This window comes from Conger conger, chromosome 15 (genome assembly GCF_963514075.1).
Source record: "Conger conger chromosome 15, fConCon1.1, whole genome shotgun sequence".
NCBI lineage: Eukaryota > Metazoa > Chordata > Actinopteri > Anguilliformes > Congridae > Conger > Conger conger.
In genome coordinates this window covers 1,239,432-1,311,520 of record NC_083774.1, presented here as the reverse complement: position 1 = coordinate 1,311,520, position 72,089 = coordinate 1,239,432, and the positions used below count along the sequence as shown (strand labels likewise).

At 51.5% G+C, this 72,089-nt stretch overlaps 2 protein-coding genes across 2 annotated transcripts in view; both read right to left on the bottom strand.

Annotated features, from left to right (window-relative positions):
- Window positions 1-14,010, bottom strand: part of crispld2 (cysteine-rich secretory protein LCCL domain containing 2) — a 21,549-nt gene extending 7,539 nt beyond the window's left edge. The window contains exons 1-8 of the mRNA XM_061222103.1: window positions 13,737-14,010; window positions 9,869-10,231; window positions 8,024-8,142; window positions 6,752-6,884; window positions 4,004-4,119; window positions 2,425-2,525; window positions 829-1,014; window positions 378-438 (exon numbers count right to left, since the gene is read on the bottom strand). Of these exons, the coding sequence (XP_061078087.1) occupies window positions 378-438; window positions 829-1,014; window positions 2,425-2,525; window positions 4,004-4,119; window positions 6,752-6,884; window positions 8,024-8,142; window positions 9,869-10,129 (977 nt within the window). The 5' untranslated portion in view covers window positions 10,130-10,231; window positions 13,737-14,010. The remainder of the gene's footprint in view (window positions 1-377; window positions 439-828; window positions 1,015-2,424; window positions 2,526-4,003; window positions 4,120-6,751; window positions 6,885-8,023; window positions 8,143-9,868; window positions 10,232-13,736) is intronic.
- A 4,470-nt stretch (window positions 14,011-18,480) lies between these two features.
- usp10 (ubiquitin specific peptidase 10) lies at window positions 18,481-49,040 on the bottom strand. Its single transcript, XM_061221302.1, is given in 17 exon segments — window positions 18,481-20,775; window positions 20,778-20,840; window positions 22,802-22,867; window positions 23,403-23,547; window positions 25,605-25,770; window positions 26,397-26,568; window positions 26,931-27,030; window positions 27,780-27,883; window positions 28,306-28,364; window positions 29,089-29,198; window positions 30,732-30,823; window positions 36,862-37,835; window positions 37,837-37,981; window positions 38,980-39,039; window positions 40,153-40,198; window positions 40,902-40,970; window positions 48,761-49,040. Coding segments are annotated over 17 exon segments (2,739 nt in total). The 5' UTR covers window positions 49,007-49,040; the 3' UTR covers window positions 18,481-20,653.
- Between the last annotated feature and the right edge of the window lie 23,049 nt (window positions 49,041-72,089).

Below are 72,089 nucleotides of genomic sequence, written 5' to 3'. Positions count from 1 at the left end.
GTGGGAGATACAACCCCACACAGGCTGCTAAAGGTGGGAGATACAACCCCACACAGGCTGCTAAAGGTGGGAGATACAACCCCACACAGGCTGCTAAAGGTGGGAGATACAACCCCACACAGGCTGCTAAAGGTGGGAGATACAACCCCACACAGGCTGCTAAAGGTGGGAGATAGAACCCCACACAGGCTGCTCAGGGCGGGGAGATAGAACCCCACACAGGCTGCTCAGGGCGGGGAGATAGAACCCCACACAGGCTGCTCAGGGCGGGGAGATAGAACCCCACACAGGCTGCTCAGGGCAGGGAGATAGAACCCCACACTGGCTGCTCAGGGCGGGGAGATGCACGCTGACGTGCGGAGACCAGACGGACTGACCTGTTGCACGCTGCCCCTCTGCACACGTCACGCATCCTGGTTTCACACGTTATGTCCTGAACTGTTAAAAAAACCAGTAAAAAGACCAGCATGAACTCATGTAACATACACTCATTTGCGCTAACATGCACGTTAGTATATTGGAATGAAAAAAAAACAGTGAATGTATCTGTTAATGGTTGACTAATGAAAGTTTATTTTATGCTTAGCGAATGTAAGAAATGTTAATGTACGCAAATAATATGCGACTTAGTAGTTAATTAAATACATTAACTAATTAATTTAATGCTTAATTAATTAAACTTATTCTAAAATATGACCAAAAACAATTATGTGTGTGAAAGATGGCATTAGCCCTTTTCCTCAGTAAATGTCAGCTAAATCTCAAGTTAGGTCTTAGTTTAGTGTACAGAAGTAAAACAGGAAGACCCCCCCCCCCATCAAAACTCACCAAGGAAGGCAGGGTCAGCAGGCTTGGCTGAGCTGACTTTGGGTCCAGAGGGCTTCTTAGTTCTGGGCCGGGGCTTGGTGGGAGGGGAGGGTTTGGTGGTGGTGGGGGGGGGCTGCACGGGTTCTGGGGGCACCTCCACCTCGTTCATGTCTGCGGTCTCGGGGCTGCGAGGAGCCAGGGGGCTTTCTGTGAGGGGTGGGGGTTAGAGGTAATAATGTCATGTACCTTAGCCACTAGGCTACAGGCTGCCCCAGTCATGTACCTTAGCCACTAGGCTACAGGCTGCCCCAGTCATGTACCTTAGCCACTAGGCTACAGGCTGCCCCAGTCATGTACCTTAGCCACTAGGCTACAGGCTGCCCCAGTCATGTACCTTAGCCACTAGGCTACAGGCTGTCCCATTCATGTACCTTAGCCACTAGGCTACAGGCTGCCCCAGTCATGTACCTTAGCCACTAGGCTACAGGCTGCCCCAGTCATGTACCTTAGCCACTAGGCTACAGGCTGCCCCAGTCATGTACCTTAGCCACTAGGCTACAGGCTTCCCCAGTCATGTACCTTAGCCACTAGGCTACAGGCAGTCCCACTCATGTACCTTAGCCACTAGGCTACAGGCTGCCCCAGTCATGTACCTTAGCCACTAGGCTACAGGCTTCCCCAGTCATGTACCTTAGCCACTAGGCTACAGGCTGCCCCAGTCATGTACCTTAGCCACTAGGCTACAGGCTTCCCCAGTCATGTACCTTAGCCACTAGGCTACAGGCTGTCCCAGTCATGTACCTTAGCCCCTAGGCTACAGGCTTCCCCAGTCATGTACCTTAGCCACTAGGCTACAGGCTGCCCCAGTCATGTACCTTAGCCACTAGGCTACAGGCTGCCCCAGTCATGTACCTTAGCCACTAGGCTACAGGCTGCCCCAGTCATGTACCTTAGCCACTAGGCTACAGGCTGCCCCAGTCATGTACCACACACACACACACACAGGTAAATCCACGCACAGACACACACACACACACACACACACACACACACACACAGGTAAGTCCACACACACAGACACACACTCACACACTCACACACACTCTCACACTCTCACACTCTCACACTCTCACACTCTCACACTCTCACACTCTCACACTCTCACAGACACAGACACAGACACAGACACAGACACAGACACACACACACACTAAAACAATGCCCTCAAATTAAAGCTGACAGTCTGAGCTTCAGACTCCTTGTCATTGTATCATTTCAACACACACTCACACACTCACAGACACAGACACAGACACAGACACAGACACACACACACACACACACACACACACACTCACACACTCACACACACACACACACACACACACTCACACACTCACACACTCACACACTCACACACTCACACACTCACACACTCACACACTCACACACTCACACACACTCACACACTCACACACTCACACACTCACACACTCACACACTCACACACTCACACACTCACTAAAACAATGCCGTCAAATTAAAGCTGACAGTCTGAGCTTCAGACTCCTTGTCATTGTATCCTTTCAGCACACACACACACACACACAGGCTCACCATTGAAGCACAGGTTGTCCCTGCAGCCTCCTCCATAGCTGGGGGGACACTGAGAGCACGGGCGGCCATGTTTGTAGGGGGCTTCTCCAATCCAGTTCCCCCTGGGAAGAGACACAGGGATCAGCCCAGTCCAGCTAAAGAGCACAGTGCCCAACACAGGGATCAGCCCAGTTCAGCGCCCAACATATGGATCAGCCCAGTTCAGCTAAAGAGCACAGTGCCCCATATACGCATATTATAAAACTTTTTGTCTGGCGACCCGCGATGGAGCCGTTTTAAGGGTATATTGTTTGTGTAAATTCAAAAATATTTTCAGTGGCCACACAGCGTTTCTCTTTTTCCGCGTGCAGCGCCTATTCTCGAATTATACCGTGACATCACACAAGCCTTCACGCGGGAGAAGTTGCCTTCGGCATCGGCGCTGACAATTTACGTAAATAAAGTATTATACTACACTGTAGTCCTACTCATGTAATAAGAATAACAACAGTAACCTAGTTGCCCATAAGTGGGGAAACTTGCCAAACTGGCCTCACGGCAGTGGATACCCAGCCACCTTTATTAGTCACCATGTGACCACGGCAGCCGTGCTATATTTTTTAAAAGCTTTGCCTTATCTTCAATTTCCCCAGCATTGGATATCTGACTTTCACTCAGTTCAATATAGCTAAATATAAAAGAAGACTAATAGCTAAGCTGTGTGTGGCAGGCAAGAGAGGATCAACTGCATGATCTAATTCAGCCAGCTGCATGTCAGCGAATGCACTTTGTGTGATGAAAACTTCTCTATGTGATATTATTAGCATATTTTCAAATACAGGTTTCAAATGACGTATTCCGATTCCAGCAGACATTTTAACAGACACTCACAATGTGTGTAAAGTACATTTTAAGACCTATTTTAAGTTACCGATCACGATGTCCTAAAACCTTAAACAGTGGCCAAAGCAAAGATAACATGACTAAGGTATCACACTTCTTTTGGAAAAATGAAGTGAAAATGAAGTGTCTCTCTGGTGTATTACATTTAACCACTGCCCCCCACCACGGGCGTCCAATCTTCCCCAGAATGGGCTGGTGTGGGTGTAGGTTTTTGTTTTAGCCCAGTCCTATGACACTCAATTCTACTTATCAAAATATTAACTGAACGGCAAGATCAGTAAGGTGTCCTGGTGTTGGGTTCAGACACAAACCTGCCCCCACACTGGCCCATTTCGGATTGATTTCGGTCACCCCTGCTCCACACACCATGCCAGACTGCTGAAAGGGCCCGCAGATAAATATATTCTCCATTTCCCTGAAGTTAAGTAAATAATTACAAGCGTCTGCGAGAGAAGAGCCATGTAATTCCACACTTCAATCTCCGTTTCTCCATCATTACTCAGTCCTCCTTTCTGCTGGTCACAGCGAACGACCTCATTATGTCAGCGCACAATTACATTACAAACTGACACTTCTAAAAAAAGACTTGCTGCTTACCCACAGCTGGGCATACCAGAGGAGACACGCGTGTGTGGAACTGTGTACGAAAGGAAAGCGGAAAACAGCTGGAAGGGGAGGAGGGGGAGGGAGCGCTCACTTGGGGGAGTAGTTGCAGACCAAGTAGACCGAGTTCTCCCAGATCTCACCCCAGACGTCCATCTTGGGACAGACGTGCACCGCACACCCCACCCGAGTGGTGGTGGCCCACACCAGCTGAAAACACACAGGTAAGTGTAAATCACACAGGTAAGTGTAAATCACACAGGTAAGTGTAAATCACACAGGTAAAGGTGTAAATCACACAGGTAAGTGTAAATCACACAGGTAAGTGTAAATCACACAGGTAAGTGTAAATCACACAGGTAAAGGTGTAAATCACACAGGTAAGTGTAAATCACACAGGTAAAGGTGTAAATCACACAGGTAAGTGTAAATCACACAGGTAAAGGTGTAAATCACACAGGTAAAGGTGTAAATCACACAAGTAAAGGTGTAAATCACACAGGTAAAGGTGTAAGTCACACAGGTAAAGGTGTAAATGTGTAAAGCACACAGGTAAAGGTGTAAATGTGTAAAGCACACAGGTAAACCAGTATGTGAGCGTTCTGGCATGAAATGGCCGCCGTTGCATCGCCCAGGTGGGTTCTGCACATTGGTGGTGGTTGAGGTGAGTTTCCCCCTCATCACTGTAAAGTGCTATATAAATAAATATAAATAAAGTGCTGTATAAATGTAACGATCTACTGAAATCCAGCAGCCTTCAGTGCTGAATCTGGTGCGCCATGATCACTCTGGGGATGAGCTGGTCGAGCAGCAGAAGGGACATTCCCAGAGATAATCCCAGAGATAATCCATTCCGCCTGCCAGGTGTGCCCCAGGAGGCCTGCAGTAAGTCTCCACTCACAGGCGTTTCCCCGGGACAGTCTCCTGGCTCCAGAGCAGGGACAGTGACGCAGCGAAAGCTGCAGCTGTGCTAGCGCTCACGCCAGAGCCCGGTCCGATCCCGGAACGCCCCTCGGAAGCGTTTCACACGGAGAAGCCAGCGGTCCCAAACGCAAACCCAAGCGGGTCCCGTTTTCAGCAGACGAAAGGCGGACACGGGGGAACCGCACGAGAGTCTGGCCTTTTGGGCATTTGTGTGATGAGGTTCTAACTGACATTTATTACAAAAATGAGTTAGTGTCATAAATATGTTGTTTAAAGGGCAATTCGATAGGATTTGGATATTGTACATAGGGTATTTTTAGAGTGTCTCATTTAGATTTTGTCAGAAGAACTGACCCACATTTCAGTTTCGCTGTGTTAGGATGTGATAACTTTGGGGCTCAATATCCCATAACTACTCAGAATGCAGAGAGAACCTAATAATTGCAAGATCACGCCATGTCATATGAAAATCATTTCCACACAGCGATGATCCCATGACTGAACGGGAAAGAGAGGGGTGCAGTGCTTCCACAAAGCCCTTCCTGCCACATACAGTCTGCAAACAGTGTTTTTGTTTCGGTTTTCAATAGTTGCTGTCCCCCCGGCTCCCATTGTGAATTCTGGGATGCAGTGGGTTCATTCCAGTCCACACTGAAAGATGGAAAGCCGCACCCTAGTCATAATTTGAATTGTGACTGTGTGTATACATGTGACCATGTGTCCTGTGGATCTCTCACCGGCGTGTAGTGTGTCCTGTGGATCTCTCACCTGCGGGTAGTGTGTCCTGTGGATCTCTCACCTGCGTGTAGTGTGTCCTGTGGATCTCTCACCTGCGTGTAGTGTGTCCTGTGGATCTCTCACCTGCGGGTAGTGTGTCCTGTGGATCTCTCACCTGCGTGTAGTGTGTCCTGTGGATCTCTCACCTGTGTGTAGTGTGTCCTGTGGATCTCTCACCTGCGTGTAGTGTGTCCTGTGGATCTCTCACCTGTGTGTCGTGTGTCCTGTGGATCTCTCACCTGTGTGTAGTGTGTCCTGTGGATCTCTCACCTGCGTGTAGTGTGTCCTGTGGATCTCTCACCTGTGTGTAGTGTGTCCTGTGGATCTCTCACCTGCGTGTCGTGTGTCCTGTGGATCTCTCACCTGTGTGTAGTGTGTCCTGTGGATCTCTCACCTGCGTGTAGTGTGTCCTGTGGATCTCTCACCTGTGTGTAGTGTGTCCTGTGGATCTCTCACCTGCGTGTAGTGTGTCCTGTGGATCTCACCTGCGTGTAGTGTGTCCTGTGGATCTCTCACCTGTGTGTAGTGTGTCCTGTGGATCTCTCACCTGCGTGTAGTGTGTCCTGTGGATCTCTCACCTGCGTGTAGTGTGTCCTGTGGATCTCTCACCTGTGTGTAGTGTGTCCTGTGGATCTCTCACCTGCGTGTAGTGTGTCCTGTGTCCTGTGGATCTCTCACCTGCGTGTAGTGTGTCCTGTGGATCTCACCTGCGTGTAGTGTGTCCTGTGGATCTCTCACCTGTGTGTAGTGTGTCCTGTGGATCTCTCACCTGCGTGTAGTGTGTCCTGTGGATCTCTCACCTGCGTGTAGTGTGTCCTGTGGATCTCTCACCTGCGTGTAGTGAGTCCTGTGGATCTCTCACCTGCGTGTAGTGAGTCCTGTGGATCTCTCACCTGCGTGTAGTGTGTCCTGTGGATCTCTCACCTGTGTGTAGTGTGTCCTGTGGATCTCTCACCTGTGTGTAGTGTGTCCTGTGGATCTCTCACCTGTGTGTAGTGTGTCCTGTGGATCTCTCACCTGTGTGTAGTGTGTCCTGTGGATCTCTCACCTGTGTGTAGTGTGTCCTGTGGATCTCTCACCTGTGTGTAGTGTGTCCTGTGGATCTCTCACCTGTGTGTAGTGTGTCCTGTGGATCTCTCACCTGCGTGTAGTGTGTGCACATGGGTCCTTTGCAGTGGTCAGGGCACCAGGGGGTGCACTCCTCGGGGTAGGGGTAGGTGTAGTCCTTCGCCTCATCGTACCAGGCCTGGACGTGGTAGGCCGGAGACCGGTACCTGCAGAAACACTCAGCGTCAGAGCGCCCCCTGAGTCAGCGCGTACGGGGGGGGAAAGGTTTGGAAGACCCGACAGAAGCTGGGTTGTTCTCAAAGCAGGTTATTCTGCTAATTAATCAGACTCTGCTCCAGCAGACTGATGTGGAGTTTGTTTTCCGACTCCAGCCGACAAGCAAAGGTAAACACCGCTCGCCAGCCTGACGTGCTGTTCTGCTTATGCGGCTTAATATAAAACATTCACTTTTAAAGCATCGCAAAGTGCTAAATATATCAAAAAAATGACCGGAGTAGCACTTGTCACTGGGACCGGAATAGAGGCTAACTCTTGGAAAGGGTACAGATCCAGAGAATACTACGGATAGACGGAGCGTTTGCTGCCAAAACACAGTACGTCTCATCTTCTGCCAAGACATCGTCTGACTGTCCAGGAGGCTGTGTTTGAGTAAGAGCTCCAATGCTTTGGTGTGTGTGTGTGTGTGTGTGTGTGAGAGAGTGTGTGTGTGTGTGTGTGTGTGTGTGAGTGTGTGTGTGTGTATGTGTGTGTGAGTGAGAGTGTGTGTGTGTGTGTGTGAGTGTGTGTGTGTGTATGTGTGTGTGAGTGTGTGTGTGTGAGTGTGTGTGTGTGTGTGTGTGTGTGTGTGAGTGTGTGTATGTGTGTGTGAGTGAGAGTGTGTGTGTGTGTGTGTGTGTGTATGAGTGTGCAATGTGCAGTATATAGTGTATACAGGGTGTGGGGTATATTGGGTATATAGTGTATATGGGGTGTGGGGTATATGGGGTATATAGTGTATATGGGGTGAGGGGTATATTGTGTATACGGGGTGAGGGGTATATGGGGTATATAGTGTATATGGGGTGTGGGGTATATGGGGTGTGGGGTATATGGGGTATATAGTGTATATGGGGTGAGGGGTATATTGTGTATACGGGGTGAGGGGTATATGGGGTATATAGTGTATATGGGGTGTGGGGTACATGGGGTGTGGGGTATATGGGGTATATAGTGTATATGGGGTGTGGGGTACATGGGGTGTGGGGTATATGGGGTATATAGTGTATATGGGGTGTGGGGTATTTGGGGTATTTGGGGTATATGGGGTATATGGATGCACAGTGCAGGCAGCAGGTTCTCCCCTCACCTGCCCCAGTGCACAGCCAGGTTCTGCCCGATAGACATGAGCAGGTCCTCGGGCCCGTGCTCCCACCTGCACTCCTGAGACCAGCTGGCGGCCGAAGCCTCCAGATCTTCATCCCACACCTAAAGACAGCAGACACACAGCGGTCACTCGGTCACTCGCTCACTCGCTCACTCGCTCACTCGCTCACTCGGTCACTCGGTCACTCACACACACAGACACTCAGACATTCAGACACACACACTCACACTCACACACTCACACACTCACACACTCACACACTCACACACTCACACACTCACACACTCACACACTCACACACTCACACACTCACACACACTCACACACACACACACTCACACACTCACACACTCACACACTCACACACTCACAGCAGTAGCCTCTAAAAAATGGCCTCTGTGCTCTGTGACATGACACACACAGAAGACAGGACACACACCTGTCCCACACACACACACACACACACACACACACACACACTCTTCCACTGCAGAGGCGATTTGTAAAACACGATGGCCTCTGTGAGCCCAGTGCTCCCCCCATGTAGAGGCGAGTGAAGAGAGACTAACATCGATGGCAGCCAAGACCGTAAAGAGGGCTGGTGCCTGGCTTCGCTCCACGACAAACACGCAGCAATCTGCAGACCAAAGCCCTCGTTCCTTCTCTGGGTGAACATCCGACACTGAAGGAGTGGCCCATGCCTCAGCTCTGTCACATCCACTCTGGCTCCCAGGCCAGGGCAGGAGTCTGGGGCTGCACAGCCTCCCCACATCTCCCCACATCTCCCTCCACCTTCCTGAAGCCTCTGCTTGCTCTCACTGCCCTGTTCTACGCCCTCTCCACTCAACACGACCCTGTCCTACGCCCTCTCCACTCAACACACTGCCCTGTCCTACGCCCTCTCCACTCAACACACTGCCCTGTCCTACGCCCTCTCCACTCAACACACTGCCCTGTTCTACGCCCTCTCCACTCAACACACTGCCCTGTCCTACGCCCTCTCCACTCAACACACTGCCCTGTCCTACGCCCTCTCCACTCAACACACTGCCCTGTCCTACGCCCTCTCTACTCAACACACTGCCCTGTCCTACGCCCTCTCCACTCAGCACACTGCCCTGTCCTACGCCCTCTCCACTCAATACACTGCCCTGTCCTACGCCCTCTCCACTCAACACACTTCCCTCGAACTAGCTGACCCTTTCATCCAAAGCAACTTTCAAAATTGATTCGACTAATGAGGGACAATCGCCCCTGGAACAATGAGGGGTTAAGGGGCCCACAGCTGTGTGGATCTGCCTATACCAACCTTCCAGTGGTCTACCTTATCCACAAGGCCACCTCACTGTTCTTCACACACTGTTCTTCACACACTGCCCTCCAACTCTGCTCCATCAGCCCCAGTGAGCAGGAGCCTTATTCCCCGAATCAGACCATTGGTAGCTAGACAATCTTTAAGACCAGCTTATAGCCAGCTAGACCAGCTTTATGACCAGCTCATGACCAGCTAGACCAGCTTCATGACCAGATAACACCCAGCTAGACCAGCGTTATGACCAGCGTTATGACCAGCGTTATGACCAGCGTTATGACCAGATGATACCCAGCGTTATGACCAGCGCTATGACCAGCGCTATGACCAGCGCTATGACCAGCGTTATGACTAGATGATACCCAGCGTTATGACCAGCGTTATGACCAGCGTTATGACCAGCGTTATGACCAGATGATACCCAGCGTTATGACCAGCGCTATGACCAGCGTTATGACCAGCGTTATGACCAGCGTTATGACCAGCGTTATGACAGCTGAACTGAAGCTGCTCACCATGCGCTCCATGTTGGAGGCCGGGGGCTGCACCAGGCCCCGCAGCTTGTTGTGCAGCTGGAGGATCTCCTGCTGGTCGGCCCACAGGATGGCCCGCCGGGCCCGGCCGGTGTGGTTCTGGTTCTGGTCCTGGTCCTGGTAGCGGCTCAGCAGCCTGCGGAGCTCCGGGGAGTCGGGCAGGAGAGAGGCAGCCCCGGGGCGGGCAGCGGGGACCAGCAGCGCCAGGGCGAGGAGCCAGGCCACGGCAGCGCCCATCTCCATCACGCTCAGTCACTGGCAGTCTGTTCCTCTCCACGCAGACGACAGAGGGGCCCTGTGCGAGTCGAGCCGGCCGCTGTGTGTGTGTGTGTGTGTGCACACGGGCTGGAGGTAAACACACTCAGTAAAGGCCCTGCAGCCCAAAGAGCCAGGCTCAGTGGAGGGCGCACACACAGGCCCACAACACACACACACACAAATACACACAGGCGCACAACACAGTCACAGTCACACACACTCACACACACACACACAGGCACACAGGCACACAACACACACACACACACACACACAGGCGCACAACACACACACACACAAATACACACAGGCGCACAACACAGTCACAGTCACACACACTCACACACACTCACACACACTCACACAACACGCACACACACACACACACACAGGCCCACAACACACACACACACAAATACACACAGGCGCACAACACAGTCACAGTCACACACACTCACACACACTCACACACACACAGGCACACACAACACGCACACACACACACACAGGCACACAACACGCACACACACACACACACACACAAACACAGGGGCACAACACACACACACAAATACACACAGGCACACAACACACAGGCACACAACACACTCACACACTCACGCACACAGGCACACAACACACTCACACACTCACACACACACACAGTGAAAGCAAACAGCACTGGCAGAAGCAGCCCATAGGCTCCACTGCCCTCATTCTGTAGGAACATAATAATAATAATAATAATAATAATAATAATAATAATAATAATAATATTAAGTTATCAGTTACAGTTGATTAGACTAAGCAGGGGACAATCCTCCCTGGAGCAATGCGGGATAAAGGGCTTGCTCAAGGGCCCAACGGCTGTGCGGATCTTATCGTGGCTACACATCGATTGAGCTTGAACCACCAGCCATCAGGGTCCTGGTCATGGACCTTACAAGACTATAGGCTAGACGACAGGCTAGAATATTACATTACATTAATGGCATTTGGCAGATGCTCTTATCCAGACATACAACAAAGTGCAAAGTGCATACCCATAACCAGGGATATGTATGCTGAAAGACCCATATGTACCTTAGTCACTCGGCTATAGGCTAGGCTACAGGCTACAGGCTAGAAAATGTACCTTAGTCACTCGGCTATAGGCTAGGCTACAGGCTACAGGCTAGAACATGTACCTTAGTCACTAGGCTATAGGCTAGGCTACAGGTTGCAGGCTAGAACATGTACCTCAGCCACTGGGCTACAGGCTAGGCTACAGGCTAGAACATGTACCTTAGTCACTCGGCTATTGGCTAGGCTACAGGCTACAGGCTAGAACATGTACCTTAGTCACTGGGCTACAGGCTACAGGCTAGAACATGTATACTTTTACAAAATGCATTATGTTCGTCCACATGGATTATCCCAAACAACTCTGAGAGCCGTTAACTGCATATGCAAATCACAATGTTTGCAATTAGTCATTTCTAAACACATGACCACTAGAGGGAGCAGGCTGAGAACCACGCTGCTCTGCACCACTTCTCACTGCTGGGTGAAGAGAAGGCAAAGCTGATGGGATATTACACCAGGCTCTGCGGTGGGGCACTCTCAATAATACCAACGGATTTCTTCACCGACCGGTCGCAAGATCAGTGAGTGTAGTAAGAAGCCAGCCTGTTGTAATACTCAACAGTGATATCAACCTATATATCAAATAATTACATATGCACTTTTTAACTTGACTAATGTTGATAGTTACGTAATGTCTTGACAATAACTGATTGTTAGACCTGTGGTAATCATCTACTTCAAATGGATTAAGAAAACAATACAAGTGAGTCAAAGACTAGCCGCTGGTTTTATCAAATTCCAGAGGGGAAGTGATCTACCTGTATGTATCAGAGGGCGGCTCTTAAGCCCAGGTCATTCCCCTTAATCACAGCAAGGTGATCATTTGTCTGGGAGGAAGGCAATCAAGTGGGTCCATGCTCCAAAGCACAAATAGAATAGCAGATTGATTCAGACTGTAATGTGGTCTCCTATTTGACCTGGTTTTAAAAGTCTCCCTCGACTGATCCAAAGTAAAATGAGAGAAAGAGAGAAAGAGGGGGCAGAGGTGGGAGGAAGAGAGAAAGCAGGGGAAGACAGTGAGAGAGGGAGAGAGGCAGAGAGAGAAAATGAGGGGAAAAGAGAGTGAGAGAGTCCAAAGGGCTTAACAACACGATCACACAGACACACCATCATGCACAGACACACCATCATGCACAGAAACACCATCCCACAGACACACCATCACACACAGACACACCATCACACACAGACACACCATCACACACAGACACACCATCCTACAGACACACCATCATGCAGACACACCATCACACACAGACACACCATCACACACAGACACACCATCCCACAGACACACCATCACACACAGACACACCATCCCACAGACACACCATCACACACAGACACACCATCACACACAGACACACCATCCCACAGACACACCATCACACACAGACACACCATCACACACAGACACACCATCACACACAGACACACCATCACACAGACACACCATCACACACAGACACACCATCACACACAGACACACCATCCCACAGACACACCATCACACACAGACACACCATCCCACAGACACACCATCACACACAGACACACCATCACACACAGACACACCATCCCACAGACACACCATCACACACAGACACACCATCACACACAGACACACCATCACACACAGACACACCATCACACAGACACACCATCACACAGACACACCATCATGCACAGAAACACCATCCCACAGACACACCATCACACACAGACACACCATCACACACAGACACACCATCCCACAGACACACCATCCCACAGACACACCATCACACACAGACACACCATCACACACAGACACACCATCACACAGACACACCATCATGCACATGGGCATGATGACTCCATCGTCAGGAATGTGTACGGAATCTATGTGTGAACCACACACTGTAAAATAATATGTCTGAACCACATTCTGTAAAATAATGTCTGAACCACATTCTGTGAAAGAGATGCAGGGGTGAAAATCTAGGTTCAGAAAGTAAAAGTCCTCCCCAGTATTTCACAAATCAGCACAATTCGTCTGGCAGGTGGAAAAACTATATGAGTGAAATCAGCTGGTCGAGTTGAAGGGTGGAAGAAACAGGGCTTGCATTTAAAATGTACTTCTCACTGATAGAAAGGGTGCTCTAGGACAGGGGTCATATAATCAGTCATATTTTTCCAAAAACATTCCTTGATTCCTTCCAGAATGTAGCAACCATTGTTTTTTCTTTTGATAAAGGGTAAATATCTCCCAGAAAGAAGATGCAATGCATCAGAATTTCTCAGAATTACTCTGTCTGTACATTTCACAACTTTAGTTGAATAGCTGAACAATAGCTGAACAGAAAGGTTTTCATCTATTGAAAATTCATTGATTGATTGATTAATTAATAGATTGATTCATTTAATCAGCTGCAAAGCAGTGGACACCGAAGTACTGTCTGAAAAGCGCTATGAAAATACATCTTACCAAAGTGGGGAATCCTCTGGTCCTTTTTCTGAAATTTGGTGCAAGTTCCGTCCCCTTCTCCGTGCCAGGAGGTCGGCTAACGGTTTCCCCTTTTCGGCGATGTATGGGTTAAACCGACGAGTTTGAAGCGGTAGGATAAGTTTGTGGCTTCGGATTGACTGAAAAGCGTGTGACCCGTGCCTTTTATAGCGCTGAGACGTAGCTGAAGGAGACGATGAAAAAAATCTTAACTCGTCCCTTGACTCCCCGACAGCCCCACCCCTCCTCCCTGCCAAGAAGGATGTTCACATTCATGCCAAGAAGGATGTTCTTGGCAAGCGCCCGTAACCTGACGGAGCGATTTCAGCGGGGACTAGCAGGCATCGAGCAATAACTAGAACGGTCAAGACGCTTCGTAATCAGGTTTCGTTATCTACAGTAATGACGAATACATAGGTTTATTGTTGAGCACTAAACCTTTCTTCTTCTAATGTGAACAGAGTACACATTAACTTAATTCTAAAACGAAGATGTGATTTGAGACCGGTCATTAAACGAGGAATGACCGGTCTCTTCTGGACTGTTTTGTTTGGTTCAGACAACCGAAGATCAACTATATGTCCACAGAACAACCACCGCAGTCCAACCACCGTGCCTTGGAATAGCCGCTTATTCAATTCAATATGAATGATAAAAAAGAATGTTGGAAAATATAAACAATTAAATTTAATGCTTAACCCCCAGGTAAGGGCAATCGGAGGAGTCTCAGGTTCATTTTGCAGGTAATATCCTCAAAATCACTGCAGAGGATCAGAGACAAGTGCACTCATACTATGTTTGTAGTCACAGAAGCAGGGGCACCGACACCAATTCATTTCCTTCAGGCTCCCTTCAATATAAACACACTTCTCCGCTTTAAGGCCGATGCTTCTTCATGCCACCATGTTGTTCCCAAAGCAACTTTATTAATTTAGAGAACAAGAAAGTTACTGCCACGAGTTTCTGAATTTGTATTTTTCCCATGTGCTGCATTGTTAACAATAGAACTGAAGTGAAGGTGAAATATTAAAGCAAGGGCAGAGTGCGTCAGGAGACAGGCCTTCACACAGCGGACTGCGTGTCGAAGACCGCAGAGAGAAGTGGGCAAGATAAAGTTTCACAAGCCTAGCTGTACCAAGCCCTTAGGCTACCCGCGAAAATCATCATTCTTTTGCGGGGGGAAAAAAAAACTAAAACAAAACTGTGCTGAAAATGTCACAATGTCCTCAGTTTTGGGCACCATATGGAAAGAATATGGTCCATCAGTTAAGTCCCTAAAAGCCTGCATCAGTGTAATATATATATTGGGGATACACTTGGCTATGATAAGAAAATTAGTGTTATATAAAATGTAAGATGGGGAAATCACAGGAGTTGAGAGGTTTGCTAGGACAAGACCCCAAGGTCCCCCCAAATATAGTTGTTTTTTTTTAATTCACAGAACTGTGTACGTTTGCATTCCGATGTCACAATGTTCAAACGGCCTGCTGAGCTGTGGGGAGGGCCACGTTCAGTAACCGCCGGGCTCGGAGCTCCAAATAAAACACAGAAGCTCAAACTCGCTCTCCCCGTGTCAGGGAACCCCCAACAAAAACGCGAAGCCGGGGCATTCGTCATCTCCACTATCCAGACTGCGTGCAGGAGTGCATTCTGGTCCATGATCTTGCCGTTTAGTCTTAGCTCAGCTATATCCCGATTAAAAACCCAGATACAATGAACAAAATTTTACTCATCGGGGAACATAGCAGCTAATGTTCCATCACCATTTTAATCGGAATAAAAGCTAAAACGTCCAGCCAGACAAAAACATTATTCTCGGCATATTTTGTTCTGAGCAGGTAGTTCTGTATCAGGAGAGATTTTATTTGAACAAACCCACATGCACACAGGCGTATCTGTCCTGGCAGAGTGCTTTACTGAACTGCTACGCGGGGGGGGGGGGGGGGGGGGGGGGGGGGGGCAACACCGGTCCTCGAGGGCTAGTCTGCGTTCTCGTTTTCGTTCCAACCAATTGCCTTGCGTTTCATTTGCTGACAGCTCTATAAATGACCCTGGTTCAAGCCTGCACTTGGGCACAGTAAACTCATTAGGATACACTTGCAGTCTGCAGCTGTAGCCGGTACTCATACAAGTCAGATAAGAGTCAATGAAATAATTAAGACCAGAAGTTGGCACAAAATCCTGAAACGGATCGGCCCCGCTCGACAGGCACAGCATTAAGGCTTAAATCACGGCGGATATTACGGCTTCTCAGTCTATTGTCCGTCAAACAAAGCGGACTAAACATTTAGCCGTTTCAGGGAGCAATACTAGTTAGAGAACAGCAGGGATACTCAGTTTTCCCCAGAAAGAGCTGGTGTGGGAGCAGGCTTTTGGTCCAGCTGTGCAGTTACCCACCGGATTCTGATCAACCATGAGTCTCTCAGCTCAGGACCGTGATCAGTAGAATCAGGTGCAACTGCTTGGTTTGAACCAAAGCCTGCTAACGTGTAAATCATCAACTGCGTAAAGAATGTGCAATTATGAGATTTGAGGCATAATGACAGCACTCTTCACTTCGTACAGCATGCTGCCCCCACGCAGAACTCCACACAGAACTCACACAAGCCATTACCCACGCGCCAGTGAGCCGTGGCATCACTCAGAAAACCGGGAGTTTGTGTTTATGGAGCAACAGGCCACAGAAGCGAAGGGTTCGGTTCAAACGCAGCAGGGCACGCAGACGTGAGGGACCTGAAGGGGAAGGGAAAGGGCGCTGAGATTCTCAATCCTGGCACGCGCCGTGTCATCCAATCCACCGGCCTCCCTGCAGGACACGGGCTGCACACAACGACCCGTGCGTCGCACACAGGACCCGTGCGCCGCTAATACAGCCTGTTGGCACGGCTCTCAGGAGGACTTCCTGCTGCATACTCGCATGATGAAATGCTAGAATGGTTACAAGCTTAAAAGCAGTAAGATAATGCATAATTTCCCAAATTTGCAAAGTGCCTTAGTTGATTAGACCAAGCAGGGATTCAAGGGCTCAAGGGCCCTGCAGCTGGGCAGATCTTCCTGAGGCTGCACCGGGGCTTGAACCAGCAACCTTCTGGGTCCCAGTCATGTACCTTAGCCACCAAGCTACATGCTGCACCTCAACGTTTTTGAGAACAGGGATGAGGTAAATAAGCATTCTGGTATTACACCCAATACCTAAAATTAATCCTGCGTTCCCAGTACATCCTGTTGGAACTGAAACCAAATGTTGGGCTGGTCCAGTACCTGAATGAAATAACAGCCTTTTCAAGACGCCACGATGTGGTCCGTAAGTATTTGGACAGTGACAATTTTAAAGGGCTGTAATTACATTCATATCATCATTGTATGTGCATGAGAGTATGTACATCCATATCCAGCACCGTGTAGGAATGAGAGCATGTTTCACTGTCCAAATACTTTTGGACCTCACAGTACTTGCGGTTCCAGTGCACTTTAGTCCATGCGGACGGGCCCCTGTTATCTGACGACAATTCATCAGCCAGTGAAGTTTTTTCCACAATTTTATTGGGACCAATTAAGAAATAAAAAGGTTTACGGTTTCTCACCCCAGTGCCACTAGATGTCAGCGGACAGGTTAGAATTCACAAGCTGAACCAAAAGCACTGAAGTGATTCAGGACAGTTCACCCTCTGCTGGGCTCCTGAACAAACCAATACTGCAGTGCTTAGGGCTGTTAGACGCGCATGGTCACAAAAACAAAACTATCAACATTTACACAATCGCTGGAGCGTACGACTTTATTTTCCCCTGTTCGAAACTGAGATCAAATACGGGTAACATGGTTGTTTACTGATGCATTTAAAAGGCAACAGGTTCAATGAAAGCATTTTCCTTTGGCTTTGACATAATAATTGTATATTTTATATAGAAATCTTTTTTCATGCGCATCGGGAGACTCAATCCAGGCCTGTACAGTACTGCACCCGCTGGGCCAGGCCCAACAGAACTTTACCCCCTCTGGGCCAGGCCCAACAGAACTTTACCCCCGCTGGGCCAGGCTGAACAGAACTTTAACACAGGGTGCCAGAGATGACACATAGGGTTTTTTTGGGGGAAATTCGACTCAACTGAGGTTAAAGCAAATTTATATGGTTATAGAACCATTTTAAACATCCAAATTAGGTGCATCCATGGCACAGACACAAGCGTATCCATAAAAATCAGTTTTGCGAAGCAACACAGGTTCTCCCAAACATTTCAAGAAAGAGGTTCTGATTTCTTTCATCCGAGGCAGCCTTTCCTGGTCAAACATGAAACAGAGTACAAAATAACTTGCTTGGCTCTTGCCGTCTGGCTTTGATGCCAGGGCATGAGAATCTTGTTTCACATGCACCATCTTCAACACATTACGACCAACATGCCTCCGAGTCTCCCAGGGGCTGGACACCCGACTTCACTGACCTGACCGTGAAGTCACTCCGTCAGGGTCACTAAGAACACGCACAAGTCCTACAACATCGCTGCTCATGAAGCAAGCAGAAAGCGTTTACTGTCCAAAAATATATACACTCTATAAAGGGATCAATGCTGACAAGCTGGCTTATGGAAGTTGCATTTGAAAGGAACACTTTTGAATTATTTCCTTTATAGTGCAGGTACAACTACCCTTAATATTTGCATGTAAACACAGACAATTTGGTAAGAAATACTTGGGAGATGGAAATAAATTAAAAATGATCAAATAAAGTACTTGTACAATTTTATTTGTGCTTTAGCATGGGTAATTTTAAACCAAACCAATTGAGGTAAACAACTGGGGAAATTCTAATGCAAGAATAATTTAGAAAACAATATTTTCCTTGAACTCAAAATTCAAATAAATATAATAAATGGTGATAACGAAGCGGAATCTTGGAAATCAACGGCAGAAGTGTGTGTGTGTGTGTGTGTGTGTGTGTGTGTTCATCACAGGGAGTCAGTGAAGCGTCTCTCAAAATGGAGTCTCCCCCAGGCCAGGCGGGTCCATCCAGAGGAAGCACCAGCCCAGCGAACACAAAATGTCCTCCGCGCTCGAATACTGCCACCACGCAACGTGGCGAGAACGCTGTGACAACGTGGCGAGAACGCTGTGACAACGTGGCGAGAACGCTGTGACAACGCGGTGAGAACGTGGCGAGAACACTGTCCGTTAGCTGGGCTCTAACATTCTGCAGACCGCGGCCGCTCTGGTCTTGACGATCGACTTCACGGCCCAGAACGCGGGCGAAAGGGCAGTCGGCAGCGCGACGGAGGCCTTCTTTAGCAGTAGTCAAAGACGGGGATATAAACAGCAGTGGCAGGCAGAGTGATGGAAGTGGAAGATTGTGTCCCGAGACAGGATGGGATGGGGAAAGAAGAGGGATGGAAAAAGAAAGGCAGACGTTTAGAGGTGCATCTCCGTGTTCATTGGTTTCCCTCCAGCTCATGCCCACAGCTCCACGGCTGGGATAGTCACTGTCACACAGGGTTTTGTGTTTGTTTGTTTTTGTTTTTTTTTTAAACATATCGAACTGCAAAAATGTGCATCCGCACAAGCAGTGCCTTATTTTATTCATTTACATTTTACGTGCACGTTAAGCCTTTTCCTTACCCTAAAGCGCATTAAAACAGTTTAGATTCTCTTTTCTAATTCTACACCCAGAAATCACACAGAAGTTCTCACAAAAAAAAAAAGAAAAAGAAAGGGGAGGGGTTTGTTGAGTCACAGCAGCTCCTCTCATTGGCGGTTTGTACTGATGATGTCAGAAGGGTCTCCTGTTTTTAAAAACATGAGGAAGGCTGGGTGAGGAGGAGAGTGACTCACTCACTCACTCACTCACTCACTCACTCACTCACTCACTCACTCACTCACTCACTCACTCACTCACTCACTCACTCACTCACTCACTCACTCACTCACTCACTCACTCACTCACTCACTCACTCACTCACTCACTCACTCACTCACTCACTCACTCACTCACCTCACTCACCTCACTCACCTCACTCAACTCACTCAACTCACTCAACTCACTCAACTCACTCAACTCACTCAACTCAACTCACTCACTGGTGTGAGAGGGAACAAACTGCTGGAGATGAGTCCAGTAAACCCTCCCCCCCTTGGCTAAAACGCTGTGGATTCTTCCTGCCCTTTCTTTAAAAAAAGAAAAAAATGAACCAAAAAGAAAAAAAAAACATTCCAGTAGTCCCATGACTGCAGCCTCAGCTGATGGGTCTCAGGCCAGTACATGTTCCCAGTCAGGGTGGGAGAGGAGGCGCAGAATTAGTCTCAGGTGCTCCCAGTCTCCCCGTCCAAATTTTTTTTATTTTCCTCTGCGGTTAAAAACACATCCGCGCTGCAGACACAAGCACTGGGCAGCGGCCCGCAGACGGACTTTCACAACGTTCCCGCATCTTCCAGGAGGATAAAAGGATCAGGGGGGTGTTGGGAAAGCAGGAGGGAACAGCTCACATGTGAGAAGCAGGAGCAGCGCAGTGTTTGTGGGCCAGGAGGTGCAGGGGCAGTGTTTGTGGGCCAGGAGGTGCAGGGGCAGGGCAGTGTTTGTGGGCCAGGAGGTGCAGGGGCAGTGTTTGTGGTCCAGGAGGTGCAGGAGCAGGAGCAGTGTTGGTGGGCCAGGAGGTGCAGGAGCAGTGTTGGTGGGCCAGGAGGTGCAGGGGCAGTGTTTGTGGGCCAGGAGGTGCTGGAGTAGGGCAGTGTTTGTGGGCCAGGAGGTGCAGGGGCAGGGCAGTGTTTGTGGGCCAGGAGGTGCAGGAGCAGGGCAGTGTTGGTGGGCCAGGAGGTGCAGGAGCAGTGTTGCTGGGCCAGGAGGTGCAGGGGCAGTGTTGGTGGGCCAGGAGGTGCAGGAGCGCTGGTGCTACGTCAGGTCCCCGCAGAGGCGCTACATCAGCTCCACGCGGCGGTAGTACAGCAGGTAGGCGCTGCGTTCGGCGGCCGGCTTCACCACCTGGTACTGCCCGATAACCCGCACCGCCTGGTCATCGATGCGCAGCCAGCCACTCAGCCGATGTGGAAGACGTCCGTGCTGTAATGGCCGCCGGTCGCACTGTTCCCATGGTGATACACCACTGCAGGGGACGAGAGACAGAGAACACGTCCTCAACTGTGTTTACCTGTGTATAACCACACCACACCCTCAACTGTGTTTACCTGGGTATAACCACACCACATCCTCAACTGTGTTTACCTGTGTATAACCACACCACATCCTCAACTGTGTTTACCTGTGTATAACCACACCACACCCTCAACTGTGTTTACCTGTGCATAACCACACCACGTCCTCAACTGTGTTTACCTGTGCATAAGCATACCACATCCTCAACTGTGTACCTGTGCATAACCAATAAATGATTATCATAAATAGTAAAAGACAGTCCAGTTTTTCTTGCACAGCAGGTGATGATTGTATTTGTGGCTCATGTTGAGTAGTCTGCTTCAGGAAAGGCAGACATACAGAGCCAGAGAGACGAGCTGAATTCATACTGCATGAGAAACCATCACATGGTAGCAGTACCCTTCCAGGAGCAACAGCACGTAATGAGCGGGGGAGGGGAACATATGGGAGCGCGCACCACGCTCCACATGACAACACATATGGTTATGATTGATAACATGTAACAGGACTATACACTCCACTCAAAATAATAAAAAGTTGTTTTTGAACGGGTACCTAGGAGCTCAACAGGTGTGCTATGCCAGGCACCACACAGACTGCGTCAGTGTATCAGAAAATAACAATCCAGTAAGTTGGTGTGTAGACCACTTACTTCCTTTATATGTGATCATTACATGGTGGAATTTTTACTCCAACGACTGGAGATTTATACGACAAGGCCAAAAATGGCAAAACATTTTCCCTCTTGCAACTTCCCTGTTCCTCAGCAGAGCCATAAACAGTTACGAGCAGAACACGTTCTGCACAGCAGTGTGCAACAGTATCTGCACAATTATGACAAACAGAACCCACTCCAGAAACAAACATCCTTCCCCCCATCCCACTGCGGAAGCAGTGTCCTGCACAACACTTTCCATGACTTTACCATGATCGGAAAAATGAGACGTTCCTGGAAAAGGACTAATCTGAGAAAAGATCTAGCGTGCCGTATGAATTGGAAAGCAGTATAAACTATATTTTCCTTGCTCGCCACACTTGTGTTAGATGAGATGGACGAAGGGAAATTGAGCGAACTTTAGGAAAATGGCCGACACCACCACCACTACAATTGATACAACGCAGTCTTCTCAAAACCACTCTCCTCATGAAACCCTGAAACCTGCCAGTTGGGAAGCCTGGTTAATCTTATGAACTATTGTGAAATAAAATCCCCTTGCTCAGCTGAATCCCTTGATTGTTTTAATTGCCAGTTAGAGTCATTGGATTCCAGTCACTATGCAATTAAAAATTTAATTAAGAGATTTCACAAGCAGTTGGCATAAACATTACTGTTTGAAAGAAACACTCTCCAACGAGCTTCAATATATTTTCTTGTTGTGCAGAACATTTTAACAGCCAGACTAACAATATCAAGAAATACAGAACACAGTGGGGATTAAAGAGGTTTCATTGTTTTTGTGATGGAAAGTATCTGCTAAAACCATTGTACTTCAGTGGCAAACATGAGGAAGAAACCAGAATAAACAGTGAATACAATGCTCCCAGTCACAAACATATCACAGCAAGACCAGGCAAGATGAACGTGGAGTTTACTCCAGTTTTCCCCCACACTCAAAAGACAGGTCAGGTTAGGTGTGCTCCTGCCGTTGCCCTTGACCCAGGCACTGGCCTCAGAACTGGAGCTGGTCCCCAGGTGCGGCACTGTGGCTACCCACTGCTCCTAAGTAACTAGGACCCCACAGGGTTCAGTAAAGTCTTATCCACCGAAAACCCACGGCTGGGATCCCGGAGGTATGTGCGAGTCACCTCGGAGAGGCAGGGGAGGGGCAGTAAGGGGCAGTAAGGAGGGAAGGGGGCAGTAAGGGGCAGTAAGGAGGGAAGGAGGCAGTAAGGGGCAGTAAGGAGACATACCTGCAAAGAGGCGGTAGTTTCTCTGGCCTCTGAAGGTTCTGCTCCGGACGCCGGGCGATAGGAGATCTGAAATAAACATTTACCAGCATTCAAAGGAAACGGCATCGGCACACGACCTTTAACCTTTACCACACACCCTTTAACCTTTACCACACACCCTTTAACCTTTACCACACACCCTTTACAGAGCAACAGCAGGCCTGAAGCCCCAGAACTAAAACATGCATTTTATTGCATACAGAAATCCAGTTTATGCAACGCTGTAGATTTCAAGAAGAAACGGAATGCAGTCCATACGATGAACAGACCTATGTTCGCACCATCGTGCCTCCCACAGTCTAACCAGGGGGGTTTATTTTATGCCAAGAATTACCAGACGACACAGCGGTGAGGATGACATTCAGGTCCGGGGAGCGCGCAGGGGAGCAGACAGGGGAGCAGACAGGGGAGCAGACAGGGGAGCAGACAGGGGAGCAGACAGGGGAGCAGACAGGGGAGCAGACAGGGGAGCAGACAGGGGAGCAGACAGGGGAGCAGACAGGGGAGCAGACAGGGGAGCAGACAGGGGAGCAGACAGGGGAGCAGACAGGGGAGCACGCACCTTTGCTGATCTCCAGGTCGATGGGGTAATCGATGTTCTTGACGAGCTTCTGGCAGCCGCCGGTCTTCTCGAACACGAAGCGTTTGAGATGGAGCACGAGCACGGGAGGGAGGCGCTCCAGGGTCACGCGCCGGCCCACCTCCACCTGCGGGCGGAGAGAAACACCGCTTTAACACCGCTTTAACACCGCCCCACCTCAACCTGCGGGCAGAGAGAAACACCGCTTTAACACCGCCCCACCTCAACCTGCGGGCGGAGAGAAACACCGCTTTAACACCGCCCCACCTCAACCTGCGGGCAGAGAGAAACACCGCTTTAACACCGCCCCACCTCAACCTGCGGGCGGAGAGAAACACCGCTTTAACACCGCCCCACCTCAACCTGCGGGCGGAGAGAAACACCGCTTTAACACCGCCCCACCTCAACCTGCGGGCAGAGAGAAACACCGCTTTAACACCGCCCCACCTCAACCTGCGGGCGGAGAGAAACACCGCTTTAACGCCGCCCCACCTCCACCTGCGGGCGGAGAGAAACACCGCTTTAACGCCGCCCCACCTCCACCTGCGGGCGGAGAGAAACACCGCTTTAACACCGCCCCACCTCCACCTGCGGGCGGAGAGAAACACCGCTTTAACACCGCCCCACCTCAACCTGCGGGCGGAGAGAAACACCGCTTTAACGCCGCCCCACCTCGACCTGCGGGCGGAGAGAAACACTGCTTTAACGCCGCCCCACCTCAATCTGCGAGCGGAGAGAAACACCGCTTTAAGACCAGAACGGAGCGTTCCCCTTCACGTGTCATTAAACCGGACACGCACCCCAACGATGCACTTACAGCAAAAGCACAACAACTCGCTGTCCATGCACAATGAGAACAGCCTGTGCAAACAACCATCAATACAAGCCTAACCACACTGAACAATTTAAGGAGAGTCCTTTGTTAAATAAATAAAGGCCTACCACATGACAGTACCACAAGAGGTCCCTACTGATATTCCAGTCCTGAGCACTTTTTACCCCAAAAGAGTAAAACAAATAAAGAGTAGTCACTCAAATGAGAAGAGCAGAGTGAAGTACTGTAATTACTACAGCAGGGATCATCAACTCCTTCAAACACAAACTGGTTCTCTTTTCTCCCGTGTAACTAATGCCACCAATTCACCAGTCTGCCTTCACACCCGACTCCCAGGTAAAGGGAGGGTCATGGCCCTTGAGGACCGTGAGTAGATGATCGCTGAATTCTAGGATCATTTTGCAGAAAGAACGGAAGAGTGGTCAAAGCCAGTTTGTCATCACATACACTGCACAATAGTCCAAATATTTCCAGATTATTTAACTTATGAGTTTATCAATTCCACCTGCAAGTTCCTTCAGGGTCAGTGGGCCTGCCATAATTCCATGGCTGCAGTCATTTCAAAGAACACAGACAGTGACCAAGTCACTCCCAAGTGATATGAACAGCAGTAGAGAGCATGCGTGACTGATTTCTTTGGGTTACTGTGTGTTTTGATGCTTTCAGAGTGTTCTGATAGCACCTCCTCTATAACCCACAGTGTTCTGATAGCACCTCCTCTATAACCCACACAGTGTTCTGATAGCACCTCCTCTATAACCCACACAGTGTTCTGATAGCACCTCCTCTATAACCCACACAGTGTTCTGATAGCACCTCCTCTATACCCCAAACAGTGTTCTGATAGCACCTCCTCTATAACCCACACAGTGTTCTGATAGCACCTCCTCTATAACCCACAGAGCAAGGGAAATGTCACTTCACACAACACAGCGCCTTTAAAGGTACAATAGTAAGATCTTTGTGTTAAAACATTGTTACAAGACCATTGTAAATCCCTTCCTATCATTGAAAGTCTCACTGACATGTTGGCTCACCCTCTGCCTGTGTTTATAGTCTTTAAATTTGGGTTTCAAAATATGCAGTTGACGGGCCGGAAATCTGTACCAAAACATTGCACAGCTGTACACTAATTCACTCATTGGTTGAAAATTGTTTCTTATTGCCACAGCCAATGGCGTTTCATTGCCAGCACGTTTACAGAGAAGGGGGAGGGATAAACAGTGTTGTGGTTTGAAGGCGTTTGTTGCTGCTACTCCCCTCTTGACCGTTAGAAGTCCGCAATTACCTATTGCGCCTTCAAATGGATTCTACACGACAGAGAATAAGCAGCGGGAGCTGAAACGCACCTCCTGCTTGGTCTTGGAGGTGTAGCCCTGGACAGACTCCCGGGCCACCAGCGCCTCCAGCGCCTCCTGCAGGGAGCGCACCCTCTCGGCCTGGATGTCCAGCTGCAGCGTGAAGAAGGGCTGCAGCGTGGCCGACTCCCTGGAGCTCTGCTGGTACACCACCGACCTGCAGGGGGAGACAGAGAGCTTTAACACCACCGACCTGCAGGGGGAGACACCCAGTTCCACACGTGGCCATGTAACGCCGGGGTCTCCAGCCGTGGCCCTGGAGAGCTACAGGGTCTGCCGGGGTTCACTGTCACTCTGCACTTCATCAATCAGAGCAGGTGATTACACAGGTAACACACCTCACCTGGTTAACCTGGGTCTCAACAGGGTGCTGTTATAAAACTAAAACCAGCAGACCCAGTAGCTCTCCAGGAGCAGGGCTGGAGACCCCTGATGTACAAACTAGCTAATGAAATCCCATACCAGCAGTTAAGAGCATAATGGAACATGAAACATGAAATTCTGTTTTTTGCCATTTCATAAATGCATTAAATGATTCAAATCATATGACTGGAAAAAAGCCTGTAAAACTACCAAAGAATAAAAAGGTCATTACAAGGCTAAATTGTGAAACTGTTTGCATGTTCTTTATATTTGGGCTGGTTTCATCACCGTGGCATAAGGGCATGGCTCAATTAAGACACTGGATGTCCAATGTGGTTGAAGGTGTGGCAACACAAGTCAAGTCCTCTGCAAAGTGTTGCAAACTTAAACGGTCTGGCGAGTTTGGCTTGAAAACATTACCTGATATGACCTCCGAATATGTCAGAAATGGGCGTCCTGACGAAGTCGGCCTGTCGTGTGATGGACGTCTTGTTTCGGGGGCCGACTTGCTCCCACTCGTCCTCGCTGTCCTGCCCCTCCTCCTCCCCCGGGGGGTCCTGCTGGGCCCCCGGACCGTTCAGCGTCACCGCCTCTGTGGGGGGGCAGGGACAACCGGCCATGGCAATGCAAATAAATACAGACGAAAAGGCCATTAACAGGCATCTGCAAGGAAACTACTTAATAGACCACAGGTGTCTAACTCCAGTCCTGGAGGGCCGCAGTGTCTGCTGGTTTTAGGGCTGTCCCCGGCACCTGTGGTCCATTTATTGTCTTTGATTGGGTAAAGAATTCCCACACCTGGTTCTCACGGCCTTAACTGACAGCTGATTGAAAGGAAACCACAAAAACGGGCCGACACTGCGGCCCCCTGTCACAGACAGTTTTTTTCCCCCCCCAAAAAAAAGCAAAAACGCGAATCTAGCTTTGAGGAAGTGCGAACTGAAGTGGACTTACTCTCTTCCAGCGGAGATAGCAGCCTTTTCAGGGCCAGCATCTCCTCCTGCAGGCCGTTGAGAACGCAGCCCAGGTACTCCTCCGCATCCTCCTGTCGGCCCTGAGAGCACAGAATCCGGCTCGTTAGCGCACGCTAGCCCCGTTAGCGCACGCTAGCCCCGTTAGCGCACGCTAGCCCCGTTAGCGCACGCTAGCCCCGTTAGCGCACGCTAGCCCCGTTAGCGCACGCTAGCCCCGTTAGCGCACGCTAGCCTCGTTAGCGCACGCCAGCCCCGTTAGCGTGCACACAGGTCCAGTCCTATCAGTGCAAGCTAGTCCTGCTTTGTTAGGGCAAGCTATCCCCATTAACCCACGCAGGTCGCGTTAGCGCGCGCTAAGCCTGGCCTGTTAGCGCACTCGGACACCACCATTAACCCACAGAGGTCCTGTTAGCGCACGCTAGCCCCCATACTTCCACGCAGGAGAAGGAGACAAGGAGGAAAAGGTTAAAGAATAAGCCCTTTTCACTGGCACCATCAGACCAGCACAGACTACTCCCAGGCACCCACACCACACCAGTGCAAACACTCTACACATCTCTTCAGAAATAGCAGTTCTGCAGGTCAGGAGAATAACTCTTCAGAAACACAATGTCAGGAGTAAAGAACACTAGCAGTCACAACACGAACAATCAATCAGACACATTCCAAAGGGAAGAAATGGAATTGATTTGCTTAACCGAACACATTTTTTCGGGGCCAAATATGCTAAAGCAGCTCAACGACACAACATGCAGCACACATCAACGACATTGCCATGTAAAGCAGAAAGCATCCTCTGCTAACTTACGAGCACCGCGACGTGGTTTACCTTCTCTGAGAGACCCGACTTGGTGACAGTGAGAAGTCTGTAAATATAGTCCGGTTCGAAGGGAACACCCGGTCGAATATCTTTCACTGCTTTCTCCCCGGCACCTGTAAAAAGCATTGAAAAGGTTAAACTACATAAAGACAAGGGGCTGAAAGGTTATACCGATATAGGCAGTCAAAAGGTATGCAACACCGTTTCACTAAGGCTGAAATGATTCCATCTTAAAAGGTATCTTAAAAGGGGAAATCCACCGCAAAACATTTATCGCATTTAACAGCAAGGCGCAACCGATAAATTGTCTCTGTTGGGCTGCCCAAAGCATCACAAGTCCTCATTCAGGAAGAGGTGTAACTCCTGCCCTGACCCCAGCTGGCTGAAGCATTGGAGCAGGGGCTGCAGTTGGGGGCTCAGTCTCGGCATTCACTCCAGGGAGAGAGCTGGCCCATCTTAATCAGGACAGCAGCTGCTCTTCGGTACGTGAAAGCTGATTTTATGGTGGGGGGGGGGGGGGGGGGGGGGGACCAACCTTGCTGCTTGGGCTTTGGTGGCAGGGGCATGTTGCTGAACTCGTTCACAAGCCGAACGCTGGAGGGGGCACAAACCATGTTTATTAATCATTACAGAAAATAATAATAATGTTATTTGGCTGATACATTTATCCACTGAGACTTAGTTACAGATTAGACAATCTACCCTGGAGCAATGCCGGGTTAAGGGCCTAGCTCAAGGGCCCAACAGCTGCACGGATCTTACAGTGGCTACACTGGGGATCAAACCACCAACCTTCCAGGTCTCAGCCATGTACCTTAGCCACTAGGTGACAGTCATGTACCTTAGCCAATAGGCTACAGGCTGCATTTACTTAGCGGACATTTCACAGATGAACGAGCACCATTTTAGTAAAACAGACCCAACTACTGTGGGGTACAACGCACTTCCACACTTCACACACTGCCCAATTATAAAGCCACAAAAAAACGGAACAAGAAACAACTGAAGCGAAACAAGTAACAGGACAGAGAGCAGAAGGAGAGAGAGCAGAAGGAGAGAGAGCAGAAGGAGAGAGAGCAGAAGGAGAGAGAGCAGAAGGACAGAGAGCAGAAGGACAGAGAGCAGAAGGACAGAGAGCAGAAGGACAGAGAGCAGAAGGACAGAGAGAAGGAGAGAGAGCAGAAGGAGAGAGAGCAGAAGGACAGAGAGCAGAAGGACAGAGAGCAGAAGGAGAGAGAGCAGAAGGAGAGAGAGCAGAAGGACAGCAGAAGGACAGCAGAAGGACAGCAGAAGGACAGCAGAAGGAGAGGGCACTCACAAGCCATCCAGCATGGGTGTGGAGGAGCCGGGGCGCTGTGTGCTGTTCAGTGCAGGAAAGGACTTCATCAGGTGGTACATGGGGGGGCAGGCAATCAGAGCCTGCAGGGTCTCAGGGTCAAAGGTCAAGGGAAAAGCAACACCTCGAGCAGCAGATCGACCCTTAATGACACGTACAACTTAAACCAGCGTACAACCGGACTGTTAAAATGCTCCCCCTATTGATGTCAATAAAAATGAAAAACCACTAACGAGCAGGTTCATGGACACAGATTAAGCCTAGTTCTACACTGGATGAGTTGTGTACAGAGAATCTTCACTCAAAATGGGGCGACATGGCTCAGGCAGTAAGAGCAGTCGTCCGGCAGTCGGAGGGTTGCCGGTTCGATCCCCCGCCCGGACTGTGTCAAAGTGTCCCTGAGCAAGACGCCTAACCCCCAAATGCTCCTGACGAGCTGGTCGGGGCCTTGCATGGCAGCCAATCGCCGTCGGTGTGTGAGTGTGTGTATGAATGGGTGAATGGAGAAGCATCAATTGTACAGCGCTTTGGATAAAGGCGCTATATAAAATGCCTGCCATTTACCATTTGCCTGCCAAAATGTACTCAAGTCTAGGACTATGCTTAATCTGTGACCATAAAACTGCCCCCAAGACAAACACTCAAGGAAATTAAATTGACACCCGAGGTGATTTCAGCATCTGTGGATCAAGGGCAGGGGGCAGCAGGGGGCAGGGGCAGGGTACAGGGGGCAGGGGGCAGGGTACAGGGGGCAGGGGGCAGGGTACAGGGGGCAGGGGGCAGGGTACAGGGTGCAGGGGGCAGGGGCAGGGGCAGGGGCAGGGGGCAGGGGGCCAGGGGCAGGGGGCAGGGGGCAAGGGGCAGGGGGCAGGGGGCAGGGGCAGGGGGCAGGGGGCAGGGGGCAGGGGGCAGGGGGCAGGGGGCAGGGGCAGGGGCCGGGGGCAGGGGGCAGGGGGCAGGGGGCAGGGGGCAGGGGGCAGGGGCAGGGGCAGGGGCAGGGGCAGGGGCAGGGGGCAGGGGGCAGGGGGCAGGGGGCAGGGGGCAGGGGGCAGGGGGCAGGGGGCAGGGGGCAGGGGGCAGGGGGCAGGGGCAGGGGCAGGGTACAGGGGGCAGGGGCAGGGTACAGGGGGCAGGGGCAGGGTACAGGGGGCAGGGGCAGGGGCAGGGGCAGGGGCCAGGGGGCAGGGGGCAGGGGGCAGGGGGCAGGGGGCAGGGGGCAGGGGGCAGGGGGCAGGGGGCAGGGGGCAGGGGGCAGGGGGCAGGGGGCAGGGGGCAGGGGGCAGGGGGCAGGGGCAGGGGCAGGGGGCAGGGGGCGGGGGCAGGGGCAGGGTACAGGGGGCAGGGGGCAGGGGGCAGGGGGCAGGGGGCAGGGTACAGGGGGCAGGGTACAGGGGGCAGGGGGCAGGGGGCAGGGGGCAGGGGGCAGGGGGCAGGGGGCAGGGGGCAGGGGGCAGGGGGCAGGGGGCAGGGGGCAGGGGCAGGGGGCAGGGGCAGGGGCAGGGGCAGGGGGCAGGGGCAGGGGGCAGGGGCAGGGGCAGGGGGCAGGGGCAGGGGCAGGGGCAGGGGCAGGGGCAGGGGCAGGGGCAGGGGCAGGGGGCAGGGGCAGGGGGCAGGTGAAAGGATACAGCGTTGATGTAGCACCAGTTCCCCTTGTTGATCAGTCCTCGGGGCTGCAGAGACACTGGCTTGTGTATCAACTTCACATTTTCAATCAGTTCTGAGGATGCAAGACAAACGCTGGTGATGCTGCACTGTACACACAGAACCAGGCTGTGTGACCCAGAACACAGTATATTTCAGCCTATTATTATTATTATTAAAAAACAAGAAAACTGAAACGGTCAAATGTCATGCAAACTCATTGTGGGGCGTAAACCCTGTGTATGACCTCAGTCAAACGCATGTCCCTTGTCCTCATATGACATCACACTGCAGACACGTGACGCTGAATTTCAGAAAAGGGGAAACAATGTGCCACGTCTAGGAAGGGCTGCCCTCAAAACGGCTCCCATGGTAACGCGACATTCACACATTTTAAGGTATTTTGCGATTGGTCTGCAAGGGCAAGTAGAAACACTTCATAGAGGAAAGCAGTCAAACACATTCAGATGTAGACGGGGGGGGGGAAGGGGGTAGGCTGGCACAGAGGACCACTGGGAACAAGACTGCTTCTCCAGCGACCCTTTGAAAGCGGCCATGTTCAAAAACTCAACCCTCCTACAAACCTTTAATACTGGACATCATACAACACACACGCTGTTTTAAAGAAGTACATCGTCTGTCTGGACCATTTCTGTGTGCTGTGTAGAGCAGGTTCAGACAGCTGCATAATTTCACTTTTACTTCCAGGGAAAGGTCAAATGTGTAATGGTGATAATTCATGTTCCAGCCCCACCTAGTGGCCTTGGTGAGGCCATTACAGCCACACGCAGACCCAGGGCACTTTCCTTCTCAGTGTAGCCTGGAAGCCACAGGTTTAACCAACTAGCTCAGTAACATAGGTGCAGATAAGATTGTATACAAACACACTCCATAAAAACTCCTGGAGAAGTGGTACGTATACATCTGCGGTCGGCTGAGCTGAACGCGCCTGCCAGGCGTCACTGAGGGGAGGAACCAGAGAGCTGAGCCATTCCTCTACACAACATCTCAGCACAAAGAGCAGATCAACCACGGAAAGACTGCATTCAAACGTGTGACAGGGAAGAGCACCTCACAACGCCCTATCAGCGCACGCACGCACGCACGCACGCACGCACGCACGCACGCACGCACGCACACACGCACACACGCACACACGCACACACGCACACACGCACACACGCACACACGCACACACGCACACACGCACACACGCACACACTTCGGCTTTCAGATCAACATCATTTTTTTTTGTGTTTGGGCCAACCACGCATTCTTCACACTAAGGGTGGAAAAGCCATCAGTGTAGTAGAACTACTTGTTGAAAGCAGAAATGTGAAAATATTTAGTAGAGTGAAACGATGCAGATGCAGAAAAAAACACATTTAAGCACCAAGCACTGGACTGCATGGGCATCATGACTGACTCAAACGCACCGAGAGCAACCTCCTCTCTCCCCTCTACACAGAGCAACCTCCGCTCTCCCCTCTACACAGAGCTGCTCCGCTCTCCCCTCTACACAGAGCAACCTCCTCTCTCCCCTCTACACAGAGCTGCTCCTCTCTCCCCTCTACACAGAGCTGCTCCTCTCTCCCCTCTACACAGAGCAACCTCCTCTCTCCCCTCTACACAGAGCAACCTCCGCTCTCCCCTCTACACAGAGCAACCTCCTCTCTCCCCTCTACACAGAGCAACCTCCTCTCTCCCCTCTACACAGAGCTGCTCCTCTCTCCCCTCTACACAGAGCAACCTCCGCTCTCCCCTCTACACAGAGCAACCTCCGCTCTCCCCTCTACACAGAGCAACCTCCTCTCTCCCCTCTACACAGAGCAACCTCCTCTCTCCCCTCTACACAGAGCAACCTCCTCTCTCCCCTCTACACAGAGCAACCTCCTCTCTCCCCTCTACACAGAGCAACCTCCTCTCTCCCCTCTACACAGAGCAACCTCCTCTCTCCCCTCTACACAGAGCAACCTCCGCTCTCCCCTCTACACAGAGCAACCTCCTCTCTCCCCTCTACACAGAGCAACCTCCGCTCTCCCCTCTACACAGAGCAACCTCCGCTCTCCCCTCTACACAGAGCAACCTCCTCTCTCCCCTCTACACAGAGCAACCTCCTCTCCCCTCTACACAGAGCTGCTCCTCTCTCCCCTCTACACAGAGCAACCTCCTCTCTCCCCTCTACACAGAGCAACCTCCTCTCTCCCCTCTACACAGAGCAACCTCCTCTCTCCCCTCTACACAGAGCAACCTCCTCTCTCCCCTCTACACAGAGCAACCTCCTCTCTCCCCTCTACACAGACCAACCTCCTCTCTCCCCTCTACACAGAGCAACCTCCTCTCTCCCCTCTACACAGAGCAACCTCCTCTCTCCCCTCTACACAGAGCAACCTCCTCTCTCCCCTCTACACAGAGCTGCTCCTCTCTCCCCTCTACACAGAGCAACCTCCTCTCTCCCCTCTACACAGAGCAACCTCCTCTCTCCCCTCTACACAGAGCAACCTCCGCTCTCCCCTCTACACAGAGCAACCTCCGCTCTCCCCTCTACACAGAGCAACCTCCTCTCTCCCCTCTACACAGAGCAACCTCCTCTCTCCCCTCTACACAGAGCAACCTCCTCTCTCCCCTCTACACAGAGCAACCTCCTCTCTCCCCTCTACACAGAGCTCTCCCCTCTACACAGAGCAACCTCCTCTCTCCCCTCTACAGAGCTCTCCCCTCTACACAGAGCAACCTCCTCTCTCCCCTCTACACAGAGCTGCTCCTCTCTCCCCTCTACACAGAGCAACCTCCTCTCTCCCCTCTACACAGAGCAACCTCCTCTCTCCCCTCTACACAGAGCTGCTCCTCTCTCCCCTCTACACAGAGCAACCTCCTCTCTCCCCTCTACACAGAGCTGCTCCTCTCTCCCCTCTACACAGAGCAACCTCCGATCTCCCCTCTACACAGAGCTGCTCCTCTCTCCCCTCTACACAGAGCTGCTCCGCTCTCCCCTCTACACAGAGCTGCTCCGCTCTCCCCTCTACACAGAGCAACCTCCGCTCTCCCCTCTACACAGAGCTGCTCCGCTCTCCCCTCTACACAGAGCAACCTCCGCTCTCCCCTCTACACAGAGCAACCTCCTCTCTCCCCTCTACACAGAGCTGCTCCTCTCTCCCCTCTACACAGAGCTGCTCCTCTCTCCCCTCTACACAGAGCTGCTCCTCTCTCCCCTCTACACAGAGCTGCTCCTCTCTCCCCTCTACACAGAGCTGCTCCTCTCTCCCCTCTACACAGAGCAACCTCCGCTCTCCCCTCTACACAGAGGAACCTCCGCTCTCCCCTCTACACAGAGCTGCTCCGCTCTCCCCTCTACACAGAGCAACCTCCGCTCTCCCCTCTACACAGAGCTGCTCCTCTCTCCCCTCTACACAGAGCAACCTCCTCTCTCCCCTCTACACAGAGCTGCTCCGCTCTCCCCTCTACACAGAGCTGCTCCCCTCTCCCCTCTACACAGAGCTGCTCCCCTCTCCCCTCTACACAGAGCTGCTCCTCTCTCCCCTCTACACAGAGCTGCTCCCCTCTCCCCTCTACACAGAGCTGCTCCTCTCTCCCCTCTACACAGAGCTGCTCCGCTCTCCCCTCTACACAGAGCAACCTCCTCTCTCCCCTCTACACAGAGCTGCTCCCCTCTCCCCTCTACACAGAGCTGCTCCGCTCTCCCCTCTACACAGAGCAACCTCCGCTCTCCCCTCTACACAGAGCTGCTCCTCTCTCCCCTCTACACAGAGCAACCTCCTCTCTCCCCTCTACACAGAGCTGCTCCGCTCTCCCCTCTACACAGAGCTGCTCCCCTCTCCCCTCTACACAGAGCTGCTCCCCTCTCCCCTCTACACAGAGCTGCTCCCCTCTCCCCTCTACACAGAGCTGCTCCGCTCTCCCCTCTACACAGAGCTGCTCCCCTCTCCCCTCTACACAGAGCTGCTCCCCTCTCCCCTCTACACAGAGCTGCTCCTCTCTCCCCTCTACACAGAGCTGCTCCCCTCTCCCCTCTACACAGAGCTGCTCCTCTCTCCCCTCTACACAGAGCTGCTCCGCTCTCCCCTCTACACAGAGCAACCTCCTCTCTCCCCTCTACACAGAGCTGCTCCGCTCTCCCCTCTACACAGAGCAACCTCCTCTCTCCCCTCTACACAGAGCTGCTCCGCTCTCCCCTCTACACAGAGCAACCTCCGCTCTCCCCTCTACACAGAGCTGCTCCGCTCTCCCCTCTACACAGAGCAACCTCCGCTCTCCCCTCTACACAGAGCTGCTCCTCTCTCCCCTCTACACAGAGCAACCTCCGCTCTCCCCTCTACACAGAGCTGCTCCTCTCTCCCCTCTACACAGAGCTGCTCCGCTCTCCCCTCTACACAGAGCAACCTCCTCTCTCCCCTCTACACAGAGCTGCTCCTCTCTCCCCTCTACACAGAGCAACCTCCTCTCTCCCCTCTACACAGAGCTGCTCCCCTCTACACAGAGCTGCTCCCCTCTACACAGAGCTGCTCCTCTCTACACAGAGCTGCTCCTCTCTCCCCTCTACACAGAGCTGCTCCGCTCTACACAGAGCAACCTCCGCTCTCCCCTCTACACAGAGCAACCTCCTCTCTCCCCTCTACACAGAGCTGCTCCTCTCTCCCCTCTACACAGAGCTGCTCCTCTCTCCCCTCTACACAGAGCTGCTCCGCTCTCCCCTCTACACAGAGCTGCTCCGCTCTCCCCTCTACACAGAGCTGCTCCGCTCTCCCCTCTACACAGAGCTGCTCCGCTCTCCCCTCTACACAGAGCAACCTCCGCTCTCCCCTCTACACAGAGCTGCTCCTCTCTCCCCTCTACACAGAGCTGCTCCTCTCTCCCCTCTACACAGAGCTGCTCCGCTCTCCCCTCTACACAGAGCTGCTCCTCTCTCCCCTCTACACAGAGCTGCTCCTCTCTCCCCTCTACACAGAGCTGCTCCTCTCTCCCCTCTACACAGAGCTGCTCCTCTCTCCCCTCTACACAGAGCTGCTCCTCTCTCCCCTCTACACAGAGCTGCTCCTCTCTCCCCTCTACACAGAGCTGCTCCCCTCTACACAGAGCTGCTCCGCTCTCCCCTCTACACAGAGCTGCTCCGCTCTCCCCTCTACACAGAGCTGCTCCGCTCTCCCCTCTACACAGAGCAACCTCCTCTCTCCCCTCTACACAGAGCTGCTCCGCTCTCCCCTCTACACAGAGCAACCTCCGCTCTCCCCTCTCCCCAGAGCTGCTCCGCTCTCCCCTCTACACAGAGCTGCTCCCCTCTACACAGAGCTGCTCCTCTCTCCCCTCTACACAGAGCTGCTCCTCTCTCCCCTCTACACAGAGCTGCTCCGCTCTACACAGAGCTGCTCCTCTCTCCCCTCTACACAGAGCTGCTCCGCTCACCCCTCTACACAGAGCTGCTCCGCTCTACACAGAGCTGCTCCTCTCTCCCCTCTACACAGAGCTGCTCCGCTCACCCCTCTACACAGAGCTGCTCCTCTCTCCCCTCTACACAGAGCTGCTCCTCTCTACACAGAGCTGCTCCGCTCTCCCCTCTACACAGAGCTGCTCCTCTCTCCCCTCTACACAGAGCTGCTCCTCTCTACACAGAGCTGCTCCCCTCTACACAGAGCTGCTCCTCTCACCCCTCTACACAGAGCTGCTCCCCTCTACACAGAGCTGCTCCTCTCTCCCCTCTACACAGAGCTGCTCCTCTCTCCCCTCTACACAGAGCTGCTCCTCTCTCCCCTCTACACAGAGCTGCTCCCCTCTACACAGAGCTGCTCCTCTCTACACAGAGCTGCTCCTCTCTACTCAGAGCTGCTCACAGAGCTGCTCCTCTCTCCCCTCTACACAGAGCTGCTCCCCTCTACTCAGAGCTGCTCCTCTCTCCCCTCTACACAGAGCTGCTCCCCTCTACTCAGAGCTGCTCCCCTCTACTCAGAGCTGCTCCTCTCTCCCCTCTACACAGAGCTGCTCCTCTCTCCCCTCTACACAGAGCTGCTCCGCTCTCCCCTCCACAGAGCTGCTCCAAGGGACCTATTTCAGAGAAGATTGCCTTTGTAGAAAAACCGTGTTACTGGGGGCAGACACTACCTGCGAGTTTGGGGGCCATGGAGTCCTCCGACACCGGGACAGGACCCCCCGGGCCCTGGGGCGTCCCCTCAGGGGTCTGAGCGGGGGCAGGGGCCGGGGTCACCGTGGGGGGGGCGTTTATAACCTCCACGTAGGCCGGCGGGCCCCCAGGGACGGGCTTAGAGTTGTGAAAGAGGCTGGCCCAGGACTTGGGCACTGTCGCCGTGGGAACGGCGGGAGGGGGCGGCGACCGGGCCTCCGTCGCCATGGGCGGGGCCTCGGCTCCCCCAATCACAGAGGAGTCCTTCTGTCCGTCGTCCAGGGAAACGGCGTCAGGTTCCACCGGCCCGTTGGACACGCAGCGCTCCTCGCCGTCGCCCCCCGCAGGAGCGGAGGAGGAACTGGAGGCGGCAGGAGGGGAGGCGGGGCCAGGGGCGGGGCTTTGCCTCCCGCTGCCCGCCGATTGGGGGCTCTCGGCGGGAGGGGGCGGCGGCTCCGCAGTCCTGGCCTCCCCCTCGGCCCCGCCGCCGCTGTGAGAGGACGAGGAAGAGGAGGAGGAGGCCATGTTGTTGCTGTCCGAGGAAGAGCCGGGGCCGCTGCTGAAGTCCAGAGACGACTCGTCAGCGCTCTCACACGTCCTCACGCCCGCGGCCGACGCCCCCGGGGCGGGGCTGCCCCGCTCGGCCACGCCCACATCCCCCGCCGTGTCCTCGGGGGCCAGCTCTGTGACCCCCAGCGCATGTCCGTTCACCAGCCCCGGGCCCCCCGGCCCCTCCACGCCCTCGTCCTCCAGGTAGTGGCCCCCCGGGCCCTGGTCCTCCAGGTAGTGCCCCCCCGGGCCCTGGTCCTCCAGGTAGTTGTAGTAGCCGGGCGGGCGTTTCTTCTTCTTCTTGCGCTCGCGTTGGCCCAGGCTCCCTGGAGCTCCGGCCAGGTCTGGGCCGAGGCGGCCGGCGTCCGCGGGGGGGGGGCTCAGTGGAGCCGCAGCGGGGGCTGTGGGGGGGCCGCTGGGAGCCCGGGCCCCCCAGGATGAACTCGGGGGCCTGGGGGTTCAGGGTGCTGCACACCTTCAGGCCGTCCTTCACCACGCCATCCACCGACATCACGTCGTCCACACCGAACCGGATGTGCTGGTAGTCTTCCCCTGCGGAGGGACACGCCCGTCAGCACACACACACACACGGCCGATGTTCATGATGGCTCAACCAGTAAAACCAGTGCTCCTCAAGCTGCTCAGCGTCTGTAGCGCTGCTCAACGCCGCAGTGTCTGCAGGCATTCGCTTCAGCTGTGCGCTACACCGCCTGACATCACCCATTACCTTATTATCTGAACCAAGCAGGTGAACTAGTCAGTGAAATCAGGTGGTGTAGGGCACGGTAGGGCCAAATACCTGCAGACACTGTGGCCCGCTGGACATGGAGCTGAGTAACACTGAGTTCTACTGTCAAACAATAAGGGCTGTATCTTCCTCAGCTTCTTAAAGAAGGAAGCCAGTATCAATTTTGCCTTTAAAGTTCCACTTTGTTCTTTTCTAACAAAAATAATGCCCAGGACAAATGTTAAGAACCCCCCCCCCCCCCCCCCCCCCAAATGACTGATTTGGCTATATTTATACACTACAGAGCTACGGTCAAGCAATACAATCAGCATTCATGTCCTAGAGTTAACCAATAGACAAGAAAAACACATTTCACGTGCTCCCTGCAGACATTGACACCAGTTCCGGGACAGAACTGGAGCATCAACAGTGTGTTAGTATGCAAGCGGGTCGCCCTCTCCGCAGAAAGGTCAGAGGTCGCAGACGTGACATTGGCAAGCAAGCCTTGAGCTCACCAGAACCAAGTGCCACTGGAAAACAGCCAACTTCAAGAGAATCTAAAAGTTAAAGTTCCCTTGGTTAGCTTTAATCAGTCATCAGTTCCAAAAATCAGTGTCATTGGGACGGACAGAGGGGTTATGAGGACGAGGAGCCGCCCACGGGCGCAGGCTGCACAGGAGGAGCCGCTGTGCGATCAGACTGTGGTGATTAATGGCAGCTGACCATGCAAAGCCTGAGTACACAGAGAAGTGAGGAAAGGGGAGAGAGGAGGCCAGAGTTTAGAAAGCCGTCGGTTTGGATTCTGCCGGAACCCGGAACTCACCACAAACCTGCAGGCGCACTGTGTCCGTAGCGTAAGGCACGGGAGGGGGACAGTAACTTCCTAAATAATTAATACAAATAAATGTGATAAAGATTCAGAGCAGAGGGGGAAAAAATAAAAAATAAAAGGTAATACTGTGAATACTGCTCGTGTGCATGGCTGGAGTTATGGGCTTCAGACATATTACATACGGATTCAGAGTTACATCGGCTCAGTATACTGTAGGCATGCCCGTAAGGAAAGCAGGGTCTGAGTCGTGAGTGTGGGGTCGATACCGAACAGAGTAGGTTTCTTTGGAATGTGTTTTTTTTTTTTTTTTTTTTTTTCAAACATTCTTCAACAGTCAGCATTCTAGAACTCTGCATTGAGCCTGGGAATGTTCCATCAGAAACATGCTAATGACATCATGTGTGTGATGTCACACCTTAAAGGGCCAACGCTGCCTGGATGGGGGCAGGTGTGTGACTGGACAGGGCCTGATTGGGGTAAACCCTCCCTCTCCTAAAGACAGATGGACACCTGGGCCATGTTCAATCTGAATCTTTGCTACGGTTTCTGTGTTGAGCAAACCGCTCTCTCCCAAAGGTGTGCAACGTTTTGCAACAGGCATGCTTGCTCCCGTTTGGTGGGTGTAGCCTGAATCAATGAGAGGCCTGTGCTTTAAAGGCCGGAGAATGTATTCTCAGACGCCATTGGACCAAACCGCATGATGTCAGTCAGCCCGCCGGCGGTGTGCAGCGGGGTGTTCAGCGCACCACCATCGCTGAAATGAAGGTCTCGCCACTTTGCATCGGGGCAGAACGTGACCTGGGGCTAGAGGAGGGCTCTGGGACTACAGGAGGGCGCTGGGACTACAGGAGGGCGCTGGGACTACAGGAGGGCTTCAGGACTACAGGAGGGCTCTGGGACTACAGGAGGGCGCTGGGACTACAGGAGGGCTGTGGGACTACAGGAGGGCTCTGGGACTACAGGAGGGCTGTGGGACTACAGGAGGGCTTCAGGACTACAGGAGGGCTCTGGGACTACAGGAGGGCGCTGGGACTACAGGAGGGCGCTGGGACTACAGGAGGGCTCTGGGACTACAGGAGGGCTCTGGGACTACAGGAGGGCGCTGGGACTACAGGAGGGCTTCAGGACTACAGGAGGGCTTCAGGACTACAGGAGGGCTCTTACCTGAGGACTGGCTGAGGGACGAGGCTCTCTCATTGAACGGGGGAAGCTGCGGAAAAAACACCTGCATTACATTCAAATCAGGACATTATATTCTTGAGTTTTCAATTATAATATTCCCACTTGGCATTATTATACTTACCTGCAATAGACAGATGATCCCCATTTTGTGACGGATCACAGATGCACATTTTTTTATATACACCAGACTTGTGGTTAAAAACTTTGCATCAAACACAAAAGCTAGTGATGGGAGCAGCTTACAGCAGGAACACTAATGATTCTGCATTCAGAATTCTGTCTTCTGCGATGATCCAGTATTCAGCTGCTACGGCTGGGCCTGTCACAATTATTATTTTTATAGATCTCACTGCGCTGCTCCAAAACTTAAAATTAGGACTTTGGAAGGATGGGAAATGTTTTACAAATCTGCTAAGAGGGATGCACTTAGGAATAACAAAATATTATCATGTTTGATCATATTGGCGTCTCCTCTTTGGTTTGTATGCAAGACTTTGGGTGAATTGCTGAAACATCCACAATTATTGCGGTTCTCCAGAATCAGGTCTAGCAGGAGCAGTTTCACAACAGAGTAATGCAACCCATCGCCTGGAGCCAGATCCTGCCTACCAGTGTCAGCGGCAACAGGAGCTCCAATGGGACCACACGGACACACACACCATTTCAAGCTGTACCAAAGGAGTAAGCAACTTTGAAATTCAAACGCAAAATCTGAGAAATGATTGTGTTACCTCAACATAGCAGCGGGGAGTCACGAAGAACTGAAGGAACTCATCAGCGCTGAACTCCCCAAAGATGCACTGGAGGAAGAATCAGAACAGGTTAGTAAATCAGCAGCGAGACGGTTCCAGTGTGCTGGGTGTTTGATATGAATTCGCCATGTTGCACAGCCACAAGAGATATTCATCCAGTTTTGCCACTTTTGTGCCACACGCTTTCTAGTTTCACGATCTAACCTGAAATGACAGGAACAAACATATTTCTGAGGCTTTTGTGGAGAAGAAAAAGTCTTCATAACTTACAAGTGAACGGACATCTCCATCTCAAGAGCAGTTATTAAAGACCCATCGTAATCAACCATGAGTCAAAACCGCAACATAACGCACCTTCTGTACCACAGACACAGACACAGACACAGACACAGACACAGACACAGACACAGACACAGACACAGACACAGACACAGACACAGACCTCAACCGTGCATTACATTAGTTATTTAGCTCACGCTTCTACCCAAAGCTTACAGTTGATTAGACTAAGCAGGGGCCAATCCTCCGGAGCAACGTGGGGTTAAGGGCCTTGCTCAAGGGCCCAACAGCCGCACAGATTTCATCATGGCCACACCGGGGCTTGAACCACAGACCTTCCAGGTCCCAGTCACACACCTTAGCCACTACGCTGCAGGTGTGCGAGACTTGCGATCGGAGTTCAAATCCCAATCCCTTAAACAGGGATCACTGCTGTTCTCCCATTACAGCGCTTCACCTGAACGGCTCCCTTAAAGATGGCAAATGTGAGTAATCCAGTGAGAAAAAGTCATTCATTTTCAATCTGCCATTTTGGCAGAGAACCAATCAATTTCAGCAGCGACTGCAGAATGACAATCTCACATCACGCTTTTTCCAAGCCATGACTCAGACTGGCCTGCTGTTGTTCAGGCCACGTCAACCAACGCATCATCACGCGTGCACATCATGGGTCTGACTGTGCCAATTACCCTGTGCTGGGGCACAGGTCTGACTGTGCTCATTACCCTGTGCTGGGGCACAGGTCTGACTGTGCTCATTACCCTGTGCTGGGGTACAGGTCTGACTGTGCTCATTCCCCTGTGCTGGGGTACAGGTCTGACTGTGCTCATTACCCTGTGCTGGGGTACAGGTCTGACTGTGCTCATTACCCTGTGCTGGGGTACAGGTCTGACTGGGCTCATTACCCTGTGCTGGGGTACAGGTCTGACTGTGCTCATTACCCTGTGCTGGGGTACAGGTCTGACTGTGCTCAATACCCTGTGCTGGGGTACAGGTCTGACTGTGCTCATTACCCTGTGCTGGGGTACAGGTCTGACTGTGCTCATTACCCTGTGCTGGGGCACAGGTCTGACTGTGCTCATTACCCTGTGCTGGGGTACAGGTCTGACTGTGCTCATTACCCTGTGCTGGGGCACAGGTCTGACTGTGCTCATTACCCTGTGCTGGGGTACAGGTCTGACTGTGCTCATTACCCTGTGCTGGGGCACAGGTCTGACTGTGCTCATTACCCTGTGCTGGGGTACAGGTCTGACTGTGCTCATTACCCTGTGCTGGGGTACAGGTCTGACTGTGCTCATTACCCTGTGCTGGGGCACAGGTCTGACTGTGCTCATTACCCTGTGCTGGGGTACAGGTCTGACTGTGCTCATTACCCTGTGCTGGGGTACAGGTCTGACTGTGCTCATTACCCTGTGCTGGGGTACAGGTCTGACTGTGCTCATTACCCTGTGCTGGAGTACAGGTCTGACTGTGCTCATTACCCTGTGCTGGAGTACAGGTCTGACTGGGCTCATTACCCTGTGCTGGGGTACAGGTCTGACTGGGCTCATTACCCTGTGCTGGGGTACAGGTCTGACTGTGCTCAATACCCTGTGCTGGGGTACAGGTCTGACTGTGCTGATGCAAAGTACACGTGGGGATCATGACGCAGGATTACGGAGTTAGCTGGATAAATTCAGAGGAAAACCTGGAACAGCAATTTATACATCAGTCCACGTTCCAGTTTTGCAAGGATTCTGGGTTTTACTCTGAACTAAGCCAGCTCTCTCAGTAATCCTGCTCTGTGATAGGCCCCTCAGGCCTGCCACTGGACACTGCTGTACATCTGTGTACTGTGTACATCTCCACACAGCTAACCTGCTTCTGCTGTGTATAATTACCCTAATCCCAGAAGCCCTGCCTCACCTAACGTCTCTGGTGTAACTGCACACACACCTGAAGAGGGGCTCGCTCCAGCGTTGGCGGGAGAGAGGTGACACGCTGTGGGGCGGGAGAGAGAGAGGTGACACGCTGTGGGGCGGGAGAGAGGTGACACGCTGTGGGGCGGGAGAGAGAGAGGTGACACGCTGTGGGGCGGGAGAGAGGTGACACGCTGTGGGGAGAGAGAGAGGTGACACGCTGTGGGGCGGGAGAGAGAGAGGTGACACGCTGTGGGGCGGGAGAGAGAGAGGTGACACGCTGTGGGGCGGGAGAGAGAGAGGTGACGCGCTGTGGGGCGGGAGAGAGAGAGGTGACACGCTGTGGGGGAGAGAGAGAGGTGACACGCTGTGGGGGAGAGAGAGAGGTGACACGCTGTGGGGCGGGAGAGAGAGAGGTGACACGCTGTGGGGCGGGAGAGAGAGAGGTGACACGCTGTGGGGCGGGAGAGAGAGAGGTGACACGCTGTGGGGCGGGAGAGAGAGAGGTGACACGCTGTGGGGCGGGAGAGAGAGAGGTGACACGCTGTGGGGCGGGAGAGAGAGAGGTGACACGCTGTGGGGGAGAGAGAGAGGTGACACGCTGTGGGGCGGGAGAGAGAGAGGTGACACACTGTGGGGCGGGAGAGAGAGAGGTGACACACTGTGGGGCGGGAGAGAGAGAGGTGACACACTGTGGGGCGGGAGAGAGAGAGGTGACACACTGTGGGGCGGGAGAGAGGTGACACGCTGTGGGGCGGGAGAGAGAGAGGTGACACGCTGTGGGGCGGGAGAGAGAGAGGTGACACGCTGTGGGGCGGGAGAGAGGTGACACGCGGGTGGGAGAGAGAGAGGTGACACGCTGTGGGGCGGGAGAGAGAGGTGACACGCTGTGGGGCGGGAGAGAGAGGTGACACGCTGTGGGGGAGAGAGAGAGGTGACACGCGGGTGGGAGAGAGAGAGGTGACACACTGTGGGGGAGAGAGAGAGGTGACACGCTGTGGGGGAGAGAGAGAGGTGACACGCTGTGGGGCGGGAGAGAGGTGACACGCGGGTGGGAGAGAGAGAGGTGACACACTGTGGGGCGGGAGAGAGAGAGGTGACACACTGTGGGGCGGGAGAGAGGTGACACGCTGTGGGGGAGAGAGAGAGGTGACACGCGGGTGGGAGAGAGAGAGGTGACACGCTGTGGGGCGGGAGAGAGAGAGGTGACACGCTGTGGGGAGGGAGAGAGGTGACACGCTGTGGGGGAGAGAGAGAGGTGACACGCTGTGGGGCGGGAGAGAGAGAGGTGACACGCTGTGGGGAGGGAGAGAGGTGACACGCTGTGGGGGAGAGAGAGAGGTGACACGCTGTGGGGCGGGAGAGAGAGAGGTGACACGCTGTGGGGCGGGAGAGAGAGAGGTGACACGCTGTGGGGCGGGAGAGAGAGAGGTGACACGCTGTGGGGCGGGAGAGAGAGAGGTGACACGCTGTGGGGAGAGAGAGAGAGAGGTGACACGCTGTGGGGAGGGAGAGAGAGAGGTGACACGCTGTGGGCGAGAGAGAGAGGTGACACGCTGTGGGGCGGGAGAGAGGTGACACGCTGTGGGGCGGGAGAGAGGTGACACGCTGTGGGGCGGGAGAGAGGTGACACGCTGTGGGGCGGGAGAGAGAGAGGTGACACGCTGTGGGGCGGGAGAGAGAGAGGTGACACGCTGTGGGGCGGGAGAGAGAGAGGTGACACGCTGTGGGGCGGGAGAGAGAGAGGTGACACGCTGTGGGGCGGGAGAGAGAGAGGTGACACGCTGTGGGGGAGAGAGAGAGAGAGGTGACACGCTGTGGGGCGGGAGAGAGAGAGGTGACACGCTGTGGGGAGAGAGAGAGGTGACACGCTGTGGGGGAGAGAGAGAGAGGTGACACGCTGTGGGGCGGGAGAGAGAGAGGTGACACGCTGTGGGGCGGGAGAGAGAGAGGTGACACGCTGTGGGCGAGAGAGAGAGGTGACACGCTGTGGGGCGGGAGAGAGAGAGGTGACACGCTGTGGGGGAGAGAGAGAGAGGTGACACGCTGTGGGGCGGGAGAGAGAGAGGTGACACGCTGTGGGGCGGGAGAGAGAGAGGTGACACACTGTGGGGCGGGAGAGAGGTGACACTGTGGGGCGGGAGAGAGGTGACACTGTGGGGCGGGAGAGAGGTGACACGCTGTGGGGCGGGAGAGAGAGAGGTGACACGCTGTGGGGCGGGAGAGAGGTGACACGCTGGGGGGCGGGAGAGAGGTGACACGCTGGGGGGCGGGAGAGAGAGAGGTGACACGCGGGCGGGCGGATAATCCGCAGCGGACCACGAGCGAGGGAGCGAGAGAAAGGAAAGTGCAGGTCAAGCAGATGCAACTCTGCAAATGAGACGCTGCACTGCTGAACCGGCACTCCAGCAGCGAGCGGGTAATCCAGGGCCTCCAGCCAGCGAATGCAGTCACACAGAGCCGGCCTCCGACGCGCTGGGCACAGCGTGCCACACTAAGCTGCCCCGCACTGTCCCGCGCAGGGGGATTACTCAACCCACCCAGCCGCATTATCACACCAGAGACACGCTGCACTTTACTGACGCCACACAGCGCTGGACCTCCAAAGACTGCACCTCTACGGCTAAAGATGCTCAACTCTAAAGCGCAGGCAGAGAACTCATTCAAAACACAGGCCGCAACGGAAGAGAAGTATATAAGGAAATCCATGGAATATCTCAGGAACGTGAAGCATTAGGCTGCATCACGCATTGACAGTGAAACCCAATGAGCTGTAAAATTAAGTCATTCACTGTTTGAGGAGCTGAAGAAATGAACACTGAAGTTTTCAAATATTCCATCAAACAAATCCATCAACACAATTTAGGAAAATATTTAGCTGTTTAAAGCAACTTTATATCTCGAAAATATGAAGGACCCCATTGAGAAGCCAGGAAGGGCAGGTCCCACACACGCAGCCCAGGAAAGCACCTGAGATTCAAACCACTCACCCCTGCACAGTGATTTCACATCAGTCTGTCCATCACAAACACAACGTGTGTGGACAAACACATACCCTCCCTCTATTACCATCAGCTTAGACAAAAAACTCAAGACATTTCAGTTAAACGTTGCTTGAAATGAGAGTTCTCTCAGAGCAGTGCCAACTGCCCATTTTAGGTGTCATTGCTGGGGATTCCCAAAAAGTCCTGACACGCCAAAGCAAACAAGACGACTAATGTTTGTTTTGGTTCTTCTTTCCTATTCAAAATGGAAATGATGTTTTCTTGGATCATTCCTATTCCAAAAAGCTAACAGCTCTCATTGATTCAAAACCTTTCAGATTATTGAACTACCAGCCCCATGATCAAATGATCAAGGCCTACGTCAACAAGAATGAGGATAATCAAACTGCAGTTTATTTTACACAAACAATAATGCACACTTATAAAACAACATTAGCATTCAAGTTAGCCTTTCCATAATAACTTCAGCAATAAACGTTAGGCACAAAATCACAAAACTAATCTTATAAAATGTAATTAACCAGTCAAAATTAAATTGCCAAACAATTTCGTTCGAATATTCGATCAGCCAATTGCCAACTTCAGGTTCACATGACAACGCGCGGTGCTCTCTGCACTCTGACTCGAGACTAGGACTGAAAGGGGGATGGGCACGCAAGTATGATTCAGCCAAAATTTAATTCACCACTAGCTACAGGCCACCATGTAACGCATAACTACACAAGTTGCACTGGATGTCGCAACGACACTTGTGTGTTAAAGGGGAAAGAAGTCTTGAAGCGTTTGGCTATGGCGGAATAAATCGCAAATTAGTCAAATAGCTGGACTATGCTAGCGAGCCAAAATGCATGCCTTCGAGCGCATGTCAATTTCAAAAATTAGCTGGCTCGCTAGTAAGCGTAGCCGTAAGATTCACACACGTGATAGTTCAGTTCTTAACGTTACTCGCCAATTTGAAATACATTGCCATTAGCCAGTTGTAAAAATAGCTCCTTGCCGAAATTGGGACAAAGCATGTAGCTATGGATTTAAACCAGAATAGATGTCTACTAGCTAACGTTCGCAATATAACATTGCAGTTGTATCTAAAGCAAGCCATTGCTACCAAGTATGAAGGGAAACTAGCGTAAACAGCAAGCAACCATTACAACGGCGTTAAACCAAAGTTCAAATAACATCTAAGAACCGTGGATGATCCGATTGACAGCTATTGCATTGCGCTAGCTGTAAGCTATCGTCAGCAATCGTTCGTGCAAGTAGCGTGCTAGCCCGTGTAACATTAGCTAGGTAATGACAACTGTTGAGAATAAAGTTGATGCTTAGCTACAATATTTCTAGCACTTCAGCTTAACACGAATGACAGAAATTAAATTGCTAGTTAGCAAGCACGAGCAGGCTCAAGTAAGGCAGTAACGCAAATTTAACTAGCAAGCGAACACCAAAATGCTTCCTCCAACATTAAACAGGCCCAAAATATGCATTAGCTAGGTAGCTAGCTAGCTACAACAGTTAAATACAACAGTAACTAGGATCGCCAGTTAACAGCCGCATTAAATTAAATCAACGGCGGAGTGCAACAGTCAATATGGTTGTTTCTTGGCAGTTAGCACTAGCTAGCTAGTTAGCTAGCTACAAATAAAGTAACATTAAACTGGTTAAACTACTAAAGGTAACGTTGGCTGTGCAGCTAGCCATGCATATGGGCCATCATCTGAATCTACTAACTTAGCTAGTACTTCCACTCTGCGTTTGAATGGGTCTCGACTTCCAACGCCAAACCGCCCCAACCAGCAAACAGGCCCACTGGTATTGCATGTGGACGATTTCACCTGCTGTTGCAATGTTCATGCAATTCAAACTGAAGGATTTGCTCATGATGTAACGTTATTAAAATTTTAATTTCATGAATTCAGCTGTTCATCTCCTCCACCGCAAAAGTCAACTCCCATACATTTTGCGCTCCGTCCGCATCGGGTGATGAAGAACTGCACTCGGATATAAAGGCCGACTGTAGGAGCAGGTGGGCCGGACTCGATGGTAGTACTGGAATTAAATTCACGTAAACTGCCGGTGTAGGGGAAAGGACACCTGTTGGGATATTTTTGGAATGTGGAAGTCTTCTGAAATGGACAAATTGCACTGCCCGTGGGATTTAGGACTAGGTAACCCACAAATAGTTAGCTGGTCATATATGAATGAACAAGGCGGCCCGGCCCTGTCCTTCCATACTTCCGTTTCATTGGAGAAAATGGGATTCCCGTGCTTCACAGAAAACGAACCTGCAATTCTAGCACATCCAGTATGACACCACCGTACTTCACGGTACCAATACATTTCGACAGTTTACTAACCTTGTGAAGCCATTCACATTATTTTAAACACACATGGATTGCAATGCATCATCTCATTGCATCCTGCAATACGAACTGACTAGCTAACGTTAACTGTTACGACGAAGTCAAGTTGTTTTACCTGGTTACTGCGTGCAGCCATGCTCCCGATGAGTTTTTTTTTCTCTTTTTCTTTTATTATATATATTTTTTTAAACCCAACGTCCTGCTTTGGAAGAATGCTGGAATGTATAAATTAGTTTCTACAAATAAACATGATGTTGTGTCACCTCATTCATTTTCACTGCCTAGACTTGACTTCTTACTTCGTGTGTAATCTCTCGCTTCGGTATCATGCCGCTTTCCTCGCCGCCATCTTTGACTCGCCTCGCCTCGCCTCTGGCCTGCGCGCGCTCGGGGGAGCGTGAACTCTCCGGTGAAAGTGTTTTTACGTCCGGGGCGGAGCAGCGCTTTTTTTCAGTATTATTATTCACAACCGAGCGGCCAAAGCCGGGGCTGTGTCCGAAATGGCTCTTTTCACTAACTAGTAAACTAGATTGGCCGTCAGCCATCTTGTTCTAGTGTCCGAATAAAAAATAAAAATGTACTCACATTTTGAGGGGCACTAGAAATAGCCCACACCGCACCATAAAATATAGTGAACAACCGTGGTCATTAGAAAGGTGGATACGAACCACAATGCTTTGCGACCAACATTTTACCTAACTTTATTACACACAAACATGTTTTCACTGTCAGTTTAAGCTGTGAGAGACGATGGCGCGGTCCAGTAGCAATTTAAATTAAAGAACTGCTCTTCTTGGTTTTGCCACGTTGAGGAGAAAAATACGTTTCCATTGAGCATTATAATAACGTACTAATAACTACCCTAATATAACCGAATATACTGTATTCATTCTTCAATAATCCAAAACCCTGTTCGCCCAGTAAGTGGCGCTGTTTAGCTAGCTAAAACGCTATAATTTCTTTTTGACAATAGTTGACATTAACGTTATTTGTAGCAAACGAGTAGGTTACATCCAGTCTACCGACGAAAAGCGCCAACAGTATTCTTCTAAAACCGTGTTCTGTTCAATACTCGGATATAAATGTGTAGGGGGGATGTGTTCTAGATGTTTATTAAGTGAAAATGTGTTATTTTATATTCCCCACATAAAATAAGCCAATGTCATGAAGTTTCATGTTTAAAAAAATAAAATATTGGACATTGCAAAAGAGAAATTAGGTTTACGATATGATATCTTTGTGAAGGGTCTTGTGGCTCTATGCAGCAGCGCGTCGCCTACGTGATGGCGCTGTTCGATTGCAAAAGACGACGTCTGCTGTCCGAATTCACTGTTTATTTAGTAAACTATATAGCGCACTATTTGGACATTCACTAATTAGGGATTAGTGATTAGTGAACACTGAACCATTTCGGACACAGCCCAGGATTTCTTTTTGAAGCCCATTTCCCTGGTCATGGGTACGGTGGCCCTCATACAACATCTCAGGATAACGACCGTCAGTTCATGCACCTCAGACGACATGGAAAACGGCTGTCGGTTGAAGGAAAACATCCCTCGACCAATGGGAAAAGTACTTCGGTCCATGGAAAACGTCTCTTAGTTGAAGGTTAGCTGTAGCATGCTAACCGTGGAAAATAACAAAAATCACTGAATTTAACCAGCCGGTGACTACAACAGTAGCCACGTTGGCAAGCTAGCTAGCTAACGTTAGCCACGTTAACGTAATTGTAGCAGTGCCTATTGTGTAGTAAAGCTGTTGCTTTTGACAGACATGAGGAAGTATTTTTTAACAAAGAGAGTGGTCACTGTGCAATGGCTTGCCAGGACATGTCGTGGAGGTAGAAACAGGGTTTTCAAGATCAGGCTTGATACGGTGCAAGATACTATTTCGCTTTGAGTTAAACTAAGCCTTAGGTACACTTTAGTGGTAGAAAAGGGCAAGCATAGCTAGGCTGAATGGTCTGTTCTTGTTGTCATGTTATCTTAAGTAATGTTCAGAAGCTTGCAAACTCCAGTAGTTGCCAGAGGTATTGAGGCATTACCTGGCAAATGTATACTATTTTGGACGGGACTTTCAAATTAAAAAATGTCTTCATGGTGAACTAGTTACTCTCAAAGGGCCCATTTTTTTCTGAGCCGCACAGGAGAAGATAGAAGTTCGTTCATTCTTTCCCATTTAGGGATCCAGTGCACATGCTCTCATGCCAAAACCCCCAAACACGGCCACCTCACCCAAAATGGCCACCTCACCAAATTGGCTTCTCGCACTATGGAGTAGCTCCCAAAGGAAGCGGAAAGCTGTCTCCAGTTTTTATCGACAGCACACGGTTCAGTCCACAGGTAACTACGGACAGTGAAGGCAGAACACCAGTGAGGGCCGTGATCTACTGGACAGCACTGATCTACCGCCCCCCCAACCAGCCAGACAGATCTCTGAAACAACGTGAAGAAAGGACACACGCAGCGCATGGAGCCTCACCAAACGCGCGTGAATCGTGTAACAAGCAAGAATAATAACACATATGGCCTCTGTCGCTGGATGACTGAGACGCTGTAGACGACAGTAGAGCTGCAGAAGAACAGCAGTGTTCAGCGTCTGAACGCCTTCAGCACACAGCGTGAATAGCATCGCCTGTGGATCCTGAGAAAGGCTACGCTACCGTACTTACTTATCCTCTGACAGACGGTTTATATAGCGTCTGCTTCTTTCTCATGAGTAATAATTACAGAAACATCACACCAAACGGCTCCAACTTCACGAGTTTACTGCGTTCGGCCCCAACTTTACCAGTTTACTAGTTCATTTGGCTGGTTCTACATGCCACACAGGAGATTAGCATGTGCCGAATATCAACACTGATTGACTACATTTTCATGCAAAATATGAATATGCGAACTTAAAATAAAATACTTTTTATCACTCACTCGCTGGTTTCCAAGCTCTTCCTCTCAATAGTTGATGACATTCCAAGATTTTCCTTTTTCTGACCAGCAGCAGATTCAATTAAAATCTTTTAGTTTTATAAAAACAACTGGATTTACATGGTACACCTACCATAACAAGTGCACTGCTAGTTTGCCTGGTGTGATTGTCTATGGAAAAGGTGTGTAATACACAGCTGTTTTCATGCTTATCATAACACACTTGATCCGGTTCAGTAATAAATGTGCCCTGTGGGGTGGGTGTAATTCATGTAGCCCTGTGTGTGTGTGTGGGGTGTGTGTGTCTGTGTGTGTGGGGTGTGTGTGTGTGGGGTGTGTATGTGTGTGGGGTGTGTGTGTGTGTGTATGTGGGGTGTGTGTGAGTGTGTGGGGTGTGTGTGTGTGTGGGGGGGGGTGTGTGTGTGTGTATGTGTGGGGTGTGTGTGTATGTGTGTGTGTGTGTGTGGGGCGTGTGTGTGTGTGTGTATGTGTGTGTGTGTGTGTGTGCGTGTGTGTGTGTGTGTGTGTGTGTGAGAGTGTGTGTGTGTGTGTGTATGTGTGTGGGGTGTATGTGTGCGGTGTGTGTGTGTGGGGGGCGTGTGTGTATATGTGGGGTGTCTGTGTGTATATGTGGGGGGTGTGTGTGTATGTGTGTGTGTGTGTGTGTGTGTGTGTGTGAGAGTGTGTATGTGGGGTGTGTGTGTGTGTATATGTGGGGGGGGGGTGTGTGTGAGTGTGTGTGTGAGAGTGTGTGTGTGGGTGTGTGTGTGGGGTGTGTGTGTGTGTGTGTGTCTGTCTGTGTGTGTGTGTGTGTGTGTGGGCTGTTTGGACAGGACGGGCTGTGAGTGGAGGATCCGGGCGTTGGAGTTGACGATGCGGGTCAGGGATAAGGTGTACCACCTGGACTGCTTAAAGTGTGCCGCCTGCCAGAGGCACTTCTGTGTGGGAGACGCTACCTGCTGGTCACTCACACATCGTGTGTGCGAGCAGGACATCCTCCAGCGGACCGAACCCAGCAGCTCCGCCTCGCCCCGCCACTCCTCCCATGATCCCCTGGGGCGGAGCTCGAACCGAACCCAACAGCTCCGCCTCGCCCCACCACTCCTCCCATGATGCCCTGGGGCGGAGCTTGAACGGGGACCAGCAGCACGGCTCCCTTCTGGGCTGCGCTCACATTTTATATGAAGATTAGATTCTAGAATATGAAGATGACATTTATTTTGTAAATCCATTCATGTCATTTTATATTGTCTGATGTACTCAAAAAGACATTGAATACAGAATTTTGATTGAATGTATCGACTCATTTAAATCTTGGACGTGTGGTTGTTCAGCAGCAATAATATTAATTTTGACAGGATTTGGGCTAAAATAGTATTTTATGTGCAAATATAAAAAACAGCTATAAGTTCAACAATACAATATCTCAAACAATATGTGAATATCTATATATAACTATAGATAAGTGCCATTATAATATATGGCATACACAAGGTTAATCATGCTGGTGAGTTAGGGAGGGAAAGGTGCAGCCTGAAGAGATGAGTCTTCAGTCTGCGCTTGAAGGAGGTCAGAGACTCTGCCGTTCTGACATCCACCGGGAGGTCATTCCACCACCGTGGGGCCAGGACAGACAGCAGTCATGAGCGTGAAGTGCAGGTGTGGCGAGGGGGAGGCGCCAGACGGCACAAAGTGGCAGAACGGAGGGTTCTTGCTGGTGTATAGGTCTTGATTAGTGATTGCATATATACAGGGACTGATCCCTTAACTGCCTAGTATGTGAGCACCAAAGTTTTAAATTTGATGCGAGCCATAACAGGCAGCCAGTGGAGGTTGCTGAGCAGGGGGGTGACATGTGAATGTCTGGGAACATTGAATAGCAGATGGGCTGCAGCATTCTGGATCAGTTGTAGGGGTCTGATGGCAGATGCTGGAAGGCCAGCCAGCAGAGAATTGCAATAGTCCAGGCGGGACAGGACCATTGCTTGACTATTTATGTTTAATAATGATATGTATCCATATGACCTCTGGAATGTTTAAAACTATGAAGAAAAATAAATCAAAATAATACAAAGAAATCTTAAAATCTAAAAAACCAATTCTGTTTATCCAATGTCAGAGTTCCACCACAAGAGGTCGCCAAAGGATCACATCTTAACAGAGAGCTTTTGACTGAAAGCCTGTTCAGTGCAAAGCAAAATATTTAAACTGCCATTAAGGCTACCTGACTTGGGTAGATGTGTCTGGTTTTGAGGTGTAGGTGGGTGTGGTTCTATAGTATAGGTGTGTCTGTTTTTCTGTGTCGGTGGGGGTGGTTTTGGGGTGTCAGTGGGTCTGTTTTTGGGGTGTAGGTTGGGTGCATTTGGGGGGGGGGGGGGGGAGTGTTTGAAACAGGATCTTTTTTTTCAACTTTTATATTACTACATTTTATTTGTAAACATCTTTCAGAAAGCAGAGTAGTAGCATCTGTGGACTGGTAACCAGGGCATCCTAAGAGGGTACAGGTACTACCCCCCCCCCCCCCCCCCCCCCCTTCCAGGGCATCAGCCAAAAAGAACACAGAACCCTGCCCACATCACCACGGCAACCTCTCGCCCCACCTGTGTGTGCTGTGAGACTGGCCCCTCAGTGTACCGGGCACTTCCTGCAGGCGAGGGGGGGAGTGGGGGCGGCATGCGTGAAGCGTGAATAAAAACAGCACAAATAGACGTCTCAAAAACCCACGTCTAGACGAGCCCCAGCCCAGCGCATGGGACGGGGGGGGCGGATAAACAGAGCTGATCGGCAGGAAGTGTGACCTCTGACCCTGAGCAGTGTGACTGAAGCCTGTTTGGAGCTGTGACGTGAACACGCTGATCTTATCTCCTCCTGAAACCTGAACCTGCATCAAACCGGTGCGGGAGCCAGGGGCATTGTGGGTACTCCCCGGGGGAACACATTCTCTCCACTGCCCTGAGACGGGGGCGACGGGGGGTCAGATTAAGAGCAGGTTAAAGTGTGCTCTGTGTGTGTGCCTGTGGTGTGCGCATGTGATTGTGTGGTGTGTGTGTGCATGCGAGTGTGAGTGTGTGTGTGTGTGTGTGTGTGTGTGTGTGTGTGTGTGTGAATGTATGTGGGTATGTGTGAGTCTACAGGTGGGCAAGATACAGTAGATTAAATCAATGATGCTATGCAGTCATCAAAAATACATCTGTTTCAATCACATCAATGGCTTTTACACATGTTTTATGCCATAACTCAAGCCTCTGAATCAGCACCATGTGCACCACAGAGTTCACTCCTGTACCCCTGATCTGGGATCAGCACCATGTGCACCACAGAGTTCACTCCTGCACCCCTGATCTGGGATCAGCACCATGTGCACCACAGAGTTCAGTCCTGCACCCCTGATCTGGGATCAGCCATGTGCACCACAGAGTTCACTCCTGCACCCCTGATCTGGGATCAGCACCATGTGCACCACAGAGTTCAGTCCTGCACCCCTGATCTGGGATCAGCACCATGTGCACCACAGAGTTCAGTCCTGCACCCCTGATCTGGGATCAGCACCATGTGCACCACAGAGTTCACTCCTGCACCCCTGATCTGGGATCAGCACCATGTGCACCACAGAGTTCACTCCTGTACCCCTGATCTGGGATCAGCACCATGTGCACCACAGAGTTCACTCCTGCACCCCTGATCTGGGATCAGCACCATGTGCACCACAGAGTTCACTCCTGCACCCCTGATCTGGGATCAGCACCATGTGCACCACAGAGTTCACTCCTGCACCCCTGATCTGGGATCAGCACCATGTGCACCACAGAGTTCACTCCTGCACCCCTGATCTGGGATCAGCACCATGTGCACCACAGAGTTCACTCCTGCACCCCTGATCTGGGATCAGCACCATGTGCACCACAGAGTTCAGTCCTGTACCCCTGATCTGGGATCAGCACCATGTGCACCACAGAGTTCACTCCTGCACCCCTGATCTGGGATCAGCACCATGTGCACCACAGAGTTCACTCCTGCACCCCTGATCTGGGATCAGCACCATGTGCACCACAGAGTTCACTCCTGCACCCCTGATCTGGGATCAGCACCATGTGCACCACAGAGTTCAGTCCTGTACCCCTGATCTGGGATCAGCCCAAAGCACGGTCACTATGGAAAGAGTGAGAGCTGCTGGAGAGAGACAGAGAGAGAGAGAGAAAGTGAGAGATGGAGAGAAAGGTTCAAAGCCAGCTCATGCCCAGATCTCTCACCTGCTGAACCCAGCCATGACCAGATCTCTCACCTGCTGAACCCAGCAACACAACCTGGTGACCTGTTACTCCATCTGACAGAGCGTCCAGCCAACAACATCTGGAGAACAAAGACAAGAGAGAGAGTGTGTGTGTGTGTGTGTGTGTGTGTGTGTGTGTGTGATTGTGTGTGTGATAGTGTGGTGTGTGTGTGTGTGTGTGTATGATTATGAGGTGTGCGTGTGTGTGTGTGTGTGTGTGTGTGTGAGAGAGAGAGAGAGAGAGAGAGAGAGAGAGAGAGAGAGATTAGTCGTGTGTTATTTACAAACCTTTATTGATACACTGGCAGGAGATAAGCCTTGATGACAAAACCCAGTTAATCCATCTCAGCCAATTCATGAGTACTGCTGTAATTAAATCATTTTAAAAGACCATCATCGCCAACCTGGCAAAGAGCCCCCCCCCCCCCCCCCCCACATATCATGCTGCACAGACGCCAGTATTTAACTAAATTAATTAAAATCTGAATCACAAACTCAATCAGTGTAAGAGAGAGACCGAGAGAGAGAGGAGAGAAGGAGAGAGAGAGGAGAGACAGAGAGAGAAAGAGGAAAAGGAGAGGGAGGGACAGAGAGAGAAAGTGGATGAGTCACAAATTCTCCCAGCAGGATGAGAACACTGTATTTTCTCCTGGGGGGTTGGTGGGGGGGGATGTGGCATCATGGTGGCCGTTTGAAGTTTGTTTGGAACGCCACACTCTCCCGCATTTTCCCATGCATGCAAACCCCCCCCCCCCCTTTGACTGTGACTGTAATCAAACCACAACGACCAGGCCTTCATCCCTCCAAATCCCAGCACACAGAAAAACCTGTGGAGTTTTTTGGGAATTCTGGTCCCACCATCCTGACCATGAAGCCAGCTCCTGCGTTCCGCGGAGTTCTTTTCTCCCAAAGCCGGCTCACCTGGAAGCAATCTGCACCCCCCCCCCCCCCCCCGAGTACAGTGGGGCTGAAAAGAGTTCCTTTGTGATCTTATGAAACACAGAGAGAGAGAGAGAGAGAGAGAGAGAGAGAGAGAGAGAGAGAGAGGGAGAGGGAGAGAGCGAAAGGAAGAGAAACACAGATATTGGTTTGATTGTTAAGACCCAGAGAGAGTGAATTAGACAGAGAGAGTGAGTGAGAAAGAGAGAGAGAGAGTGAGAGAGGGAGGGAGGGAGAGAGGGAGAGAGAGAAAGGAAGAGAAACACAGAGATTGGTATGATTGTTAAGACCCAGAGAGACTGAATGAGACAGAGAGAGAGAGAGAGAGAGAGAGAGAGACAGGGATGGGGGGCACATATCGTCCTATCAAACACGGTTAGGCGGACGCCTCTGTAACAGAACTCAGACTCTCGATGTTCCTGAGACTGTGCTGTGGAAGCCCTGGTAATGAGATACAGCACACGACCGGGGCGGCACTGTGGAAGGCCAGGGCAGTGGATGACAGAAGAATCAAATGGTGAAGGAAAATTCCTTTTGTAGCTGTTCAACAGATCCAGGATGTAGGCCCAGATGTGTCAAAGACGACCCTCAAGAGAAGACCACGCCAGCACAACCTCAGAGGGTCCACCACAAGATGCAAACCCCTGGCAAGCCACAAGAATAGAAGGGCCAGGTTGCAGAAACGTCCTGGGCAGATGAGACTGTACCAGAGTGACAGGAAAAGGAACGGCCCACGATCCAGACGATGCTCATCTGAGAACGATGGTGGTTGAGGTGTTTTGGTCATGTATGGCTGCAACTGGAATTTGTTCACTTGTGTTCATTGATGATGTCCTTGCTGATGGCAGCAGCAGGATGAATGCCAAAGTACACAGAAGCAGCTTGTCCTTTCAGATCCAAGCAAACGCATCAAAACCATGCAGCAGGACAATGATCCAAAAATATACAGACAATTATTTGGCCATTATAATATACTTTAATCAATTGAATATTTGTGCTTAGTTGTAGCAATGATTCAGCAGCCTGGCATTGTTAGACCTAAGTCGCACCCATTGCATTAAACAGGCATTTAGTGGGGAACCAAATGGAATGTTCATTTAAAATCATTCAACAGTACTGTTTGCTGCAAACGTTCGCCGTCTTGAGCACACGTTAGCACTGTGAGGCACCCCCGAGGGCCTGGACCTGCCCTGCATGAGCTAAACACCCCCCCCCCCCCCCCCCCCCCCCCCCCCCCCAGTGGGAGCGCAGAGGGGCTCAGGGCCCAGCCCAGAGAGGGGGTCCCAGGGGGACGTTCTCCTGAGTCAACATGTCAGCCCCCATTTCCTCTCCACTCTTACCTCCCCCTCTCTCTCCCTCCACACTCTCTCCCTCCCCTCCTCTCTCTCCCCCTCTCTCTCCCTCCCCTCCTCTCTCTCCCCCTGTCTCTCTCTCCCCCTCTCTCTCCCTCCCCTCCTCTCTCTCGTCCCCCCTCTCTCTCCCTCCCCCCTCTCTCCCTCCCCTCCTCTCTCTCTCCCCCCCTCTCTCTCCCTCCCCTCCTCTCTCTCTCCCCCCTCTCTCCCTACCCTCCTCTCTCTCTCCCCTCCTCTCTCTCCCCCTGTCTCTCTCTCCCCCTCTCTTTCCCTCATACTCTCTCTCCCTCCCCTCCTCCCTCTCTCCCCCTGTCTCTCTCTCCCCCTCTCTCTCCCTCACACTCTCCACTCTTACCTTCTGAGCTAATGTTGCCCCCGCATTAATAGGGTGTGACATTTCGTGCTGTAACATGGAGGGATATTTTCAGAGAAAAGCAGAAGCCCTGTGGCTCGGAAGGAACATGTCTGTGAGCTGCTCTGGATCAGAGTGTGTGCTAAACGTGCTAAACGTGCTACATGTGCTAAATGTGGGCGACATTGGCTCAGGTGGTAAGAGCAGTTGTCTGGCAGTCGGAGGATTGCCAGTTCAATCCCGCCCTGGGTGTTGAAGTGTCCCTGAGCAAGACACCTAACCCCTAAATGCTCCTGATGAGCTGGTTGGTGCCGTGCATAGCAGCCAATCGCCGTTGCTGTGTGACTGAGTGTGTGTATGAATAGATGAATGAGAAGCAACAATTGTACAGCACCTTGCATAAAGGCGCTATATAATGCAGACTTTTACCATTTACCATTTAAACGCGGTAAATGTGATAAACGTACTCCATGTGCTAATGTGCTAAATGTGCTCAACGTGCTAAATATGATAAACGTGCTAAACGTGCTAAATGTGATGAACGTGTGACGGACCCAAGTGGTGCTGCCCCAGAGTTACCTGCGATCGGAGGATTCCAGACACAGGCCTCTGTTGCTCAACGCATTCCCAAGGCATTCCCAAGTATTCCCAGCACATTCCCAATGGGAATCGGACTTGGCACAGACCACGCATTCCTCAGTGTTAACTCTGCGCCCCTCTCTCCGACCCGCGCATCGCCTGGTTGCATAAAAGCGGCTAAATTTGGGCGAAGGCCTGTGTGCAGAGCACGGGACGCGTCAGGGCGATAACAGAGCCCCGTTATGGGGACTGCGCTGTCTATAGCGCTATTTACTGCAGCCCATGTGAGTGTAATTGAGAGATTAGAGGTAATTTAATAAAATATCGGAGGCAGGACGCTGAGTGAGAGCAGCAGGCCTCAGTGGGGTCTTTGTCCCTGACCTCTGCCCCCGAGCCACTGAGAGCCCTCTCAGCCCAGCCACCGAGCCACTGAGCGTCCTCTCTGCCCCCGAGCCACTGAGCGTGCTCTCAGCCCAGCCACCGAGCCACTGAGCGCCCTCTCAGCCCAGCCACCGAGCCACTGAGCGTGCTCTCAGCCCAGCCACCGAGCCACTGAGACACTGAGCCACTGAGCCACTGAGCGTCCTCTCAGCCCCCGAGCACTGAGCGTGCTCTCAGCCCAGCCACCGAGCCACTGCAGACACTGAGCCACTGAGCGTCCTCTCAGCCCAGCCCCCGAGCCACTGAGCGTCCTCTCAGCCCAGCCACCGAGCCACTGAGCGTCCTCTCAGCCCAGCCACCGAGCCACTGAGACACTGAGCCACTGAGGCTCTGAGTCACTGAGCCACTGAGACACTGAGTCACTGAGCACTGACACACTGAGCCACTGACACACTGAGACTCTGAGTCACTGAGACTCTGAGTCACTGAGTCACTGAGACTCTGAGACACTGAGTCACTGAGACTCTGAGACTCTGAGACTCTGAGACACTGAGTCATGAGTCACTGAGTCACTGAGTCACTGAGACTCTGAGTCACTGAGCCACTGAGACACTGAGACACTGAGACTCTGAGACACTGAGTCACTGAGACTCTGAGTCACTGAGCCACTGAGACACTGAGTCACTGAGTCACTGAGACTCTGAGACTCTGAGACTCTGAGACTCTGAGACACTGAGTCACTGAGTCACTGAGACTCTGAGTCACTGAGCATCCTCTCAGCCCTCCCCCCAGCCCAAGCCCCATCAAAGCCCCCGCCAAACACCTCCTGCCCAAAACCCCATGCCTCAGCGATCCTCCTCCCCCTCCGCTGGCCGTATGATCGAACAAACCTGGCACTCTAAAACTGGGCCCTGTCAGCGTCCATTCCCAAAGGACTCCTGGGAGAACTTAAGAGATTAAGAGAATCGTTAAGGAATAGTTGGTCAGGAAAACCCTGGACATTCGGCCCCAAAGCAGCCTCACAAACAGCCCGTATCCCACAAAGCACTGCGGCTTGGTTTCACTCCGTGATGGAGACCCCACGCGCCCTGCGGCACTCAGACGTCAGACAGATCGATAAGATCGCCCGGAGGAGCGGTGTGGAGTCTGACCTCCGACCCCCGCACTGCGCCTGACCCCCCCTCCTCTTTCACTGCCTCTTCATCACAGCGTGCGTCTGCCCCCCACCCCAGCCCACAGCCCCACGCTTCCCCCTTGAATCCGCTCCCCCCAGCGCTCCGTACAGAGTGAAGATCATCTCACTGTGAGCTTCCAGGCCTGTCCTTATAGAGATCACAGACACCCTCACAGCACAGAGACACCCACAGCACAGAGAACACCCACAGCACAGAGACACCCACAGCACAGAGACACTCTACAGCACAGAGACATCCACAGCACAGAGACACTCACAGCACAGGACACTCACAGCACAGGACACCCACAGCACAGACACCCACAGCACAGACATCCACAGCACAGAGACACTCACAGCACAGACACTCACAGCACAGACACCCACAGCACAGACACCCACAGCACAGACACTCACAGCACAGAGACACTCACAGCACAAGACACTCACAGCACAGACACTCACAGCACAGGAGACACTCACAGCACAGAGACACTCACAGCACAGAGGACACTCACAGCACAGACACTCACAGCACAGGACACTCCACAGCACAGACACTCACAGCACAGACACCCACAGCACAGGACACTCACAGCACAGAGGACACCCACAGCACAGGACACCCACAGCACAGAGACACCCACAGCACAGAGACACTCACAGCACAGACACCCCCACAGCACAGACACCCACAGCACTGGGTTTGATCGTGGCTGAAACTACAGTTAAAGGTACTTTACTTGAACCCCCTCATCATAAGGCTGGACATAACACTGTCACAACATGCAGCGTAACAGATGATGTCAGCGGATGTCAAATACAAATATATCGATATAAAACCACAGATATAAAATGGTCATACTTTTATTGTTAAATGTTATGTTAGGGTCATAAGATTGACCAATAAAAGTATCCTAGTTTTATGTCGTTTGACACATGAAATTTTGAATACGAACTAACTGTAGCACGTCAGTCAGACAGCTGGCAGGTTGCACTCTGGGATGTGGACACTGGCTGGGGCTGTGGTGGTTGTGTCCAGCGGCAGGGCAGACCGAGCCAGACAGCACAGAGAGAAGGGAGCGCGTTACACAGGTGAGGCGGAGAGGGGGGGGGGTCAGTAGAGCCCCTCTGAGGCCTGTCAGAGCTCCAGTTACACCCCCCCCCCCCCAGCCCCAGGCACCCCAACCCCCCCCCCCCGTTTCCTCTTTCCCTGGACCCCCCCTCTTCCTGTATGCTGGAGGAAGTCGGGAAGCCGCGTGGAGAATGGATTTCTCGCCCGAGTTTGTGCCGGCGGCGAAAGGGGATGAATTGGTAGATATTCCGAGCGTGCCGTTTGGGAAAACCCGCTCCCCCGCACCGGGAGCACAGGAAGTGGGGTGGCTGCCGTGTTCTTTTCAGACAGTGGGGGGGGGGGGGGGGGGGGGGGCAAGGTCACGGGGGATAAAGTCAGCATTATCCCCGGAGACGTCATTATTGCCATGTTTTATTATGGGATGCGGCGGAGTTTACTGCTCATTAAACCATGAGCCACATTTTATAACGGCCAAGCGTCTCCGAAGGAACAAAAGCACGCAAAAACTTTTTCAACAAAAGGAAAAGGAAGTCTTCTCTTAATAACTTGCCTAAAAATATTACCCCAAAAATCCAGTTATTTTTATTGAAGAAAGAGAAAATGACTGGGCTGTGGAAGAACAGGACTGAAAGTGGGAATTGTGTTCCAGGGATGGAGCCCCAGAGGCTTCTGGGAGAGAGGGGCAAAAATTCCCATTTTCCCTGCTCACACTCCAACCCTCCTCACACTCCCAACCGCTGCAGGCTGAGCTCCATCCGAAGCACAAGATGGCTGCCGTCACTTCTTCTAACTTGGCAGTTCACAGGTCACACAGACTCACACAGACGCGGGTCAGAGGAAGACATCACATGACATTCACGCTGACCGATCTGCAGCAACACTGCTCCTCCTGTTGTCACACCCCGACAACAACCTCCAAACACAGCAGCAGCTCCCTCCTGCGTTCACTGCTGAACAAAACATCTGTGAAGCCAATTCAACAAATACTGGGGCGACATCAACTCGGTGGTAAGAGCGGTCGTCTCATTGGCTCAGGCGATAAGAGTGGTCGTCTCATTGGCTCAGGGGGTAAGAGCAGTCGTCTCATTGGCTCAGGGGGTAAGAGCAGTCGTGTCATTGGCTCAGGCGGTAAGAGCGGTCGTCTCATTCGCTCAGGCGGTTAGAGCAGTTGTCTCATTGCCTCAGGCGGTAAGAGCAGTTGTCTCATTGGCTCAGGCAGTAAGAGCAGACGTCTCATTGGCTCAGGGGTAAGAGCAGATATCTGGCAGTCGGAGGGTTGCCGGTTCTATCCCGCCCTGGATATGTGTCCCTGAGCAAGACACCTATAAGTGTCCCTGAGCAAGACACCTAACCTCCAATTGCTCCTGACGAGCTGGTTGGTGCCTTGCATGGCAGCCAATCACTGGCAGTGTGTGCATATGTGTGTGAGTGTGTGTATGAATGGGTGAATGAGCAGCATCAATGGTACAGCGCTTTGGATAAGGGCGCTATATAAATGCAGACATTTGGCATTTGGCATTTAGTACATCAAAATGGGAGAACCATGTACCAAAGGTGCTGTCATTTCTAAACGGTCCATCCAATATGGATGAAAATACCTTCAAATTAAAGCTGACAGTCTGCACTTCAACCTCGTTGTCATTGCCTTTCAAACTCAAAGTGCTAGAGTCCAGAACCAAAATAACAACAAATGTGTCACTGTCCAATGAATTATGATGCACACAGTGTGCATGTATGTATTATATTATATTTGTATTATGATAGAGTTGTGTGTTGTTGAGTCCAGATGGCACAGATAGTATTTAGTCCTCTGTTTACACACATATTTTCTGTCGTGCTTCATGGAGAGCCTGTTTAGCCTCAGCAGACCGGCTGTTCCACAGGGACAGAGCCCCACAGAGAGCCCTGAGCACTGTGCTGTTTCTCAATTTTCATTTCAAACTGTGGGATTTATCCATCTCTGCTGCCCGCACGCAAAGCACAACCAATCGCAGCCACCTCAGCAAAGCACAGCCAATCACAGCCAATCACAGCCGGCTCAGGCAGTAAGAGCAGTCGTCTGGCAGTCGGAGGGCTGCCGGTTCGATCCCCCGCCCGGGCTGTGTCGAAGCGTCCCTGAGCAAAACACCTAACCCCCAAATGCTCCTGACGAGCTGGTCGGGGCCTTGCATGGCAGCCAATCACAGCACAGTTAGAAGCCCTGACAAGCCCTTTTCCTAATTGTTAAACTGTGCGCTTGCCAGGGTGAACCACCTGCAAAATCCCAGCACACACAGCTCCACGATGATGATGATGATGATGATGATGAAGGTGATGATGGCAGTGATGACCCCCCCCCAGAGCAGAGACTGACTGAGCTGTGAAGAGGCCGTGCTCCTCCTGAGCACACACAGCTCCACGATGATGATGATGATGATGATGATGATGATGAAGGTGATGATGGCAGTGATGACCCCCCCCCCAGAGCAGAGACTGACTGAGCTGTGAAGAGGCCGTGCTCCTCCTGAGCACACACAGCTCCACGATGATGATGAGGATGATGAAGGTGATGATGGCAGTGATGACCCCCCCCCCAGAGCAGAGACTGACTGAGCTGTGAAGAGGCCGTGCTCCTCCTGAGCACACACAGCTCCACGATGATGATGATGATGATGATGATGAAGGTGATGATGGCAGTGATGACCCCCCCCCCAGAGCAGAGACTGACTGAGCTGTGAAGAGGCCGAGCTCCTCCTGACTCAGGAACATGACTGTGATTAGGCCCCATTCAGGCGCATTCCCAGACATTAGGGGGGAAGACTGGGGCTCTGTTCCCTCAGGCCAGAGAGTGGTGTCACAGCACCTGATGGGGGGGGGGGGGTCAGCTGACAGCGCTGGGGGGGGGGGGTCAGCTGACAGCGCTGGGGGGGGGTCACAGCTGTGTTCATGATGGCTCTTTATCACCCGGTCTGCAGGCCTGCTGTGTCGCCCCCTGCAGCTCGGCAGGCTGCTCATCCCGTTCTCTTCCCACAAAGGTGACCCGGTACCTGAATCATGCAGGAATCCACAACCCACAGGGCTGGTTTTGGGGATCCACTCAGGGCGGGTTTTGGGGTTCCATTCAGGGCTGGTTTTGGGGATCCACGCAGCGCTGGTTTTGGGGTTCCACTCAGGGCTGGTTTTGGGGTTCCACTCAGGGCTGGTTTTGGGGATCCACGCAGGGCTGGTTTTGGGGATCCACTCAGGGCTGGTTTTGGGGATCCACTCAGGGCTGGTTTTGGGGATCCACTCAGGGCTGGTTTTGGGGATCCACTCAGGGCTGGTTTTGGGGATCCACTCAGGGCTGGTTTTGGGGTTCCATTCAGGGCGGGTTTCTAATAAGGCAGTGAGTACTGAGTACAATCAAAAGAACAGACACAGGAAGAGAATCTGTGCGTTTTGGCAACATCTCAGTTCCAGGCTGGCATTCTGCAGAGAAGGGTTTTCAGTTGATGTTTAAATTAAAGACAGCCTTCTGTTTATAGCACACAGTCTACAACACAGGGCTACTATACAGTATCTAACATTAACAGGGAAAGCCACAGCATCAGAGGAAAAAAGTGAAAGATGGCTTGTAAAAGGCAGATTTAAAGCTCTCCTCAACAACGATGCGACCATTAACCAATCTGAAGTGGTCACTTGATTTTTAATTCCCAAATCAATAAAATGTTTACACAGTGTAGCTAATAATATATGTCCTTCCCTGCTGGCACACAAGAGGATTGTGTTGAAACACTGTACAGCAGCATTTTCTCCGGTTCTGATGCACAGACTGCACATTGCTGCAGGATAGAGAGAGTCACAGACTGCACAGTGCTGCAGGATAGAGAGAGTCACAGACTGCACAGTGCTGCAGGATAGAGAGAGTCACAGACTGCACAGTGCTGCAGGATAGAGAGTCACAGACTGCACAGTGCTGCAGGATAGAGAGTCACAGACTGCACAGTGCTGCAGGATAGAGAGAGTCACAGACTGCACAGTGCTGCAGGATAGAGAGAGTCACAGACTGCACAGTGCTGCAGGATAGAGAGAGTCACAGACTGCACAGTGCTGCAGGATAGAGAGTCACAGACTGCACAGTGCTGCAGGATAGAGAGAGTCACAGACTGCACAGTGCTGCAGGATAGAGAGTCACAGACTGCACAGTGCTGCAGGATAGAGAGTCACAGACTGCACAGTGCTGCAGGATAGAGAGTCACAGACTGCACAGTGCTGCAGGATAGGGAGAGTCACAGACTGCACATTGCTGCAGGATAGAGAGAGTCACAGACTGCACAGTGCTGCAGGATAGAGAGTCACAGACTGCACAGTGCTGCAGGATAGAGTCACAGACTGCACAGTGCTGCAGGATAGAGAGAGTCACAGACTGCACAGTGCTGCAGGATAGAGAGAGTCACAGACTGCACAGTGCTGCAGGATAGAGAGAGTCACAGACTGCACAGTGCTGCAGGATAGAGAGTCACAGACTGCACAGTGCTGCAGGATAGAGAGTCACAGACTGCACAGTGCTGCAGGATAGAGAGAGTCACAGACTGCACAGTGCTGCAGGATAGAGAGAGTCACAGACTGCACAGTGCTGCAGGATAGAGAGAGTCACAGACTGCACAGTGCTGCAGGATAGAGAGTCACAGACTGCACAGTGCTGCAGGATAGAGAGAGTCACAGACTGCACAGTGCTGCAGGATAGAGAGTCACAGACTGCACAGTGCTGCAGGATAGAGAGTCACAGACTGCACAGTGCTGCAGGATAGAGAGTCACAGACTGCACAGTGCTGCAGGATAGGGAGAGTCACAGACTGCACATTGCTGCAGGATAGAGAGAGTCACAGACTGCACAGTGCTGCAGGATAGAGAGTCACAGACTGCACAGTGCTGCAGGATAGAGTCACAGACTGCACAGTGCTGCAGGATAGAGAGAGTCACAGACTGCACAGTGCTGCAGGATAGAGAGAGTCACAGACTGCACAGTGCTGCAGGATAGAGAGAGTCACAGACTGCACAGTGCTGCAGGATAGAGAGTCACAGACTGCACAGTGCTGCAGGATAGAGAGTCACAGACTGCACAGTGCTGCAGGATAGAGAGAGTCACAGACTGCACAGTGCCACAGGGCAGAGAGTCACAGACTGCACAGTGCTGCAGGATAGAGAGAGTCACAGACTGCACAGTGCTGCAGGATAGAGAGTCACAGACTGCACAGTGCTGCAGGATAGAGAGTCACAGACTGCACAGTGCTGCAGGATAGAGAGAGTCACAGACTGCACAGTGCTGCAGGGCAGAGAGTCACAGACTGCACAGTGCTGCAGGATAGAGAGTCACAGACTGCACAGTGCTGCAGGATAGAGAGAGTCACAGACTGCACAGTGCTGCAGGATAGAGAGTCACAGACTGCACAGTGCTGCAGGACTGAGAGAGTCGACACCAGTGCAGATACAAAACACGATGAATCCACCTGAAGAAAATCTGTGAAACACCCAGGTGACTGGGACATGCAAGGTCGGTGGTTCTAATCCCGGTGCAGCCACAATAAGATCCGCACAGCCATTGGGCCCTTGAGCAAGGCCCTTAACCCTGCATTGCTCCAGGGGAGGATTGTCTCCTGCTTAGTCTAATCAACTGTACGTCGCTCTGGATAAGAGCGTCTGCCAAATGGCAATAATGAAATAATAATAAAAATGAACAGCCTGTCGCACACTCCGCGCGCGATACTGGGGCTGACATCACACAGATGGGGGTGATAGTGATCTGCCACCTCCCTGGAAACAGAAAGGAGGTGAGACACGGACACTGAATCCTAAAACAGAGCACTCTTAACCCCAAGAAAAGATAAGCTTTATTAAAACTGTGGGGTAATTAGTCCTCTGAATTTGACCCATCCTAGTTACGTAGGAGCAGTGGGCAGCCGCAGTGCAGCGCCCAGGGACCAGCTCCAGTTCTGAGACCAGGGCCTGGGTGAAGGGCAACGGCAGGAGCACACCCAACCTGACACGCGTGTGTTTGAGCGTGGGAGGAAACCGGAGTAAACACACACAGACACGGGCAGAACACTCACACTCCACACAGAGAGGACCTGGCCTGCTGGGATTCAAACCCAGAACCTCCTTCCTGTGAGGCAACAGAAGTAACCGCGATCATAAGTAAAGGGTGTATAAACATAAGCGCTGATTCAGGGATGCTGCACTGATTCAGGGACAGATGCTGCAGCAGCCCCGTAGCCCTTGGGCTGGAGGTTATGAACACAGTCTATCAGAGACGCCCCGCCCCAGACGCAGAGTCAGGAGGGCTCCCACCCTCCCCGCGCACAGCTGCCCTCAGGACTGAAGGCTGTTTGTTCGGGGGGGTTCAGAAACGACCCACCCAGTCCCGACCAGTCAATCTCTTTCTTGTTTGATCTCCTTTAAGAAAATATTTAATTAAATTAGGATGGCATGCCCCCCAGGGGGAGGAAGGGAGCGACCCCCTACAATGGGGGCTGAATGGAATTTGGGGGTGAGGGGGGGGAGGCTGGGGGCTGGGGGCTGGGGGCACGGGAAGGGCAGCGCTGAGGGAGAAAGTGAGACCTGATTTGGGAGGCAGACTGGCGACCTCCTGTCCTGGGCTGGGGGAAAGGGGGGAGGGCAGCACTCCTATGTCATGACAGTGCCAACCTATGTCGTGAAAGCACTGTCCTATGTCATGACAGTGCTGTCCTATGTCGTGACAGTGCTGTCCTATGTCCTGACAGTGCTGTCATATGTCGTGACAGTGCTGTCCTATGTCCTGACAGTGCTGTCGTATGTTGTGACAGTGCTGTCCTATGTCGTGACAGTGCTGTCCTATGTCCTGACAGTGCTGTCCTATGTCATGACAGTGCTGTCCAACACACAATGGAGCTGTACAGAACAGAGCTTCCCACACAGCAGGCTAGCGACAGCGGTGTGAGTGACAGCGGTGGCTCTGCCCACAGCAAGCCTGTGAGTGACCTCTGACCCCTGCTCATCGTCAGTGCAAGACGGCCGGAACAAATAATACAGTCATTATTTTACAGAGTTTCGCCCTTGAGACAGACAGCAGGAATGTTTTTTGCGGTTTCAGAGACCTGCAGCAGCAGCTGGTCAAACATATTTGCCAGCGTGTGAAGAGTTAAAGTACAGTTCACTGAAATATGTATCAGACACAGGTCAGCCGGTGACCAGCCTGGCTGTCTCCACAGCGACCATCATCATCTTCCTCACTGACAGACACAGTCTTCACCTCCTCTCTCTGATCATCACCCCCCTCCCCCCTCAACACAGGCCACGACAGGCACACCATGGAGGGCGTTGGGTTAAGAAAGTGCAGAAATGGTGATGTTACTGAAATCCCAACCTGCAATGCCCATGCTCCGTGACCTTTGACCTCTCCGGCGAGTGGTCCCCTGGAGCCCCGTGGCCGGTCAGCTAGAGGTTGAGTGTGCGGTCAGAGGTCACCGCGGGGTCAGAGGTCACCGCGGCGAGTCCTGCTATTCCCCCGGCAACCAAAACACCGGGAGGGGGCTCTCCCGCCCTCAACACAACCTCAAAACACAACGAAAAGCCACCAACAAAAACAGCTGCAGGGATAACGGGGCCCTTAGAGACGGCTGGGGGGGTCAGGGGGGGTCAGGGGGGGTCAGGAGGAGGATTTGTTGGAATGGAGCTGGAGTGCAGAATATCAACAGCAGAGAAAAGGACACTGAACAGGATGCTGGCAATCCTGGACAATGACCGCCACCCACTATATAACACACTTAACAGACAGAAGAGCATCTTCAGCAGCAGACTCCTGTCTCTGACATGCTCAACAGACAGGTTAAGAAGGTCCTTTGTTCCATGGGCCATTCAGTTATACAATATCACACAAAACGAGAGGAGAGAATTGGACTTTTCAGCATGAGTCTCTTTCTGCTCCTTCCACCACATCACCTTTGTCTACCATCCTCTATCCAATATCTGTCTGACTGTCCTAACAGGCTATATTAGCCCTCTACACAATCTGGACTGTAATCCTCACTTTTACCCCTGTTGAGTTTACTTTTTACCGTTTACTTTGTACTTTTGCACTACCACCATTGCACACAATCTACCATCGCACCTTATCATGGTCAGTATATCACAGGGCCAGTCCCTACTAGGCCTTTGTAATCACTTCACATGCTCTTTACTTCTTACTTTTCTGTGAGTGATTTTGATCTTTATGTGTGTGAGATATGTGTGTATATGTGTGTATGTATAAGCTACTGGATGCCTAAAATTTCCCTCGGGATGAATAAAGTATCTATCTATCTGTCTGTCTATCTTGTGCAGGGAGAACCAGGAGGTGGGTTTGTGAGGTCATAAGCAGGAATGTGATTGGTTCAGAGAAACCTGGTCTGAGTGCCGGTCAGCTCTGCGCCCCCCGGGGGTCGCCCAACATTCGAGATTCTGTTACAATCCAAACATGAGGGCAGGGCGCAGCAGCAAACGACAGAGAAAGAAGAGAAAGAACAGCATTCCTCCTCTCCTCTCCACAGCTGCTGCGCTGCTCTGCTCTGCTCTCCTCTCTCTCTCTCTCTCTCTCTCTCCCTCTCTCTCTCTCTCTCTCTCTCTCTCCCTCTCTCTCTCTCTCTCACTCTCTCCCTCTCTCTCTCTCTCACTCTCACTCTCTCTCTCTCTCTCTCTCTCTCTCCCTCTCTCTCTCTCTCTCACTCTCTCCCTCTCTCTCTCTCTCACTCTCCCTCTCTCTCTCTCTCTCTCCCTCTCTCTCTCTCTCCCTCTCTCTCTCTCTCTCTCTCCACCGGACCCATCCCCTCTCCCTCTCCACTGGGCCCATTTCCCACAATTCAATGCACAGCGTGTGAGACACACACACACACACACACACACACACATACATGCACACACACACACATAGCTGTCAACAGGTTAATGGTAAACAAACACATTGTTGCAGCAGAAGAGATGCCTTGTACTCAAATACACACACCGTGTGACGTTATGTCAACAACAAGCCTTTCGGTAAACTTCATTTTCTTTTAATTGGGCTATTAGACTGTTTGGACATAAAACCAGACAGAATTAAATTCAATAAAATGTGTAATTTCCTCACCCTTTTGAACATACTCACACACACACACACACACACACACACACACAGAAAGACAGACACACACACACACACACAGGAGTAGATTTAAATTCTGATGTGATTACGTTTAACTACAATAAAAACAATTACTGCATAATTCTTGGTTTCCCTCAGAAAAAAAAAACGGTGTCCAGATTCATTTCAGTCGTGGTGAGAAAATGAGAAAATGGGATTTTTTTGTTTGTCTTCCGGATTTTAAGCAGGAAAAGATCCTATTATGCCTGCTTGAGTTATTATTTCCCCTGTCCAGTGATGCTGGAGCACTCTGAGCCCAAAGATGTTAATTTCACTGGAGCTAAAAACACATTCCATCAAAAAGCACAGATTAAATACAACTACAGTGGGATTACAATATTTCAAATAAGTATAAGATAGTAAGTCTTGGAATCATAGAAACACTTTTTAGATCGTTCTTAAAAGAAAGAAATTTAGATTTAATTCCAAATGGAACATTTGCCATGCTTTTAGATGGAAATGAACAATTCAAGCATTAAGAAGAATTTGGCCAGTTGTATATGCCGTCTTCTAAGAGGTTTCAGAGTATTTCCCCTTTTGGTTTACATGTTCTGACTGTCAGTTCTGACTGTCAGTCATTTAACTTTTCATTATACTGCTCCTTCACGTATGGAAAATCATCACCTCAATGGCACATTAATCACAAGCATGACATTACTCGATGGTCTGAGAGCTCTCTTTACAAACAAAAAGTTGCAGTTTGTTATTCATGATAAAACCAGTTAAAATAATTTGGTCATAAATACAAATCTCACTATAAATGCATCCAAATGAATCTTATGAATGTTACTTTTTTAATAACAGAATCTGGGGGTGCATGTGGGGGTGTCGGGCAGAAGAGAATTTGGGGAGACAGCAGGGAAGAGACGGACGGGGATGAAGGTGAAGGTTAGAGGGATGAAGGTGAAGGTTAGAGGGATGAAGGTGAGGGTTAGAGGGATGAAGGTGAAGGTTAGAGGGATGAAGGTGAAGGTTAGAGGGATGAAGGTGAAGGTTAGAGGGATGAAGGTGAGGGTTAGAGGGATGAAGGTGAAGGTTAGAGGGATGAAGGTGAAGGTTAGAGGGATGAAGGTGAAGGTTAGAGGGATGAAGGTGAAGGTTAGAGGGATGAAGGTCGCTGGGCTCGGCCTTCTTCCTCAGCCCAAAATATATTTTTCGTAGAGAGGAAGAAGGAGCCCTGTGTTCCTTTCTCCAGTTGCGAGCACCCCGCTTCCAATTAGTTTCAGGCCCAGAAAGTAAATCTCCATTTTGTATTTTTTTTTTTTTTCAAGAAAAAGATTCAAAGCAAGGCTTCTCTGTGACCGTGTGTAACCGCGCCAGCCCCACTCGTACGCCTCAGTGCTTTTAACAACGCGCTAAAGGGAGTGTTAACCCTTTACAGACCTACCCACAATCCCCTTGGGCTGCCCAACAGCCTTCCTTCAGCTC